The 70,497-nt window shown below is 31.2% G+C and overlaps 7 protein-coding genes and 2 pseudogenes across 10 annotated transcripts in view; 3 read left to right on the top strand and 6 right to left on the bottom strand.

Moving 5' to 3' along the window:
- LOC110651278 (acyl-CoA-binding domain-containing protein 3) overlaps positions 1 to 511 on the bottom strand; it is a 2,208-nt gene extending 1,697 nt beyond the window's left edge. For all 4 annotated transcript variants that reach the window (XR_009151823.1, XR_009151824.1, XM_058154446.1 and 1 more), the window contains exon 1: positions 1 to 511. This exon is cut by the window's left edge and continues 390 nt beyond it. Coding sequence is in view for 2 of the 4 variants with exons in the window: in XM_058154446.1 (XP_058010429.1) it covers positions 1 to 383 (383 nt within the window). In the remaining 2 variants the exon portion in view is untranslated.
- A 3,718-nt stretch (positions 512 to 4,229) lies between these two features.
- LOC110651277 (casein kinase II subunit alpha-2-like) lies at positions 4,230 to 10,371 on the bottom strand (annotated as a pseudogene).
- A 7,299-nt stretch (positions 10,372 to 17,670) lies between these two features.
- LOC110649361 (ribonuclease III domain-containing protein RNC1, chloroplastic) lies at positions 17,671 to 22,597 on the bottom strand. Its single transcript, XM_021803896.2, has 5 exons — positions 21,548 to 22,597; positions 19,828 to 20,032; positions 19,145 to 19,345; positions 18,463 to 18,549; positions 17,671 to 18,265 (listed from the first exon to the last, which is right to left on the bottom strand). The coding sequence occupies exons 1-5, from the start codon at positions 22,366 to 22,368 to the stop codon at positions 17,948 to 17,950; spliced, it is 1,632 nt and encodes a 543-aa protein (XP_021659588.2). The 5' UTR covers positions 22,369 to 22,597; the 3' UTR covers positions 17,671 to 17,947.
- Positions 22,598 to 24,055: 1,458 nt separating this feature from the next.
- On the top strand, positions 24,056 to 28,082 carry LOC110665129 (BTB/POZ domain-containing protein SR1IP1). Its single transcript, XM_058154443.1, has 5 exons — positions 24,056 to 24,684; positions 24,783 to 24,852; positions 25,230 to 25,850; positions 25,944 to 26,483; positions 27,049 to 28,082. Exons 1-5 carry the CDS (start codon positions 24,629 to 24,631, stop codon positions 27,580 to 27,582), a joined length of 1,821 nt encoding a protein of 606 aa, XP_058010426.1. The 5' UTR covers positions 24,056 to 24,628; the 3' UTR covers positions 27,583 to 28,082.
- Positions 28,083 to 31,371: 3,289 nt separating this feature from the next.
- Positions 31,372 to 33,949, bottom strand: LOC110649364 (uncharacterized). The gene is made up of 3 exons (XM_021803898.2): positions 33,415 to 33,949; positions 32,277 to 32,517; positions 31,372 to 32,179 (listed from the first exon to the last, which is right to left on the bottom strand). The coding sequence occupies exons 2-3, from the start codon at positions 32,355 to 32,357 to the stop codon at positions 31,592 to 31,594; spliced, it is 669 nt and encodes a 222-aa protein (XP_021659590.2). The 5' UTR covers positions 32,358 to 32,517; positions 33,415 to 33,949; the 3' UTR covers positions 31,372 to 31,591.
- A 9,288-nt stretch (positions 33,950 to 43,237) lies between these two features.
- LOC131169421 (peroxidase 73-like) lies at positions 43,238 to 43,783 on the top strand. Its single transcript, XM_058128647.1, has 2 exons — positions 43,238 to 43,456; positions 43,562 to 43,783. Exons 1-2 carry the CDS (start codon positions 43,238 to 43,240, stop codon positions 43,781 to 43,783), a joined length of 441 nt encoding a protein of 146 aa, XP_057984630.1.
- Positions 43,784 to 46,723: 2,940 nt separating this feature from the next.
- LOC110649363 (peroxidase 73-like) lies at positions 46,724 to 48,408 on the top strand (annotated as a pseudogene).
- A 4,914-nt stretch (positions 48,409 to 53,322) lies between these two features.
- LOC110649366 (uncharacterized) lies at positions 53,323 to 55,508 on the bottom strand. Its single transcript, XM_021803899.2, has 2 exons — positions 55,346 to 55,508; positions 53,323 to 54,734 (listed from the first exon to the last, which is right to left on the bottom strand). The coding sequence occupies exon 2, from the start codon at positions 54,712 to 54,714 to the stop codon at positions 53,662 to 53,664; it is 1,053 nt and encodes a 350-aa protein (XP_021659591.2). The 5' UTR covers positions 54,715 to 54,734; positions 55,346 to 55,508; the 3' UTR covers positions 53,323 to 53,661.
- A 6,499-nt stretch (positions 55,509 to 62,007) lies between these two features.
- LOC110649359 (scarecrow-like protein 32) lies at positions 62,008 to 63,979 on the bottom strand. The gene has a single exon (XM_021803894.2). The coding sequence runs from the start codon at positions 63,465 to 63,467 to the stop codon at positions 62,082 to 62,084; it is 1,386 nt and encodes a 461-aa protein (XP_021659586.1). The 5' UTR covers positions 63,468 to 63,979; the 3' UTR covers positions 62,008 to 62,081.
- Between the last annotated feature and the right edge of the window lie 6,518 nt (positions 63,980 to 70,497).

Below are 70,497 nucleotides of genomic sequence, written 5' to 3'. Positions count from 1 at the left end.
TAATCAATAATCTCAATTTCTTCTTTGGGGAGTTGATTATTAGAAGTTTTTGCATCTTCAAGTGAGTTACACGACCCGACACATTTGCAGGAAAATTCTCGTTGAGCAAGTTTATTCTCTACTGATTCGCTTAATTCATCAACTCCGAGAATTTCCGAAACAAGCCCAAGTTTCCTTTCCTTCTCCCAAGCGAAATCATTAGACTCCGCTAGGAAACTAAGGTCATGGTCAGGGTCATGCACATGGACAATTCTCCTTTTAAAATCATGTCCATGATCATCAGGTGTTGCTCCGGAGAGGAGCTTAGAGAGAAAGAAAGAGCAGAGAAAAGAAAAAGCAGCAGTTAAAATGAAATCAAGCAAAAACTCCATGGCCAAGAGCATAGTTTGTATATCAGAAGAAGACGAAGACGACGACGAGGAGGAATTTGCAGAGGAAGCAAGGGATATTCTAGTGGAGAAATTTTCCTGTTGCCAAGTAATGTGTCGGTCATATATTGCAGGGCAGAAACGCTTTTGAAGCGAGGTTTTTAAAAGCTGATAAGGACTCTCACCTCACCACCGGGTTGATTGTGCGGAGATCCAACGGTCCAAACTTACCCGTTACAATCCGTCAAAGAGACAAATTCAGAATAGAATTTATATTTAAACATTATAATAAAAATAAAATAAAATTAAATAAATAAATTAGGGTAATCACATTGTACTTATTTTTTAATTTTAAATTGGGTATATTATAATTGAATTTTAGTTAAATAAGACTTACTCGTCACAATCCATTTAAGAGATAAATTCAGTATTAGAGTAAAATTTATATTTAAACATTAGATTAAAAATAAAATAAAATAAATAAATTAGGATAATCACGCTGTAGTCAAAATTTTAAATTATCTGTATTATAATCAAATTTTATTTAATTGTGACAGTGTAACAAAAGAAATTAAATTGAATTTGAAAAAATTGATGATAAATTATATTCCATTCTTTGAAAGTTTATTTGATTAAAAAAATAATTTATTAATTTAAATTTTATATTTTAATTTTTTAAGATACACGATTTAAAATTTAACTATAATATATAATTTAAAATTTTTGCTACAATTATAAATATTGTTTGCTTAGGAAATAACAGCTTAGAAAATATAGACATATTAAATACCGAGTGTATCAGCTGTGTACTTTTTTTATTTCTTTTAAATAATTGTAGAAATTTGATTGACTTAAAAAGTTTAGGTTTTTTTTTTTTTACTTATAAGCTTTTTTTTAAAAGAAGATTTTTTACTATCAAGCTTATTATATAGAGTTTGTGAATTATATTATCAAATAAAATTTACAGGATTATTAATTTTTTTTAAAAGTATAATAGATTATAAATATTGAAAAAAAATTCAAAGGGAAAATTATACTTGCCACCAATAAATGTGAAAAATGTTGGTGCATTGTCCATTCAAATGTGAATAATTAACATCAGTACAGCTGGCAGCATGAATAATTAGACAAAATTGGTTAGTTATATGAGATGACACAAACTAATGGAAATAAATAATAACACTGGAAATTTTGGGTGCTACATTTCTTGGTGTTTAGTCTTTCCAAAATGCTTTCTCTAGCTACCTTCTTCCTATTACCAACCATCACCTCAGTCCCTGACATTGCATGCAAGATGAATAAAAATTGAGATAAATTTTAATAATTATTCTTAAATTTATATGGTCGTAATATTATAGTCTTTTAATTTAAAAATATAATATAAAACTCTTTTATCTTTTAAATTTTATACAATAAAATACATCTAACCTCTAATTATCAATTTTTCAGTCAGATATTGACCTGGATAGTTCCAACGTAACGCTTAATCATCATTTCTCTTTTCTCTCTTAAGTCATGTGTAAATTGAATCCTTTTATTCTTTGTAGATAAAATAATTTTTCTTGCGCAGAGAAAATAATTTTACACTTTGCATAAAAAAAGGAAAGAAAAGTACTGACTAAACGCCACGCTAGATTTGTTCACATTAGTATCTGACTGGAAAATTTGTAATTGGAAGTCAGAGAGATTTTATTATGCAAAATTTAAAAGTTTAGGGCGTTTTATGTTATACTTTAAAGTTGAAGAACTATAATATTACAACCATATAAATTCAGAGATAATTATTAAAACTTATCCATAAAAATTATCATAAATATTTAATTTATTTAATTTAATTCAGTGATTAAAAATATATTATTTAAAATTAAATGAAGATTGAACCTGAATTCTTACTTTTGCAATTGCCTACTAAATAATCCCTAAGTTTTTCAAAGCCATGCAACTAAGATTAAAGAATCAGACCCATAAATCAAGCTTCTAGAATTGGGTTTGGATGAAGGATTCATGGCTGTGGGTTGCGATGGGGGAGAGGGGTTGGTGGTTCAACACAGGGGAATGGGTAGGGTTGAAGAGTAGCAGACAATTTTTTTTTTTTTCTTCTCTCTTTTTTTCTTCATGTATGAAAAGGCATTTTTGATATTTTAATTCTATATTATCTTTTTTTTTTAATTTTGAATAATTCATAATTTTTAATTGAAGGATCATATTATTGATGAAATTAAAAAATAAAATTATTTAAAATAAAAATAAAAATATTTCTTTAAAAATTTTAGTGAACCTTCTACTCAACATAATAAAATCATAACTAAAAGGACTCATCAACTAATTTGGAATATACGCAATCATATCTTCAATAAATTATCGTCAATGACAAAAGTTAATTGAAAACATATGTAATAGTTATATAATATTTGACATAATATTAATAATAAGCGATTTAAAGTTGTTATAGTAAAATAAAGTGTCATGTTGATGTAGTTTAATTATTTAATTGAATTTATTTTTATATTAAAAATTAAGCAAATAATTATCATATACAAAGTAAAAGTAAAATTAAATATATTTATAAAAAATTAATTGCAAAAAAAATTCTAAAATTTATTATTTTTATAATTAAATTATAAAGTTTACATAATTATTAATTAAATATTTATATTTGATTGATATTTTAAATTGACTCAACTGTCAAAAAACTATTAGTATACTTAATAGGAGTTTCACATCAATTGCTATATCATCACTGAATAAGTCACATAAAAAATTCTAAATTATGATTAATTATAAAAATAAAAAAATAATAATAAATTTAGTAATTTTTACAATTAAATTCTGAAATTGACATAATTATCAATTAAACCCTCATATTTAATTAATATTTCAAATTGACTTGATCTTCAATAAATCATTAATATACTTTAACAAATCAGAAATTACAAGCAAAATTCTATTTTGCAATACAATTAGCCTATCCTGTTATAATCAAACTACATACTAAGGCCAACATTAGCCTCATCAAAAATCTCATATTAGGGTTAATTGCCAACAAAACCATGAAATTTGCCAATTTTTGCTATTAAACTTTGAAAGTTGACATAATTACTAATAAAATCTCAAATTGACTCGACCATTAATAAATCTTTAGTATATTTTAATAAATCAGAAATTACAAGTCAAATTTTGTTCTGTAAATACAGTTACCCTATTATATTCTAATTAAACTACATATTCAAGTCAACATTAACAAAGTTTGTTTATTATTATTATACATATGCATAATATATAATACAATATTAAAAACATGACAAAATAAAACAAATCAAATTCTTTCTCTTTTACACAGTTAATTCTTTAATTCTTTTTTCAAACAAACTATTTTTTTTTTTTCTTTGTCAACACTTTAACTTTACTATTCAATTCATTAATTAGTATATCATTATGATCATATTTTTCACTAAATTGCATTCATTTCTCAATATTTTTTTTATTAATCTCCTCCAACTCTGCAATTTTCTCCTTAAGAGCACATCTTTGCCAAAGCAAATTAGTCACTAGCTCTTTATCCCAACCATTCCAAGATGAACCACACAACTGAAAAACAAAAAAAAGTTATTCCACCGAATCAGTTGCCCATTAATATCAATACCAATCAAATGTGAAGATTTAATTAGCCATTATTCAAACTTCAAAATTTAATTGCAAAAAATTGACAAACCTCAAGATTTTTTTAACAATTAATCCAAAAAAACGTAACAGCTGCATGCAAAGGACAAATACTAAACTTGTAACTCGTTGAAAGCATATATTATATTCAGCAATAACAACAATATTAACAAGGAAAAAAAAAAACCTCTAGAGGCTCGATTTGTTGCAGTCTAATAATTCAAACTAAATCAACTGAAAATTTGGTATTTTATACAAAGCAAGTGGTTAGTCCTATAAAAACCACTGTCCACTGCTAAATATATATGCAGCATGTGAAACGCATACATCAAGGGATTTTATCACAAATATGGTAAATTCTCATAAAATTTGCAAGTCACGAAAATATATCATTATATTCTCTCCCAGACAAGTGACACAATGACCATTGTAGTAAAAAACCCATACACAATCTTTAACTGCCAGCAATGAATAAAAGGCAGCCACAATTGTTCTGTAGACTAGATAATCATTAGGATGATACATCCCCCGCATGTAACGGCCTCGGTCTGCTGACAGACCCCATGCGCACAGTACATCAACCTGCAGCTACTATGTTCTCATTCTGCTACTTTCTGCAGCCCTCACTTGTGAAAAATATGGATGTGCCTGCACCACCACAAACAGTAGCTTTTGTTACCCATGAAATGTTAGCCAAGAAGGAATACAGATCACAGATTGTGCTAAGTATCTCAAAACGCAGATAAGGTCACATTACTAGAAAGGTCACTTTACTTGAAAGACGAAGCAAAACGAAGAACTGCAACCAGAGGTAAGTAGTTACTCAATCATTTGAGACATAAATTAGCATAGCATATGTTTACTCATTATAAGGTCAATGATCAAGAGGAATAGTTTTAAATAGAAGATTCCCTCCAATCTCCTACAGCTAGCCCCTGGAAATTTCCTGATGCCCACTAGGCATTTTACTTGCGCTATGGCAGGCGTGGGTTGTTAAGCCATTTTGTGTGCAAGATATAATGAACATCTCTCCTCTTCCTATCATGCTGACCATTAAAGGTCAAGGATGGGAGGGTGCTACACGCAATCATTGTTCCTGATCTACCAATCCATCCACTTTACAAAAAAGAGAAGGTAAACACACTAAGTGACATGCCCAAAAGGAATTACCATTGCTTCTCTTGCAGTTAGCCTGTCCTGATGATCATACCGAAGGAGCTTATCAAGAAAATCAATGGCCTGCATGTGAGAAGATACCACATAAGAATAAAAACCTTATTAAGGCTACTGATGCCAGGCGAAAAAAAACCTACAAGCTACATATTGAATGGGCGTAAGATAAGAAACCTCAGGAGAAACCAGATGCTGATTGTCTGCATTAATAAATTTGGACCAGGGCTTCCTGCTATGCCTGCAGCAGTACAAAACGACATATTAATTCATGTGGACAAAAGTTCTCTGGCTATACTCTAGAGATTTACTAAAGGGACTTAAAATAGTAATCGGTATAATTTAAATTGCAACACTATCTAAGAAAATGCATAATCATGTTAGAGAAGAAAATCAGGCTTAACAAACCTCCCAACAAGTGCATCTAACTGAGGATCAAGCTCCAAGTGATATTTATTCAGGTATGCATTTAACTCATCAGTTCCAATTACCTGAAGATTACATTAAAATCAGACAGTGGTCATGTGGAATCAATTCATTTACATAATTTTGATGCAACTAATGTTTCCCCTCCAACCACAGGAATCAGCATTACCTTCGCAATTTTGACAAGTTGATCATGGTTGTCATGGCCATAAAAGAATGGTTCTTTCCTAAATATCTGGCATCAAGTACAGGCACAATCAGCATTAGAAAGCAATAGAAAGGAGCTCATGAAATTTAGGATCAAGTATAGGCACAATCAGCATTAGAAAGGAGCTCACGAAGGCACTACATGTATGCTTACCATTCCTGCAAACATGCAACCAAGGCTCCACATGTCCAAAGAATAATCATAGTCTTGTAAATCAACTAGAAGCTCAGGTCCCTTAAAGTATCTGAGAAAAAGTGAAAGAAAAATCAATCTTGCCACAAGGATATAACTATATTATCATTAAGTAATGTATTATAAAAATAATATTGAAATTGGCCATCCTTAGAAAATCTTCAAATGCCCATTTATCTCTTAAAATTTCAGAATATCAAATTGCAGAATCCTGAGAGACTGACTGCACTTTTTGAAATTCCATATGATTGAGATAAAAGATCAATATAAAAATAAAAAATAAAAACTTTGACAGATTATTCAGGAACAAATATCATCATAATTTCTCCCAAACTTGAGCAAGTAAAACCTTTTGACTTTAATGCTCCACAGTTTGTCTGCTTACTACCAGCAGCAGGCAACTATCACAATTTCTCCCAAACTTGAGCAAGTAAAACCTTTTGACTTTAATGCTCCACAGTTTGTCTTCTTACTACCAGTAGCAGGCAACTATAACTAGTCTTAAATTTCCAGGATTGAAAGTAAATCACAAAAATGAGAAGGTAAAGAAGCAGAGGTGTTTTTAAATAATCTAAAGTCTCCATGTTCTATAGCACTACCTTGATGCCACCCGAACATTATATTCCTTGCCAGGATGGTAAAATTCGGCAAGACCCCAATCTATCAAGCGAAGTTTTCGCAACTCATGGTCAATCATTACATTGTGAGGCTTGACATCTCTATGCATTATTCCTTGTGAATGGCAGTAGTCCAATGCCTGCATTACAAAGATTATTAATTCATAAACTTTCATGTTACTGCCATACCACATCAATTATCTTTGCAGCTCATAATCTAAAACGCCTTCTGTATCTGGGGTAAAGCACAATGGAGGCCACACCCTCAATGAAAAAAGAATAAAAAGAAAAATGAAAAAATGTGAAAACTCAAATAATGAATGGTGGAACTAAAACAAATGGTTCTAATAAATGAGACGTTGATAAGAGGCCAGGTCATTGTGATTACTCAAATATGTAATATAATTATATCAACAACTCAGTCATATTAACAAGACCGATGACTTGTGTATACATGTATTAGAGAGAGTGAAAGAGAGAGGGTTCTTTCACATAATTACCTTGAGAAGCTCATATATGTAGTAGCGTATGTCATAATCAGTGAGCGTGGGGTACAAAACTTTGAAGTCTGTACTGTTGACATATTCAAATATCAGGCTAGGAGTTTTTGAGTGCTGATCTCTAACAATGTCAAGAAGCTTGACTATATTTGGGCCACCACATAGATTCTGAAGTATTTTTATTTCCCTCTTGATCTGCAGAAAGATCAAAGAATCACCACTGCTATGCGGTAACAAAATTCTTGTAACAGACAATGAGCATAAAATAACTCATATGCTGCAAGGGAAACATTAAAAGTAACCTTCTTTTTCTTAACGGGTTTAAGAATCTTGATTATGCACCGCTCATTGCTATTCACATTTATGCCTTCAAAAACCTCACTATACTTTCCCCTTCCAACTTTACGAACAACTTCATAATGATCTTGGTCACTGAATGGAACATAAAGGTTAAGAAAATATTAAGGGGGAAAAACAAAGAAAAATATAAGGAACAGATCTCACATGTATCATATGAAACAAAGGTAACTACAATATCCACAATTTTAGGCTAAAGAAAAATATTGCAAGGACAAAATGAAGATGAAAAGCACAGCTAGATATATTGAAAAAGATGTGATTGTGAAGCCAATGACATAATGCACGAATGGAACTAAATGCCAAGAAAGGAGTTATAATTTAAAAGTAGTAGCACTCTTGCATTCTACATCACATGATATCTGTATTCCACATTACATCAATTTACTGCTAGATTGAATTTTATGCATCAGGCAAAAAATTTTAGCTTCCACAATGTATCCAGATTCCAGAATCTTCATTCAATTTAAGCCACTCCTCACTAATAACCAAACAAGCCCATATCAGTTCTCAAATACCCTTAAAATATAACTTCTTTTCTCTTGGCTCCAAAGGAGCAGCCCAGAAGTAAAGGCTTGGTCTATAAGGGGATTTAGGCTACAATCCTGTTAATGCTCTGTTTGGGTGAGGTTGAGGAAAGGATAAATAAGGGTAACGAGGGGTAAGTAACTATTATACCCTTTGGGAATAGGTGAGTTAGTAAAGGATAAGGGTAAGGCTTACCCTCCCTTATCCCTCAAATCCCAATTTTTCTTACACCCCAAATTGGGATGTAAGCAGGGGGAGGTGAGAGCTGAAAATTACTTTATTTCCTATTTTTCTATTGTATCCTTAATTTTTTATTAAAAATCCAATTATACACAATAAAAATAAACCTGTGGCCATACATAATTTCTCTTCTTTCAATCATTTATTTTTAAATAATTTGCTGCAATTATTGTACTTCAATTATTATTTTTTTATTTGTTCTTTCAATAGTTTGCTTCAATTATTATACTTCAATTATCATTTTTTTTTCTAAATAATCCATTTTTTATTTAATCTTTGTTAGATTTGCGCATTATTGTTTTGATCTATTAATTTTATGATTTATTTATAGTGGACCATTATTATTTACAAATTTAAAATTTATTATAATGAGTTTACCATTTAATAAATTATCTAATAAAAAATAGTATTTTTGTACTTCTAATAATTATTTATCCTTCTTTCACCTCTTTCCAAACATGAAAAATATATATTACCTTTCCTTACCTTTCAATTAATTCACCTCTTTCCAAACATGTGATTTTTTTTATTGTAACCCTCTCCACCGTTCCCCTTCCTTACCCTCCCTTATCCTTCCATTAATTACCCTTCCCTCACCCCATCCAAACAGAGCCTAGCCTAAGTGGAGTCAGAGGGGTTGTAGGAAGAGGACAGTGAGCCCCAATTAAATAGCTCATTCAATATGCCAGTGCAAGTCATGTTGATAATAACGCAACCCAAATTAATAAAAATTCAGATAAAAAAAAAAAGTTGATTATTCTCACAATGCTCTTCCTTTCATTCTTTTCTTGGGTACAGACATTTTACGAAAATTCATGCCAAAAGAATCTCTCAACATTCTGTTTGCTAGATGAAAATTTCACCATTTGGGTGTAAGGTGTTTGTGAATCATCAAGAAGAAGATGAGGCGACCAAAAATTTCTTGTCTTTCTAAATGAGTTTTTGCCTTCTGAAAGCTAGGTTTTGTCATTTATCAGAGAGAAGGAAAAAAAAAAAAATCTTTCTTTAATTGTCTGCAATTTTTTTTACTCCAAGCTAAGTAATTCAATTTTACAGCCAGAAAACAATAAGACATCAAACATCAGGAGAAGCGCCGAACAGTTGAGACAATTGATCATTGGTCCCATATTTGACAGTGGTATCTGAGCCAAAGAAAAGTCTATTATCTAGTTAGCATGCAAAAAGTAATTCAACTTTGGATTCCATTTTATCCTGTGCACATCAAATCCTAATTGTGCAGATAAATCTCACTAATCCCAGGACTTGCAAACTCTAATCAAAATCTTTCCCAATCAAACACAAGGCTTGTTTCCACAATCATACCAGCAGAAAGCAACAAACTTCATCCATTCCCTCTAGTTCCATGTGATCAATCATTACGCTCACTGAGATCATAGAGGAGCTAAAAATTCAATTCTGGAAATAGTTGCCTTACAATCTCTTATTCCCATTCCAGTCGAATTAAACAACATAAAAAATAAACTACGCATTCAAACCACATGTTTGGCATGTTCTTAAACCCATAAATAAAAGAGAAACTAATCACAACCAAATCAACCACCTCAGCACAGTAGAACATTAATAAACCCCAAAGTGTCCATACCAAAAAAAAAAATTCCCTATTTCTACACATTGTATCATCCAAACAATCCCCAATCACAAAGACAAACATCAAAAAAGTGAACAGATAAAGAAACAAACAATTAGATTAGGGTTTAAATTAATAAAAAAAAAATTACCCCCATTGAACAGTGAGAGACTCGTAATCCCAGTACTCCTTAGGACGCAGGACGTTTACGTCGGCAAAAACTCGTGCTTTCGACATGGATCGCCGATCCGAATCGGAACCAGAAACCGAGATCTCGACGATAGGATCAGTGGTGGCGATGATCTTATCAATCTGGAGTGCGTTGTTGTCGAGGAAGATAGTGGGAGCGTGGTTGGCTATTGGATTAGGAGGAGAGGTGGGATGGTGAGGGTGCGCAGGTTTGGCTTGTGCGCAACCGGCGCACGCAAAGCAATGATAGCGCACACTAGCAGCAAACGATGAAGTGCAGCTGAGTTTTGCACATCTCTATCCATGTGCAACTAACACGACTCTAGGGCGTGCATCACTCGGATAGGGTCGAGTAATTAACCGAACTCATAAAATTTAATTATTTTAATAAGAATAAATTTAATTTAATTTAATTTTTATTTAATAATATTAATTTTTATTATTAATTTAATTATTTTTAATTTAATAACCACATTAATCAAAATAATTGAATTTTTATTAATTAATATATTTTATTAATAATATATTATTTATAATTATTATTTTATAATTTTATAATAATTTTTAACTAATATTTATTATCTTATAATATTAAATTATATTTATTATCTTTTTATAAATAAAAAATTATAAATATATTTTTATTAATATTTTATTAAATAATTAATAATATAAAATAATTTTTTTATTTTTTAATTAATTTAATTATAATCTATTTTCAGTTTCGATTAATTTTAATTTTTTTTCAATTTCAATTCAGTTTAATTAATATTTTTAGAATTGATTAATAATTTAATTAGTTAAAAATTTAATTTGATTAACCGAATGCTCATATCTCCACAATACATGCAAGAAAAAAAAAAAGAATAGATAAATTATAATTTAATCCTTACGATTTATTTAAATTTATAATTTAGTTATTAACATTTTAATAAACATACAAATTAGTTTTTATTATTAGAATTATAGTTAAATTATCATTAATTCTAACAAAAAATGATTAAAATGTCCTTAACTATATTTTCAATCTAAAAGTAATTTAGTCTCAAAATTTTATTTTATTAGCAATTTAATTCATAAAATTTGGTTAAACCTATAACTTAATTATAGTGGTTTTAAAGTCAAGTAATTTAGTCATTGACATTTTAATAAACCTATAAATTAGTCCATACCATTAGAATCACCGTTAATTTTCCGTTTAAATTAGTAAAAATTACTAAAATACCTTTAATTCTATTTTCAAATTGAATGAAGTTTTATTTCATTAATAATTTGCATCTAGATTCATATTTTATTTTTCTTTTTTTTATATAATATATATATATTATTAAAATAATAGTAAAATTGTAGACACCATATTTTAGCCAACCTTTGAAGGCAAGGATCTTTTAAAATTGAAACTTTATTATCCGTTCTCGACCGATGTCCTAATCACAGGTCGCTTTTCCGAACTTACTAATCGCCTGTCCCTGGAACAAATTAATCTCACGCTCAAGTTAGATTGCTTTCCGATCTCTTGGTCTTTATCAGATGAGTTCGAGCCAATATTGGGTCTCCAGACCATCCAATCTTGCCTGCTGTTGTTATCTGATCTCTCTATGTACAAATATTACATAATTTCATTTGACTAATATTGTGATCGGGCTTCTCGCTCGAATTGCCCATATATTCCTTAAAATGAAGTTAAGGTTTTTATCCGATCTAATAATAATTCCGACCTTAAAAGTTCAAGTCAGTGTCAAATATTTGCAATTCTAATATTTTAAAGTTCCATTCGGTGTTTGATCATAGCTCCGTCCGATCTCATATTCATGTGTAATGATTTTTCTATCTCTTGGAAGTAATTTGATATCTTTTGATTAATAGTCGCTCTCAGGTTTAATATTCAACTGCATTCAATCAGTTAAGTACTCAGACAGTTTGGTTTGGATGCTTTCCGATCTCATCAAGAAATTGAATATAAAAGACTTCAATTCATTTCAAAAATAAAATATATACAAGTCAATTAGTAAGGGGGGTCTTCTCTGCCCTGCGCCCCAGTTACATTCCTCTCTCCCTCCTCACCCTCGTGCTCCTCATCGCTGTCCTCTTCGGCCTCTGGGATGAGCTTATCCATCCAGGAGAAGACCTCCTCAGGATAATACTTCTTTAGTTCGGACAGGAGGTCTTTATGGGCGTTCACATATGCCTCAGCCTCTTTTATATTGCTCTCCTCCTCCTTTGCTTGAAGCTCCTCCTCCTTCGCTCAAAGTTCCTTAGAAAAATGAGCGAGATCGGCAGATCGACCAGCCTAGGAGACTTCAAGTTCTCACTCCACTTTAGCTATCCTCTCTTCGCATTGCTTCACCCGATCTTCCAATTTGACGATGTAATCATTGGTAGTGGAGAGCTGAGCCTTTGCAGCTGATGCGTCCTAGACCGCTTTAAGAATCTCCTTCCTTAAGACGTGGGCTTTTTCTCTGATCACGTGTTGGTTTGCAATAGCCTCCAAGCCCAAACTCCTTGTTTGAGTTAGAATATCGTCAATACTGTCCTCAGCCAATTGGTTCTGATCTTATTGGAAGCAGATGGAAGCGCCCATGACCTTAGCTAGACCAGGATTCCCTCGGGTGGAACGGTTCCTTTCCAGCGAGTGGATAAGGAGTTGAGCTCATCGGGAGAGCGTTCTAGCAATAGGGCCAGAAGACTCCCCTTCTACATTAGAAGAGATCGGAGGAGGCGGACATTCAACCTGCTGAGATGGAGAGACGACGATCTCTACTTCTGAGATCGGCTGTTCTTGAGGTCGAAAAGGGGAGCTCGGTACTTCTACTAAGTCTCGTTGAGGTGTCTGAGCAGCGGTGGCAGTAGCCTCTTTCATCACTCATACCTTTCGGGAGACCTCTCTCTTTCGCTTGTGGCTCTCTTTAGAAGCGTCACCACCCACCATACCTGCACAAAGAAGAAGTCAGTGAGTTTGCTAAGATTGAGAGACTAGAGATCTGGATTATACTGGTAGCAGAACCGAGGTCAGAAAGATGAAGCTCGTAATCTTCGTCGCAGATCAGCCGCATCATCCACCATTTCAGTTCGGCCATGACCGTATCTAAGCACGAATATTTATGGGTGGCTGCCTGAGTTTTTAATTCTTTCACCATGGCATATTCGTCTTTATCTAAAGTAAGCTTCTTAGGGATTTGGAGACCAAATAATTCTAATTACGTGGGATCCCCTCAAAGCCGTTTCGATCCTTGCTCCTAAGGATGAAAAACCAATCCTTTCAGTTCTTCAGCAAAGAAGGGAGATCGGTAAAAAGTCCACAGTTCAGCTTTGCCTGAAAGAACCAGAATTCGTCATCCTTTCTTCGGGCAAGCCTATGCAGCTCGGCAAAGACCTTAACCATAGGCTCTAGTTTCTTGGCTCGGCAGAGGCCTCTGAAGGCTACCAAAGTCCGCCAGAAGTTCAGATGCACTTGAATTACCGAGACATAGTGGAATTTTAGGACGGCCTTATAAAATCCATCCAAGGGAAAATGGAGCTTGGACTTTAGCTGCTCCTCGTACACTATGATAAGATCGTCTTTTTCAAAGAAGTGATCGACCCGAAGATCGCCATGGCATCTGATCAGTTCAAAAGAGTCGATCCGCAAATTGTATTCTTGACTTATGGATTGGAGATTGATTTCTTTAAGGACTGACGACAGTTCATAACTGGCAAGCTCTCCTTTCTCGAAAACATTCCTCGCTTCGGTCTAGTAGCCATAACAGTAAACGGAATGATGGCTGTGCTGGATCGTCCGCTTGGTCTGGTCGCGTAGCCTTTTTCTGAAGTCCATGAAATATGGATGGAAGGCTGGCTCGCAGCTCTCTGGCTGGCTCGCAGCTCTCTGACCCTCGGTACTACTCATTTTCACAAAATAAAAAGGAAAATTAATCGAGAAAATATTAAAACCCTTACAGGAGTGTGAATTGGTGCCTGAAAACTTTAGAAAGCGAGAGGAAGTGTTGAAATCACTAGGGGAAGGTCTGAAAATGACATAAGGAAACAAATGACTCAACTTTCCCCTATTTATACCTGTCTGAGTATTAAATGCTCACGAAGTCCCAAGTGACGCATTGGTAAGCGGGACCGGGCTGCCTCTTTGACACGTCGCAAGAAGGTTCCAGAAACATAGTAAAAAAATCGGATAAATGAGATCGATCAACTAAGGTCATGGGGTTAAACAAATTTCCAAACCCACGGATCGGCAAATGGGGATTCGTCTAGGGATCAGATCGAGTACACTTATCGGAGATCAGAAAAATAACCAATGCAATAACAAAACAAAAACATTCAAGTAAAAATTTCATTTCATTTTTAAAAGATCAGATTACATCATTTGGGAGATCTCAAAAAATCTGATTACATCAGTTGGGCGAATGAGAGAGATCAGGAAATGAGAGGGGACCCCAAAAATGGATGGTCATAATGGGAAGATTGGAAAAGCAAGGAACGACCCGTAAGATCAGAGAACTCAGGGAGTTGAATAACTACCGATCATGGCTTTTAATTGGCTTCCCCCACCGTTGGATCCGAGTTAGTTTAAGCATTGCAGGCATGATCAGATCCTCACCACACATCTCATTCGCAAGGACACCCTCCTAGCTGCCAGACGCTAAAATGGTTAAAGCAGCCTCCTACATCTCGATCTACACTATTGATTATAATTGTAAGGATGGATCTGGAGCCCTCGAATCAAAAGCAGATGACAGATTCGGCACTTTTCATTCCCAGCCTTTGGATCCATTTCGTAAGGCGAGACCTTTGACCGTTGGATTAAGGGGAGAAAGGATAGATATTCTGAACGGAATATCGACCCTTCATTTTAATTCTCTTTAATTCTCAGACATCAGATTATGTCCTTTTGAATCTGAGCCTTTCATCTCCCCCTAATAAGATCCTGACCCTTCATTTTGGACACCCATTCCCTATAAATACCTGCATGCAACACTGTAGAGAGGAGGGTGATGATTATCGTGGAAAGACTCTGAACTTTGATTCAGTCTTGCTACTTGTCATTAGGAGCTTTCAAAGTGTTGAGAAACTTTAGAAACCAGTTTTCTGAAGTATTTCATCAAAAGGAGCTCTAAATCCTGAGATTTTCATTTTTAGTACTTGTGCATTACCCTGTGAAACCATCTGCACTCCGCCTCATTCCCACCGCCCTAGTATCTGTACATTACCCTCCGAGCTCAACTTCATTCCAATCCATTCCCATTACCTTGGGCAAGCTCAAGTCCTTCGGCCATCAGCTTTCACCTCTCCAAGATTTGTGGATATCAGAGTCAGCTCTCCTATCTCCTAAACTTTCCATAGGTAAGCGTCTAAACTATCATTCTGTTAAATATCCTTGGTTTATTCTCTCCAGTTTTCTTTTAAAGTTTCTTTTATATTCAGTCACACTAAATCTCAGAATAGGTAATTTAGGCCCGTAGTTATTTCTTGTGCCCCCTTTTTTATTATTCATTCGTAAACTCCATTTATCGCCACCTAGTTTTCATTCCTTTCGAGAGTAGATGTTCGAGTCATCGGCGACTCGTAAATACTCTAAAGAATATAAGCAGGAGTAGTTTAACATGAGAGTTTTTGGTCTGAATAAATGAAAAATGATAAAGGAAGATAGGTGTAGCAAAGGTCGAATAGGATGGAAACAAGGTTAGGTCAAATAAATAAGTTGTGAGATCAGGCCGTGGAATGAACCCAGGCAATAAGACAATGGATCGGGAATCAAGATAAGGTAGGATCCTGGGCGAGCGACTAAAAAGAGATCAGATGTCGCAAAGCAAAGAGTTCTGATAAAGCGATTATGGGAAAGATCAGCAAGGAGTTCGGCCTATCGTCCGTCGTCTAGTTATAAGGTCCCGTAGGCTAGAAAAACCTTTACACAGGAGTTTCCTGTGTCTTCGGTACTTCATTCCCATATAAAAGGGGTCAAGAAGGACCCTTTACCTGAATTCTTAGTTCAAAGTTCTTATAAAACGTCATTCTAATAAATATATTAAGAGATCAGGGGAGAGTTCTTACCCGAACTCAGCCTAATTTTTTAAACGTAATATATTAAGAGATCAGGGGAGAGTTCTTACCCGAATTAGCCTAATTTTAAAAGCAACATATTAAGAGATCGGGGGAGAATTCTTACCCAAACTCAGTCTAATTTTAAAAACTATATTAAGAGATCGAGAGAGAGTTATTACTCGAACTTAGCCTAATTTTTAAACGCAATAAATTAAGAGATCGGGAGAAAGTCCTTACCCGAATTCTCAGTTAAAATTTTAATAAAGTATATAGAGATCGGGGGAGAGTTCTTACCCTAATTCTCGGCAAAAATCTTAAAAAAAAAATATGTGGAGATCGGGGGAGAGTTCTTACTTGAAATTCGCTAAATTTTAACAGAATAAATTAAGAGATCGGGAGAGAGTTCTCATCCGAATTCTCTTAGCTTAAATTCAAACCAAAATATCACAACTTCAGTATTCAAATTAACCCCTAATAAAAATCCATTACATAACACCTATTCACTGGAGGGGCATCTCATGTACTCGTGTTCTTGGGCAACCCAAAATAGTGAAATATCAAATATTCCTTTTATCCGTACAAAAGATTAACATCATCATTCTAGCCTCCTAAATTATCAATTTATAAAGAGCACAATATTAAATCTGCTTACCCTCGTTAAGAGACGAGGTGGGGTGCCTAACACCTTCCCCTATACGGACCCCGAACCTAGAATCTCTGTTTTCAAAGTGGATTTTAATTTTTGTAAATAGTTTTCTTTAATTTCCCTCAAAATTAAAGTAGCGACTCTTCACTTTTTCTACTTCGGTGAGAATCGTCCAACGACAAAAATAAATATAGCTTTACAAAATTATAAAGACTTATTTGTAAGTAGTTACGATATTTAAGAATTAATTTGTAAAATATGTAGATGATTTTGTAATTAATCAAAATTTTTAAGAAATTTAAAGTAATTTTTCATATTTTAAGAATTATAATTTAAATTTAAAAACTTTTAATTTAATGCAATCACATTTTAAACATGTAGGACTAAACTATTGATAAAATAAAATTTTGGAGACAAAATAGTTAATAAAATAAAATTTCAATGACTAATTATTAATAAAATAAAACCTTAAATTGAATACAAAATTAAAGCATTTTGATATTTTTATTGGAAACAACAATTTATTATAATAGTATAAATTAATTTATAAATTTATTAAAATATTAAAATTAATTTATTTGATTTTAAAATTATAAAAACTAAATTAGAGATTTAACTAAATTTTAAAGATTAAATTGTAATTTATCTAAAATATATTTATATTTTAACCCTTTAACATTTTACCAATAGTCATATTAATTTTCAAAATTTACAACTAAAAAGTTCATTTAACTTAAAATTTTTATAAACTTGACACATAAAAGACAAACTTTAAAATGGATCGTTTTGTGATTCCGCCGTCTTCTCCGGTTCTTCCTTTTACCTTGGGTATTGTATCTCCCCTCTCAAACTACCAGTTGCTAGAGTTGCAGCGCCCTTTTAAGTTTTCAAACATAAAATTTGATTAAAAAAATAATAATTAAATTAAATTATTATAAAATTATACTCTTCAAACAAGAAGAAGTGCTCTGCTCTTTCTATACTTATAAGTAAATTCTCATAAAGTTGTTCTATTGTTATCATTTTGGTCTTTTATCAACTGAACAAGCACTGTCAAGGCAAAACTGCAACTACACTTGTAATCTCATCCACTATGTAATACAAATTTCTCAATAATGAGAGCCAACACCAGAAGCCTAAAAGCTTGGTTGACGCTAGGATGTTCCATGTTGAAGTATGAATGGTTGAAGGTGAAGAAAATGGTTATCACTTCCTCCGAAATTTTTCATACAGCTTTTGGTTGTATTTGCTCAAAATCAAAAACCTCAAACATGATACGTCTCACATCTGGCTTCCCATACGCAGTGTACGAAAGACCGTGAATGGCTTGCTGAACAGCAGTTGTAGCGGGGTTTCTCAGCCTTCTATTGTGCTCAAATGCATCTTGTACTTGCTCAGAGTAGGCAATAAAGTGATGCAGATGTTTATCTCTCAAGTACCTCCCACAGAATTTGTTCATCAGAAGACGACGGTGCCTCTCCTGTAGCCACTTCCCAGGAGCATCTAAATGCTTCATTAGTAACCTCTCAGCCATCACAAGATCCTGAAGTAAAAGAGCAAAGGTATTTTATTAAAACAAATTTACCACAACATACTTCGTTTTAATCTCCTTTTACTCTTGGTATTAGAAAGGGGAATACAGAATAGAACTATGTTTCAAAGTTGTGAACTATAGTGTGCTTGTTTTTACTAAGGCCAATACAAAGTTGCAACAGTTGGAAAGTTTAAAGAAAATGATACCTGTATCTTTTGGCCAACATATTCTAACCGCTCATAGCAAAACCGAGGATGCTCAAATTTGTATTTTGATGGATGCATGAAACAAAGCTGTGACAAAGAACAAATGGAACTATATCAGCAAACAAGCGGACAGGTGAATACTCAACAAACTAGAACTTACAAAAAAAAAAGGGTTTTCTGGAAATGGAGTATTTGACAATTAGATGTGATTGTCAGTCATGTCTAATGATTCCAATGGGAATTTTAAAAAAATGGTTGACTTTGGATGGCTCAATTGTTTGAGAATAGTTGGCAAAGATTTTTAAGACACTTGTGAATACAAGAATACACCAGAAGAGAGTGCCAACCACACAATGGATAATATAGGTGACTGAAACAAGTTATAGTACAGGGATTGTTCCAGTAGTGAAGTATTGTATCTCTCAACCATTCCTATGTCTCAATAGCACAGTACAGTGTACACTGCATACTACAAACACTAATCGTACACTAGATTTTCATTACATCAATGCGAAACATAAAGTTTTGACACAGACATGGAAATATATACATAAGGATGTTTGAAAGAAATGATTGAAAATAAAGATGTATATACATTGGAAATAGAAAAAAAATACGAATGAGTAACTATATACATTTCTATGTAAATTACAATATTGAAAGTAAAGAAAGAAAGAAGTACCTGTAACCCAAGTCCAAGTTCAATATTCCTAGCTTCAGTAATGTCTGGAATTCTGTCTGACATTGCTAGTGGATATCCTAGTGTTCGCATGACTTGGGGTCTGCTGTCATAATCCCAGATATTCCCACGGAACCGATGCATGCCTGGTGGAACACAAGCCCTGAAAAGCCTTGGGTGTGCAAAGAGAGCATCTTCAGGAGGCTGCAAAAGAATTTAACATCAAACAAGGGATTCACTCAGACATTGATAAGAATTAAATTAGCTGTCTCTAAGTCCAAGACAAGAAAAAAAAAATCCCTCTCCACCCACCTCTTTTTGCAGTGAACTAGCATTCAATTGCATGCATGCTTGCATGATTTATATAGTAGTTAAAGTCGTAGAAGATGTCCCAGTAACTTAACAAATTTATTTCCCTCTTACTGATTCTAAAACAGTTGTGCATATACCTTCAATTTCTTCCAACACAAACCTCAGTCAACTTCCAATTTGGCATGCACGCAAGAGCAAAAAGGCTGCAATGTTCTTGTAACCACAACAATGATGATGATAATAGTATATAAGTTCACTTCCCAATCAGGATTCTGACTTCTGAGGTTTAAATTCATGTTTTCTATATTTATCATTTCCAATAGGGAAACAAAAATAATAATATTACAACAAAGAATAAATAAAATAGAGCTTGCCTTGTAAGCAGCAACATCTTGCCAACTTAGCTTATTCCCTTCAAATTCAACAGAAACATAATCTACGTCTTCAAGTTGTCTCCTCAATTTTGGCTGGCAATCCTCAGCTTCCGGATCCATTCCAAATACTTCAAAAAGCACTCGATACACTTCTGGCATGCCAAAACACAAATATATTGCACCAAACAGAGCCCAGAACACAGACCTGCCAATAACAACCAAAAAGTTAGTAAACTTTATATTTTTCTACTAATTAAAAATCCAAATGTCAACCATTAAGTGTAACACAATGCTAATCCTTTGCAATTTAGTGCAGGAAGGTCAGGTCGATGCCGTCTATCAACATATCAAACACAGGAATGCTGCCAAAGAGCCATTGAATTTAATTGATGTCACAGAGATTTGAAATCATGCTCTAAACAGTCAAGTCAAAAAAACCAAGCCTCACTCCCAAACCAGTTGTCCCAAGTGTTGTCACATGAACAATTTCAATTCTGACACGAAATCTATGCTTTTGTACATGTATGTTCATAGAAATAATTTTGTTAAAGTGGCACTTGTACCTGAGAGCAAAGCATCCTACTACTATACATGTAGGATCTCCATTAACACAAGTTTTCATAATACTAATATGGATTTTATCTTGTACCAGCAGAAAAATTCCTTTTCCAAATGTCCATCCAGCTGAGATCTCAACACAAGGATCTAAATACAAATTTTGACAGATTTTGCTGCATTATTGTCTTTTCTCCCCTAACATTATTTAAGCTCTACTGTTTGTATATGAAAGCAGATATAAATGTCAAACCAATGCCTCCAACTTTCAAGAACCATCTCTCCTATCATCTTCTCATCTCGTCTAGACTCTAGGCATTAGAGTGAAATTTGATTTCCATATAGCATCCAACCAAAACAACTAACAAAAGCTTCATCCATAACCTTCAGCACTAGCAAAGAAAATGGGTAAAGTTTAAATACATCGAATCTTAATAGCAATTAACTACAACTTCACTTGCTCCCTCTGTGCTTCTCTCTCTTCCAACAAATTTGAAGAATAAAACATACTATAAATCTATAATGACTAATGAAATTCAAGTAGCATGACTAAGCAATTCTGCTCTCTAGCAATCAGGCATAAGGAGAAATGAACTATGTATATGTAGCATTCAAATTGTCCAACAACTGATGCTGGCTACCACACGTGCCCTATCAATTTTCACGTGTCTACCATTCTTTTTACAAGTGAAAGGAGTATTGATATGAACCAATTTCTCTATCTTCCCACAGAAACCTCCCGAAACATAATCCTTTTTTACATCAAGCAGGTGCAAAAATATATAGCCAATCTCTTGTTTGCTGATGCCAAAAGAGCTTATCTGTCTTTTATTGAAAAATAAGGAAACCAAATATTAAACATGTATCAATGATCCACATATCAGAGGCTGTCAAACATTATAACAACCTTTGGAAAAGTGACCAGCAGACACAACAAAACTTCAGTAAGTATAAAGCCTCCAACAAATTACACCAAAAGGCTTTAGCATAAACTAGGCTCTACGCACATCGAAAAATTATGGGGAAAGTAAGAAGCATAACAGAATCTTTCCACAAACCACAAAAATCTAATTCCCATAATCATTCCACTCATAATGCTACAGGTCCAAACTAATGTTTGACATCCCATCAAAGGAATCTAAATGAGAAACAGAAGGAAACTCACTTCACTGGCGGTTCTCGATCTTTCCTAACCAACTTATCCATATCATCATAAGGGAAAACCAAGTTCTGCAAACTTGCCGCCTTAATCCACTTAGGCAAATTCCTCTTTCCAATCAACGCAAAAACTCTCTCCCTCAGTGGTGCCGGAGACTCCCTTGGATACCTCTGCAAAAAATACTCGCAGAAAGCCAATTCCAACACGTACTGCCCCAAGAACCAGAGCCTCGAGTGCCCTGCTTTCACATGCCTCGAGTTGGTCCTCTCGCAGCTGGGGTGCTGAAACGCCAAATACAACAATGTATCAAACTGCTTCGCAGGATTATCATCCCCAAAACTATCGGATGGTTCCAGAGGATACCCCAAAGCTTGCTTGGCCTCGAGCAAATACTCGTCAATCCAAGTCTTATCGACATTGTTCAGGCGCGAAGAAGGTAAGCAAGAACTCAGTAAAGGGAATTGCTTGAGGGATAATTGAGGGCTATTTAAAAATCTCTGTGCGAGTTTCTTGTCGTCAAGTGGAGGCCTCAGTATGAATCTCTTTGGGGGTACTTTCTTCTTTGGAGAAGTGATTTTTTTGCGCTCTGCAAGCTCTTTGAGGAGTCTCTGGGGGCTGTTTTGGGGAAGTTCTTGTGGGTCTATAGCAACAGCGAAAACCCCGAAATTTTTAGAGATTTTGGGGGTTTTGAGGTGGATTTGGATGGGAATTGGAGAGAAAGAAGATGAGAAGGAGATGTCAGATATTTTGGGGAGATGAGTGAAAGAAGATGAGAAGGAGATGTCAGATATTTTGGGGAGATGAGTGAAAGAAGATGAGAGTTCCATGAGCGTAGAGATTTTGAAGTGTTAACCAAGAGTTTTTAACATTTATAAGGAGGCTATTTGAGAGAAATGGGAGGCCTAGGGCTTCAGGTTTTGGAAGTGAATTTGGAGGGCATTAATGGAGGGTTTGGCACTGACTGAGTGCTACTGAGTTGCAGGGTTTTAGGGAGAGGGATGGATAAGGTGTATTGAAGATGCGTGGCAACAAGCCAGTGACCCAACAACTGTTCATCTCTTCCCTTGGTCAGATATTTGAAGGGCTTCATGAGACACCGAAACGGTTCGTCGTTTATATCCTTTTTTTTTCCTAATATTTTATTATATAATTGTTTGCTATGTTTTATGGTTAAATTAATTCAAATTTGTCATTATTTCTAAAATTTTTAAATAATTAAAATTTTTTTAACATTTTTAAAATTCTAATTATTTTAATTTTTAAAATTAAAAAAATAAATAAATAATTTTTTATTCATTTAATTTTGAGTTATTTTAAATCAAAACATATCACATCAAATTCAATTCAAAGTTTAGAGTTTATTTGTTTTAATTCTATTTTATAATATTTTATAAAATTCAATTGAATTTCATATTTTATGTATTTAATTTGAATAAAAATAAAATTTTAATTTTAAAAATTTAATTTTGTAAAAATATCATAATTAAAATCAATTCATATTAAATTTGATAAAAAAAATTTAAATTAAATGCCAAAAAATTATATAACAATATTTTTTAAACTATAATGCCCTTATCAAAAAAATTTCACTGAATAATCCATCTTCTTATATTTATTAATTAAAATACTTATTAATTAAAATACTTATTAAGTACTATTAATTAATTAAAATTTTTAAAAATATATATATTTATTTTAACTTGTTATTATTTTCAATTCTTATTAATTTTTTTTACGTGTATCCACTTTCAACTTTTTTTAAAAAAATAATAATTATTTATATAATGTAAAAAGTTTTGCACAATAAATCTCTTATATTATGAGATAATATTTATTAAAATATTGTTAATTATTAAAAATTTATTAGGTATAAAATTTTTTAATAAAATAAAAAATTATAATTTTTTATTTTTACTTTTAAAGATAGTTTAAGAAATGAGAGCAAATAAATTACAGAAATTATATGAAACATAAATTATGAAATGATCCAGTATTTTGCAAGAATCCGAAAACAGGGAGAAAGAGAGAGTTGAAGTTTTGTTGGGGGAAAGTTGTGATAATTAAGGGTAGAATTTAAAGTAATACATTGAGACAAATATTTTTAATTTTGTGAAATTAATTTCAAAATAAAAATATGGGTATGTAATATTATTTTTTGAAATTTTTTAGACTTTGTTTATAAACTCTTCTATATAATTTATATGAATTTGAAGGATATAAAATGAATGTAACATGATATTGAATTGCTGAGTTAATTTATTAGATTTTTTTTTATTTAAATTTAATTTATTATAAATTTAAAATATAAAATATATAAAAAAATTTACTAATTAAATATATAAATATCACACATTTATATTTTAGATTAACAATCAGTCCCTATAAAGAAAAAAAAAAAAATCCCCTAGCCTTAAATGGCCAAATCTCAAATATAGGGTATTTCCTGGGAAAACTTTTCAAGCAAAGCCGGGACTCCACTTCTTTTCATTCTCCAAGCTGAGAGAAAAAGAAAGGAAGACTGAGACTTCTGTGGACGGGAATAAATACCACGAGTAATCTCCCACCTTTAGCCGCCAATGAACATGCAGCCATCTCATCCTTTCAGAATCCAGCTACTGAAGCCCACACCACAAACCTCTATTTGTACAAATTTTTAGCCTTTCTTCTGCTACATTGTTACCAGAAATGCCATCCATTTTAGGCTAATACAACTCCTCTTGTCCGAAGAAATCAGGTCTAAAATGGGCAACTCCTTATGAGTAAATCACTGTTTTTTGCTAGAGAATTGATGAGAGAGCTGAGCTTCTAAAACCATTATTGCTCAGTTAATAAGCTTTTTGCCTAAAATTTGAAGGAGGGTCTTAAGGAAACAAAAAAGGTGCTCAGGAGTGAAGATAGGCATGCGGGCATTGATGTCTTTCTGCTTCATCCAGAAAACCTCATCGACTAATTAACTCCATCTAAAAAATCTCTCTGTGCTGATTTGGCCTTACCATGATGGAGACATGATCCCAATAAAGATCCTTCCTTCTTTACCAGGGTGAAGCTTGATCAGGACGAAACTGCACCCACCAGTATTGCGGATATATGTCCTCAAAAAATAAAGAGCTTCTGTCCACTTCCATGAAGAGAACCAGTGGATGGTTGGCTTCTTTTTTCTTTACCTTCTTGTTTTTATCTTAAATTATCTTGTTTTCTTTTCTGGATATAATTAATGGAGATGGCACCATGAACTTGTCAGGATTTTCTCCCAGGAAATCCCCAGCGATGTGACTGTTCTTGCTGGAGGAGCTTCCTTTTCATTGCATAAGGTTGGTTTTATTAATCTTGATTCCTTTTTTCTCAGTTTACAGTATCATTATACTTCCAAAAACATTAGGAGGACCAACTTCTGTAGTAATTGAAGTCTACGAGTCTAAAACAAGCATATGCAGTAGTGCCTATATTCTTTTAGGTTGTGCCAACAGATCAAACCAAGAAGCAACATGAATTGAGTAATAGATGATGAAGTCTGAAAAATTAGTTTTAGTAGTTGAATTCTAATAGTCCTAACAAGTATATATCTAGGCCTAAATTTTCCATGGTTAGAGCTACCCATTATCTAGGCCTAATTGTAACTCACCTCATTGTCTCTGTTTAAAATTTGCTTGAATTAAGAATTTTTGTTGGTTTCCTACTCCCATGGCAGTTTCCATTAGTCTCAAAGTGTGGATACATAAGGAAACTGGTATCAGAATCTAATGATGCTGATCTTCCTGAGATTCAAATCCTGGATATCCCTGGCGGGGCAGAAGCATTTGAACTTGCAGCCAAGTTCTGCTATGGAATCAATTTCGAAATAAGTAAAGAAAACATTGTCTTGCTTAGATGTGTCGCCGAGTATCTAGAGATGACTGAGGATTATGCAGTTGGAAACTTGGTGGCAAGAACTGAAGCCTACTTGAGCGAAGTGGCACTCAAGAGTCTCGCTGGGGCGGTTTCTGTCTTACACCTATCAGAAAACCTCCTTCCATTGGCGGAGAAATTAAATTTGGTGAGTCGATGCATAGATGCAATAGCATTCATGGCCTGCAGGGAAAGCCAGAGCCAGTTTTCTATGTCAGGTAGGTCTAATAGCGGCAATGAAGGCGTGCTTTCTTCCAAGGCGTCTCAGCCAAAGCCTATTGTTGATTGGTGGGCTGAAGATTTAACTATTCTTAGGATTGATATCTTCCGAAGAGTCTTGATTGCAATGATGGCTGGAGGGTTTAAACAATATGCTCTGGGTCCCATACTTATGCTCTATGCACAGAAATCTTTACGAGGTTTGGTGAGATCCCAAACGTGGAAACTCAATTTGATTCAATTATATGGCCCATGTGTTTGCCTGTAAAGATTTTTTTTTTTTTTTTTTTTTGTGCAGGAATTATCTGGAAGGGGGAGGAAGAAAATTGAACCACAACAAGAGCATGAAAAGAGGGTTGTTTTAGAGACAATCGTGAGTCTTCTTCCAAGGGAGAGAAATGTACTGTCGGTTAGCTTTCTATCTATGCTGCTTCGTGCAGCAATACATCTCAAAACAACAGTTGCTTGCCGGCTTGATTTGGAGAAGAGGATGGCCTTGCAATTAGGACAAGCCGTCTTGGATGATCTCTTAATTCCTTCACACTCATTTACTGGGGACACATTGTTTGATGTGGATACAGTTCAGAGTATCATGATGAATTACCTCGACTACGAAGTGGAAGGAGACCGATTGGGGTACCAAACAGATGATGAGTATTTTTCTCCTCAGCTAAGCAACATGGAACGAGTTGGGAAGTTGATGGAGAACTACCTAGCTGAAATAGCCTCTGACAGTAACTTAACTGTTTCAAGATTCATTGGTCTTGCTGAACTTATTCCAGAACAATCAAGGATAACAGAAGATGGAATGTATAGAGCCATAGACATCTTCCTCAAGGTGCACTCTCTTACATGTAATCTCTTTGTCTGCTCTGCAGTACCTTAATTATGCCTCACTAAAATGTTTCAGTTTATTCAGTTCATATCATGGATCTTTTGATGATTCAAAAAATCTTAATTCCAGAACATCAATAATAATTCTTGACAATCAACCATATGAAAATTAGCTCTCATCTCTAAGAGCAGCTTCTTAGTCATTTTCTTTTAATAAATAAATTTTGAAGAGGAGGGGTGCCATGGTTTGAACATCCTCACCTTCTGCACTAAGAGGCATGCGCCAACCTTATATCCAGCTTAATCTTGTGCCAGTTTAGCCTTCCTATGCTGTTCAATTATTAAACTATAATTTCAATCATGAACCTTTATGTAGATATTGATTGAATTGTCAATAGATTACTAACTTATTGCGATTCATTGATGATCTTTACCCATCATTACGCAAATATATCCTATCCTGAGTGGGAACTAAATGTGGAACTTGTAGCATTCTTACATCTTCATGGACTTCCTTCAAGAGAAGTTCACCTATTGATCTGCCTCTCTCCTTATAATTATTCTGATAGGCTCATCCTGCTTTACGTGACATGGAGAGGAAGAAAGTGTGCAGTTTGATGGATTGTCAGAAGCTGTCTAGGGAGGCTTGTGCTCATGCTGCTCAAAATGACCGGCTTCCTGCTCAGACTGTGGTTCAGGTGCTATACTATGAGCAGCAGCGCCTTCGAGATGTCATGAATGACAATCTCATGGGTGGTGATTCTGCACTCCCTTCCAAGATGAATCTATATTCCACTGATATCCTTCCTGTTTCTGATGAGATTTCCAGCCTAAAGAGAGAGAATGAAGACTTGAAAATAGAGCTTGTGAAAATGAAGATGCGATTGAAGGAAATTGAAAAATCTGGAAGCAGATCAACCACAGTCAGTCCAATGTATAATACTATGCCATCTGCTGATAAACCTCCTTTGCCTCGAAAATCATTTATAAACTCCGTGTCAAAAAAGCTTGGACGGCTTTATCCTTTTGTGCGTGCTGAGGGTGACTCCATTGCCAAGGCTCGGGCAAAACCCAGCAAGAATAGGCGGCATTCCATATCTTGAAACATGTTCACCGTTGAGCTCTGCACTGTATGGGGAGTATAGTGTCTCGATTATTTTTTATTTTTTTGGGGCTTTGTTTTTAGGACAGGCTTGAGAAGACTAGTAGCCAGCAAGCTGTCTGTTTTCATTTTCTCCTTTTATCTCTACTTCTGCTTCTTTTGCGTGATATTCTTGTAAATAACATTGTCATTTTGTCTTTATGTCATCAATAGTCAAATTGATGTTCTGAAAAAAAAAATTGAATGCTGCAACCAGTACGTACTGCAATTCCTTCTGGCTGGACTGCAGAGAAACTCAGAGCCCGCAAACACTAGGACTCGAGTGAACGAAGGTCAGCAAATTTCGTGTTTCTCCCCCTTCCAAAGCTGCTCTATTGAATGTGACTAGTGGTTCAGAAGCAATGGACCTCATTTGATCAACACAACCCAGAAACTGTTCCCATCTCCTATCTTGTTAAAAACATGTCTTTGATATGTTCTGATGATCAGATTGCCCCTTTATTTCTACTTTGTTATTAATTTCTGTTCGGGGTACTAGGGAGGGCTGATTCAATCACCCTTCAATTTCAGATTCCTGAAACATATGTTTCCGATAATAATCCTGTAGGATCAGTCAAAGTTTGAGCTACAGTAGACCAGAAATATTCTCAACTAAGACAAAGACCTTGTAACTCGTAAAATGCAGTAAGTGGCAGTAATTAGGGATAACCACGAGGATATCTGTAAAAATTATTTTTTTTAAATTTGATTATTATTTTTAAAATTTGAATCATGTCTTCGGTCTTATTAAAATTTATTTTTAATTATCTAAATCGGTTCAATTTTATATATTTTAATTAATAATCTATATAAAAAAATTATTTTTATTAATAATTTATATTTTAAAAATTTAATAATTTTATAAAATATTTTAATTTTATTTTATATAAAATAAAATATATAAAATTTATAAATATTATTATAAAAAAAATATATTTTATATTTAATTAAATATTTATATAAATTAATTCAGGTAACAAATATCTAACATGTAAAACTCGAACTCAATCCTAATCTGTCACAGGTATTAAATTTTAAACTCGAACCCGTTCTAAATCCAATTATATACTATCCAAATCCATTTTATTAGAATTCAGTCGGATCGAATACCAATAAAAATTCGATCCGTTATCATCCCTACTAATAATAGAGCACAGGTCTATATCTAAATTATTGAATCCTTTTGGATAAAAGGAGCTTTTGAAAAGCAGGAATGACTTTGGAAATCAAAGAAATAAATGCTCAGAAGGGATCTCCACCCTGTGAAGCTATGCATATTTGTTTTCAGGACAGGCATGCCTTATTCAGATCATAGGCTTTAATTATTGAGATGTTCATCTGGTGGCAGACAAACAAAAATAAGCTCCGTTACTTCTTATCTGGTGGTGTAAGGTTTCATGCGTTGAGTTGATTATGAAGAGCATTATAGAGAAGAGGAAGCACTGAGTCAACGACAATTTCCTTTACAGGATCTGGAAATAATAATAATAATAATAATAATAATAATAATAATAATAATAATAATAATAATAGAAAAAACAATAGCATTTTTAAACAATAGAAAAAATAATAATGATAATAATTTATTAAAAGTATATAATTATTTTTTTTATATGTGTTCTTTTTTATATTTTTATTCAACCATTTTCCTTTTAATGAGTGTAATATATATATATATATATATATATAATACTTTAGTTATACACTATATTTTGAAATTAATATAATTATTTAAATATCAAATTTATTAGCTATTTAAATATAAAATTTAAATCAAGATATTATTTTATTAATAAAATAAAATCTCAAAAGTTAATTATTTCATATTGAAATAGAATTATGGGTATTTTGATATTTTTATTATAATTAACTATAAATTGGACATAAATTGAGCAAAAGAATAAATTTGTCAACAAAATAAAAAGTGATAAATTAACTTGTTTGATTTTTAAAATATAAATATTAAATTATTAATTTTGTCAAACATATTATATTGAAATCTACCCTAAAAAAAATCTAAAACACACTAAAAATGACATAAAATTCCCAATTTGTCCATTAGGTAGAGTCCTTGTGATATAATAATTGTTTTATTTTTTATTTGATTTTAATTTTAAATAATTTTAAAATTTTAAAAGTCATTTTATTTTTAAATAATTTTAAAATATATATTAATTATACACTCATTAAAAGAAAATTGATTGAATAAAAATTAAATAAAAAAACATAAATAGAAAAATAATTATACACCTTTAAATAATTATATTTTATTTTATATATTTTTGAAATAGTGGCATTTAAATAATTGTGTACCTTTAAATAATTTTATCATTTATTTTACATCCTTCTAAAAATAATACTGAGAATAGTATTTTCAAAAATATATAATTATATTTTTTGATAAAAAATTATTGATTTGATGTACTATTCAGAACGGTATTTTTAAAAGCAAACATTATTTTTTAAGTAGTTTTAGCTTGAAATTATATTTGTAAATAATTTTTTTAACATTATTTTTTTGGTAGATTATTTTAATAATTAATCCTAAATTTCAAGGGCGTTGCCATGTTTTGAGTTTTTTTTTTTTTTTTTTTGATAGATATATTGATTTCATTGACCATATGCAAAGAGAATACAGGGCCGAAGTCGCAATACGTAAAATGGCATTAGCCCAAAAAAAAGGCCCACCCCCATACCCACAAGAAGGAGAACCTTAAAGTTAGGCGGTGCCCAATTCGAAGAAGACAGATTCGGTAAGAGTGAAGCCTCAATGCCACTGCCCATCAACCTTCTGGAGCCAGGGGAGACAAGAAACCATTCGACAATCGCATAGCTGGAGGTGCCTTTGTCACCAGAGCCATGCAAGGCGAAAAAACGGCAAATTGCCTGCACAAGACATCAACTTAGATCTCTAGAAGGCCAACCAAGGACCAAACAACATAAGCTAAGAACCAACAGGATCATGGATAACCAGAGCACTAAGAAGAAGATGGCAGAGATTCAAGGCCTTTCAATCTCTCATAACCGTGAGGGACTAGATACCTACGCCAAGTCGAGGTGTTGTAAACGTCTCCTGACATACCATCCCCTGAATAAAAAACCCTAAATAAATGCCTGTAGATCTACACCTTGCCAACATTCGAAACATATTGTGGGAGCTACAAGACAAACAACAAGATCCATAAAACCTTACTTACAACCTAACTCAAGGCGGGGAAGGGAACCAACAGCTGGGTCCCAGAAAAAAAAACAAAGCTTCCCTTGCCCCTTTATGGCAGAGGAAACCTGCGGAAAACAGTGAAGAGCTCAGTAACTCAGTAAATAAGAGAGATTTTAAGGGGAAAAAAAAAGAAAATTCTCTCTCTAAAAAGTTAGAGAGAGAAGAGAAGTCTTTCATACCATGTGAGAACTATTCCTATGGCTTATCTGCTCGTTAAGTAATTCTTTCATAGCAATATTGAGAAGCTCCTGTATTTATCTACTCGAATCAGGAATCATGCACCATAAAGAACTTTAACAATCATCAGGGACATTAGAGTAGCTTTTACCCCCATTAAAAGGTTAAAAACCTTTAATCTTTCTCTATTGGGAAATATTCTACAGATGGGAATGTATCTTAAACAACAAAAGCTGAGAATAATCAAATCCACTGATGAGTAAGGAAGTTATGAAGACACGGATAATATTTTCAGGCAAGTATAGACAATTCTGTCTGTTTACACAAATTTAATTGCATCAGCAACTATAATAATTAATTTGAAGATCTAAGAACAGTCCATCTTTAGATTTCAATAATGCCTGTTGCATGTCAAGAAAAAAATAAGTCATCTCTACACAGAACATCCATTAGGCAAGAGACAAAACAGAAAAATCCATACAAGCATAAATGACAGAATTAGCATCTAAGAATCAGTCTAAAATCTTATCATATTATATGTGGGCTTAAGAAGAATTTTTTTTTTTTTTTGGGTTCAAGTCATGTTCAGACTCAAAGCTTGGAAAAGCCAAGGAGGCTGTTTTAATCTCTTCTGTCTCAATTGTTCATCAACATCAATACTTGTTTTATTTTCACTTTGGTAACCACCCAATGTGGTCATGTCAGGAACCTGAACGAGCCCCAATTCACGCCCTCCTGATTCTTCTCTTTTTGTATTCATTATCTGATGGCTCAAGGAACTTGTCCTGTTTATATGGCTGGATCCTGAGGAAGGTGAAGATAAGCTAGGTCCCGAATCCGATGTTAGTGGTGTCTCAGGTTCCTTCCTCCTTTGGTTATGGTAGCTTGAAAGGCCCAGCGTTAGCTCAATCTCACTCTCATCTATAAGCTCTAAGGCTCTATCCCTGCTTGATGATTCTGCAGCATAGTCTTCAGCTGGCCTTTGCAAGTCTAGTTTCATTTTGGGCTTCTGTTGCATCTCACTGTGAGCATGATTATTCTGCACAAAACTAATCCCATTCTTGAAGTTGCACAATTCTTGACAGTGTGTACTAGTCCTATTGTTACCAATATTCCTCATCAGTATCTTCTGGATTCGATATAGTCGATGAAGTTCATGCAGCTGCAACATTAATTATATTATTGATCTCAAGCGTAGAAGCTATATATATAAATATCTATCAAACGAGAAAATATGGAGGGAGAAATTAAAGAAATACCTGCTCTTTGAATGTTTCTTCATGTTTTAACATGGCCATTCTCATGTATTCCTTATCATAGGGCTTAAGAAAATTCTCCATTTAGTTCTTTTGTATTGATTGTGTTTGAGTTTGTAGCAAGGTTTTGTACACAGAATACAGAATTAATCCTTCCTTTCAAAGAAGTTGTACCCAGAAATGCATCATCATCACATTTCCAAATTGGTGCGTGATCTATATTATCCTCTTCTCATAATTACATCTGTCAAGGAGGGAAAAGAATATTGTAAGCTTACGTCACCCTTTTGGTTGATGATAACTATAGATTGCTTACTTTCCAAGCAGTGAACATTAATGTCAAACACTATGATATGAATGCACTATAACATCAATTATTTCAAGTATACTTTGTCATCTAGCAGCTTGTTTTTATTCTTACTTTTACTCCTTTTTTGGGCCACAAATCATAGTTTCATGTACAGAAATATCTAACAACAGCAATAATATACAATATCCAATTTATATTCTCTTTAGTCTTTACCCATGTTAATTATCATTCCCATTACCACTTCAATGGAGCCCTCAATAATTTCTCTGACGTCTACTGTTCAAAAAAGAAGATTTTATAGATCATAACCCAAGCATTGACTTGAATCCTCCTTTAACTATGCAGATGCAATAATTTTTCTTTTTCCAAGTTATATATAAACCCTTTATATCAGAATTATATAGTATAATATTGAAGAAGTTATTAATTTCCTTCATGGAATTTATTGCAATATTAAATGACTTCTCTCATTCTCTGTGATATTCAATGCCAAACTTCTTTTTGATCCATGAAATGATAAACTCAATAAAAAAATTAAAAAAAAAGGAAGAAGAAAAAAAAAATCAGTTTTTGACATTGATAATATATAATCAAGATCGAAAATATATAACTATATTAAACACTGATCTGGTCATACAGAAGGGAAACTGATGAAGAAATAAACTTGTTAGTTTGGACATCAAAAGTTCAAATATATCATTAAGAATTGAATAATTGAAAAAGAAGATGTGCAAACAACTTTCTGGGAACTAAATTGGATCCTTTCCTGCCATATAGAATTTATAAGAAAAAGGTACAAGAAAAAAGGTAAAAGATAGATGATCTTCTGACCTGTAAGAGTTTCAAGGGCTGCGAAGACGAAAGCTTATTAGGTTGTGAAGCTGGAGAGGAGAAGAATCAAAACTTAAAAAAAAGAAGTCTTCCACGAAGGAAAAGGCCAACAGTAGTTTCTTTTTGTATTTGCACCAAGACCTCTCAGCTGGTAGCAGCCAGAGCTTTGTTTGTTTGAGAGAAAGAGGAAATATAACTTGCCTTCACATTCTCCATCAGTATATACTGCAGAAGAAATAATAAAATAAAAACTGGAGAAGAATTTAAGATTCTTTCTTTCTCACACACACAAAAGCCAAAGTGTTGTTGCATCTGGAGTTTGAGGCATGCCAAACAAATCCCAGTGTCTTAGCCAATGCCATTCAATTTTTGTGAAAAAGATGCCCCAGACAGGTCCAGCAGTGCACACCTATATATAAAAATTGGATATAAATATATAATATATTTTATAATTGTTGAGATCACAAGGAACTTTCATTGCTTTAGACAATCATCAAGAAAACAGCTTAGGTGATTCACATGCAATCAAAGATTCTATATATTACCAACAACAGTTGTCTAAGTTATCTAAACACACATTTATTATATTTTTATATGTTAATCCAGATCAATACGAAGGAGCTTAAGGTGGCATCTCCTGGCCCACCGACAATTAGATCTCTACCGTACATTACCTGGGTACCTATAAACAGTCCAAAAGTTAAGACTGACTACAGGATCTCTAATCTGAATTATCTCTCACTATAACCAATAATTGTTAATTAATGATAATGAGATGGGGTATGCATGGGCTTTGTGGACTTCCATTTGCCTTGAAACAAAGAGTAAGCAAATATGATATTGGGCGAATAGTTTAATAGCCAGCACAGTGATCATAGCAGTAACTTGGCCATGTGAATGGGAGAGTCAAGAAATCAAGTCTGCAAGTATCTTATCAAACGGTTCAGGGTTAATAAATACGAATGATCCAGGAAATATGGTACAAATGAAATGTACTTGCTTATGAATCCCTCAAGAAAATTTGTATGATATGGATATATATGCATCAGCTAGATCTCTTTCTTTCCGTTTGAAGAGAGAATGAGCTGGATTTCTTTGTCACTGTTATGTTTCTACCATAAAATTGATCTCATGCGAATAATTATATAGATATTTGTTATATATAGTATACTATAAAGAGACAAAATACACTTAAAAACAAAAGAAAAGAAAATTTAAGTATTCCATGTCTGCTCGTGCTTATCAAGAAATATGATCACCTTCACATCCATGTAGGCCTTGTGTGATAACTACTTACTGTTTCTTTCTCTCTCTTTTTTATTTCAAGAATCTAAAATAATGCACCTCTAGAATTTAGAAGAAAGTGAAGGACCCTGAGATAGAGAGAGTGACATGGAAGCACGCGTTGCCTGTGAGGGGAGGTGCAGCCGAAATGGGGATGTGGGTCCATTAGGGTTGCTGAAAAGATAGCTAGCCATTGGTGAGGGATGAGAGCTACCCTGTGGCTACTGTGTGTTTGGTCCTACATAAAAAACAAAGAAAAATAAAAATGATAATCCATTGTGACTGCCGAAGGAAGAACAGAGGAATAGTCAAAAAAATTTATCTGTTTCGACAGTAGAAAAGATGACAAGTAAGGAGGGCACAGAATAGTGCAGCTGATAGAGTAATTTTCACATATTGCTTCTTGTTTTAGAATTTCAAAACAGGAATCAAATGCCATTCAGGAATCTTTTTTCTGCCATGTCCATTTCCATGTCGGTCGTGTTCTTCTCCAGCCTTTAGTGGATCTTCTCGAGCATTTCACCACACGCTTGGAAATTTGGGTCCTTACAAATAATAATAGGTTAATTCAGCATTTATTTAGCAACTCACACAATTTCTTTTTTAACCTTCAATAGTTGAATCAATCTATTTATAAATATTAATTAAATAAAATAAAGAATAATTTAATTAAATAAAAAATATTTTATTACAATTTAAATGATTTATTTATTTAATCATTATAAAAAAAATCTTAAACAATAAATAAAAATGAAGAGAAATAATAAAATAAAACTAAATTATAATAACAATCAATACATATTAATTATGCACCTTCTCCTATATCATATCTGAAATTTAAATATTTTATGTATTTTTAATTTAAAAAAAATTCTCAACTTTGATTTTTTAAAATAATTAATTTCATTGAGGTCTCTCAATCACAAGCCAAGGCCATTATTGAGGTCTCAAATTTTATGGTTCATAAGGAAATTCCCTTGCTATTAATCTTAATCACAAGCGAAGGCCAATGGAGAAGTAGTGGGTATGTGATGATTTATTTTCTTAAACTTCTGAGAGGTTTCAGAGTCATGACCATCCTGTCTTGTGAATTATTGATTGCTTTCATATATATATATATATATATATATATGAATAAATTGGATTTAATTATTCTTTAGATTATTTAGTATGTACCAATAATGATGATGGATAGTGGAAGTGGAATCTTAAGGTACTATTTAATGAAGGGAATTATTTTATTTTTAATTTTCTCAATTTAGAAAGAGATTAATGCAATGTTGTAGTTAGTGGGGAAACACATGGTGCTCAATATCCTCATAGCAACTTCTCAATTGTCCATTTTGAATATTATGATTAAAAAAAAAAATAACAAAAATAGTAATGGGGGCATTTGCTTCTTGCCATGAGCTAAAATGGGTTAGATATGTTATATATATATATATATATATATATATATATATATATATATATATATGTTATTAATGACACCTTTTTCTCTTTGTGAAATTTGGTTACGAGTCAAATGTAAAATTACCTTGTACTCTATGACAACTAGCAAAATAGCACAGTGTATATATATATATATAAAATAGGAAAATTTTATATTAGATTTAATTAAGTTATTAAATTATTATTAATTAAAAAAATTTAAATTAAAAAAATTTTAATGTTACTATTTAAAATATTAAAACTCTAAATGTTAGCGATATAAGTTAGCAGTTACTCTCAAATTAATAACCTTAATAACCTTATTTTTTTTTTAATGGCTATAAGTTACTCTTTGTATAATAATAATAATAATAATAATTATTATTATTATTATTATTATTATTAAATCATTTTAAAATAATAAAAATAAAATAATATTAAAGTAAATTAAAATTTATTAAATGTATAAAAGAGAGAAAATTTTTAAATATTGATTTTCTTTCAAAGTAAATATGAGTCTTAATTTTACTGTGATTAATTTTTTAAATTAAAAATTAAGGAACATGATAACGTGTGATAATTATGTTTAGTAATTATATATTACAACTGTTTAAAAATATATAAAAATTTAATGTTGACTTTTTTTTAAAAAAAAAATTAAAAATAATGGATAAATATTACGTTTAATAATTAGACATATTTAAAAGAAAATTCAATCATTAATTTCTTACAAAAATTCAAATATACTTAGTTCTAATTTGAAGCAAATGTTTTAAAAGAAATTAACTGTTCAGCTGTGGTAATAATTGAATAGTCATGATAATATTGGTTGAATTTTAAAATTAAATATTTTGAGTTACCAAATCATCAGCAATTAAATATTAAATTTAATTACAGTAAATGTGTTTAGAAATATTTTACTTTAAAAACATTTTTAAATTAAAAATTAGGAAACCTCATAATAAATGATAATTATATTTAGTAATCAATATTTTTTTATTATTTAAATTTAAAAAATCAAAATAATTAAGTATTGTATTTAGAAAATTAAATTATATAATAATTATATATTAAAATTGTTTAAGACATACAAAAAAATTACCATCAATAAATTCAATTAAAAATTACTACTTGGTGTAAATGTGATAGATTTAAAATCTTATCTCCTCTTAAATTTGTTTTACAAAAATCTGGACCACTTCTTCATTAGGAAGTGAAAATGGAACATATATAAAATTAATATATATGTTTATTAGGTATAATTAATAAATTAATCTAATTAACTTTTAACTTTTTCTATCTTTAATTAAATTAAGTTTTCCAAGTGTTTGTAATAATAATAATAATATTAATATTAAAGTATAATAATTAAATAATTTATAACTTAATATACATAATTAGAAAATTAATAACTTAATTATAATTTAAAAAAAATTACATAATTAATTAATAAAAATAATTTAATGAAATTACATAGCATATATATATATATATATATATATATATATATATATATATATATATATATATATATATATATATATATATATATATAATTTAAAAAATTTTCTCAATAATAATAAAACAATATAACATGATTAATATTAATCAAAGTAATAATATTAATTATTTAATAATTATACTATAAAAATATTTAAAAAAATAAAATTAAATATTAATAAAAATTACTTGTTTACCATAACTATGAAAATAAAATTTTATTTATTTTTTTATAATTCATTATATATATAGCATTCAAAATATATCTTTATTAAATACGTAATAAAATAAGATAAATAAAAATAAAATAATATTAAAGTAAATTCAAATTTATTAAATGAATAAAAAAGAGAGAGAGAGTAAAGTATTTAATTCTATATAACTACTTTTATAGTATAATTTTAAATTATTTTATTAATTTTAAGATATATAATTCTTAAATTTTTATAATTAAAAGAAATAATTAAAAATTTAAAAATAATTAAATAAAAAATTTATAAAATTATTGCAATATATCTAATATTTTTAATTAGTTAACCATGAAAATTATATTAACCATAATAATAGTGAATATATTTAATGATAATAGTAATTATATTAATTACTTACATTAATTATTATAATTATTAAATATAATAATTTTTATATAATAAATATTATGTGACAGAGCTAAAATTTAAAATGTCGTATGATAATAGCAAAAAGAAATTTTGTTATTTTATAATATCATATAACAGTAATAAGAGAAAATTTTTCTACTTTATATGTATGTGTTAAAATCCTGGAGTCGCCATAATTGAAATGATTTTTTTCTTTAATATCTCTTCTAATTTGAGTGTAGAAAATCATGTAAAAAAAATATTTTGGTAAAATAATTTCTTCTATGAAAAAAAAAAAATGAAAGCCTTCCCTTCGCTATCAAGAGCAAACCTTGGCCAACCAAAGCCACAAAAAAAAACAAAAGAAGAAGTTCCACAAGAAAAGACATGGACCATTGCAAAAATCAGGTGATGGCCCCATAAGCATACTCATCAACTCATAAAACTATAATTAAAATTAAAAAAAAAAACTCTTTTTCTATTTTAATTACATCATCAAAAAAAAGAATCTTACATACCATCATTTCTTGGTGGCCAATGTGGACTCAAATTGCCACAACTTCTATAAGAGTTTTGCATAAGCAGATATTATTATTATTATTATTATTATTATTATAATTATTATTATTATTGGGTTCTATTTGTCTCCATCCATATTTGTCTCCATCCACATCCACCACCTTTGCCCTTCTGTCATCGTCAGCTTAGCCACATATTTATTTCCAATATCTTAATACCACATTTTGTTTTATGCTCATGCCTTCAATTCTCTCTCTATCTTTTTTTTTTTTTCCAGAAATTACAGATTCTATTAAATGGGTCCATTACAGATCAGAATTTGACATCAGCAAGAACAGGTATAGTGGAATGTATTATCAAATTCAATTTGATTTTGATGGATGTTCTTCTCTGGAACTTACCTCCCCTATAATGGCTTTCTAAAGTTCTGATTTTTGAGAAAAAGTCATCAATCTTTATTAAAATAAATAGGTAAATTTTATATATATCATGATGTCTCTTTATATATTTATTTTATGATTTATAAAAAATTATTTTTTTTTTAAATTTATAATTACTTTTTTAAATAATATCTCTTTAATGATAAAATTTAAATAATATTTTTTTTTTTAGCAATTCAATGCTAGAAGATAATTTCTGTACAATGAAATGAAAGCATTATCTTTATCTCAAGGCAAGTAATTATCACCTTTTTCTGTCTTTTTCATTAGCAGGAAGGGAGCATTTGCTTCTTAACACATAATATGGTTAGGGGTGAGCAGTTTTTAATTATAATTAAAAAAAAAAACTAAATTAAATTAAGTTAATTTACTTTATTTTGGTTTGTTTAGTCAGAATAATATACTTAGTAATTTTTAAGAATTTTAATTTTTAAAAATGATTCAGTTATTGAATTAAAAGCTAAATCAAATTTTCAAAAGACTTCTATTTTATTTAGCCCATTAACTCATACTCAAAGCTTATATTTCATACATAACATAAAGTAATAAGTTGATATTCAGAATCAAACTGAAAAATCAAATCATAAATTTCAATTTGATTCAATTCTATTTCACTTATTGATTTGATTCAATTAATCATGACAAATTATTTAATTTTTAAAATTTTTTAATTTAATTTGATTTAAAATTGAACTGATAGAACGTCCATTCCTATTTATGATAGATAAATAAATGCCTTAATAATATTCTAAATATAGTTATTTTGTTATTCAAATAAAAAAGAGATATCAATATCACAATAATTTTATTTATTTTTTTATCGAAGATTCTAAAATATCACGAGAGTACTAAAAAATAATAATTTTTTACATAAATAAAAAGCAATTTCTTTATTGATTTTAGAAGGTGGATCCATATGTTTTGTGAAGGAAAATGTATAGATATCGGGTGCACTCAGTAATTTTTTAAAGTATAAAAGTTCTTTAAAGTGATTACAGAGAGAGATACATATTGATTTGGAAATTCATGAAAAAAGATATATGATTGAATTAGTAATCATATGTTATCTTTCATCCAATGAAAAGGAAACCTAGATGTGGCTGGTGGGCTTGAGTATTGGATGTAAAAATGGGTTTTGAACACAAATGATGAGGAGGCCTACAGCCTACCAAATGGCCTGTCCAGTGTTTCAGAAGTTCAGTTCATGGAGTCCAGCAACTGCATTTCGGGCTTTAAAGTCCTTTTTCCCCTTTGTAAACATTTTTGTTGTTGCTAAGATTTGCTCATTGTTTCTAAGAGCGAGCATTCGGTTCGAATCGAATCGAATTGAGTTAAACTGAATTAAATTATAAAAATTAAATTTTAAATTTTAGAAATTAAACTAAATTGAACTGAAATGGGTAAAAAATCAAATCAAACTAAATCGCTCTATTTCTGTTCGGTTCAGTTTAAATCGATGGATTTTGATTTTTGATTGATTTTTAATTTAGACTTGATTTTCAAGTTATTTGGTCTAATTTTAACTTTGGTTTGAACCTAATAACCATTAATCAATGAAATTAAACAATTAATATATATATAATTAAATACAATTCATAAATTTTCCATAAAAATAAATCAATTAAAAAATCAATTCAGTTTGATTTAGTTCGATTTGAATATATAAATTACTATTCGGTTCGGTTTAACTGATTTTTTTTCTTCAAAACTGAACCGAACCGAAATAATTGAAATTTTTATAATGTAAAATCGAACCGAACTGATTAAATTTTAAAATCGAATCGATTAAACCGAATTAACTCAGTTCGATTCAATTTTTCAATTTGAACCAAATTCTGCTCAGCCCTAATTATTTCAGCTAATTGTCCTTGTAAATCAAATATATTGATTATTAGGATATAGACCTAACAATATATTATACTATATTATCTTTAGTTGATAATTTAATAGTCGAATGCTTATTTCATAATATTAAACAAAAAAAATTAAAGACACTCTATTAATAGTTTTACTCGATAACACTGAAATCGTCTTTCAAACCGCAAAATTTCAATTTTAAATCTTAATTGAAACTAATTATAAAAAAAAAAATACAGTCCAAAATTTTTCAGAAATCAGAGTAATAATTTCATCTGAGGTTAGTTAGCCAAACAATACATCATGTGTGGACCTTATTATCATATGTAGACCTCATTATGTGGATTTCACCTAACCAGAGGTTTTCTTAGCTCAGTGGCCCTGTGTTTCTTTTTGATCATTAGCCCATATTAGACAAGTCAGTCACAACGAACTTCCTTTTTCCTTAATTAAAATTGGTATATGGCCTGCAATTTTAGCAACCACACGTACCTAAGCCTTCCTTTCTTTCTATTCTTTTTCTATAACTCTGATGAGAGTATAAATTATTGAGGAAAGGGATTAACAATTTTATATTATATCACTACAAGTAAAAATTTTACAATGATAATAATTTTACTATTTATAAAGTTGGCAAACGATAACAACATGAATAATTGCTAATGGTATATAAAAAAAAATATAACAGTAATTATTATTATTATCATTTAAAATTTTTTACAATAATAATCATTGTTGTTGATAAATATTTTTTTTTACAACAATCAAAATTTTATTGTAAAATATTTATAGCCATAATTTTATAATAACAACATATAGCAATTCATATATTACTGTCAAAAACTTATGACAGCAAATTTTATACATTTAACAGTAAAAATTGTTATTGCTAAATCTAACATTTCTTGCAGTGTATATTAATCTTGAAATTAAGACCATGAGATTTATATTTTCCTTGATTCAATTCCAAGTAATTACAATTTATTATCTCTAGCCTAGTTTGGTCGAGTGATTAAAGGCATATCATTCATTTGATAAAGTTAAGTTCGAATTTTTATTCTCTTAATCCTCTATAAAAATAAAAAATGAAAAGTAAAATTACAAGTTGCTATGCCTTCTCTATCCATTCAAGAACAACACCTACCTAACAAAACAATATGCTCTAAACACATCTCGGAAAAGTCTTAATTAGTAACCCAAAAGGGATTCATAGAGATTACTTCCATAAACTATATATATAGCCTTATGAATGCTATGAATTACCCGAAGAGAAAAAAAGCAACTCTCCTCCTGTCATAGTTCTTGCTTTAACTCTCCACTCCTCACAAGAACACTATTTGTACTATTTTCTCCTTGTTTGTATTTTTCTTTTTAAAATTTGGATGTGTATGACCATGATGCAAGAGAAATTTAATGTCCATTGATTTTTTCCTTCTTCATAAGACGTCTTTTCAGATTGATTGTGCTGTAAAACTTTAAATTCAGTTTATAATGAATTTAAAATATAAAATATATAGTGAGATTCACCTGTTAAATAAATAAGTCTCAGATATTTATATGATTCATAATAAATTGAGTTAGATAGAAATTTCTGAGTCTCTCATTGTTTATAAACTTTTTCAACTCATTCCTAGTAGAAATATCAAACCTTATTAATTGATGTATGTACGAACCCGAAAATCATACATTCTTTAGATAATATTGTCCACATAGCCAAGTTAACATCGAAAGCAATTGATTTCCACTATTCTATATAAGTATGGCCCATGTGATTAGGTGCACCCTACACCTGGATCAACCTTTTTTATGTGTTTGTTTTGATCATATTAATCAAGATGGTGATCATAAAAATCAAAACCAATCATATGTCTAGCATGGATCGACAGAAACCGACTAATTAATAGTACTGTTTCTATAGTATGACTAAGTAAAGGCCAATAGCCCGTGAGAGAAGGCCAAAGCTGAAGTAGCCGTAACGTGCATGCTACGTTCTGGTTGTTCCCCTTTGAAGTAGCCACTTTCTCTCATCCATTTTCTTGGATTTCTCTTCCAATCTCATTCTTTACAATTAATATTGCACTTTGCTTTCATACAAGATTCACCAATATATATATTATATATATGGCCACCTCGCTCGCTCCTTTCAATCCATTGCGCAGCCTCTGCTTCTTTCTGAGTTGTAGTTATCTAATCATGGCGGGTCGATTCCAGCTTTTGCGTGTATTGCCATTTTCTTTCAGTTTGTGCCTCTTCTCTGATACTGTATCAGCTCAGCCGAGACAAAATTATTATTCCAACATTTGCCCAAATGTGGAATCCATTGTTAGAAATGCAGTCCAAAAGAAAATTCAACAGACTTTTACCACTGTTCCTCCAACCGTCCGTCTCTTCTTCCATGATTGCTTTGTGCAGGTAATTGTATGTATATTTTTCCATTTAGTAATTAGTAGACATACCCATTAGTCCATTCCAGCTTGTACATAATTTGTTTCTGATTATGTACATATATTATGAAAGGGTTGTGATGCTTCAGTTATAATTCAATCCACTCCGACGAATAAAGCAGAGAAGGACCACCCTGATAATCTATCATTGGCCGGCGATGGATTTGACACCGTGATCAAGGCCAAAGGAGCCGTGCACGCCGTCCCCAGCTGCAGAAACAAGGTGTCGTGCGCAGATATTCTTGCAATGGCAACAAGAGATGTTATTGCTGTGGTGAGTCCACATAATTTATAGTCTGCAACATCAATTTCTTGGTGACATTTCAAGTGCATGGTCTAATTTGTGGTGTGCAATATTATATTAAATGAATGCAGTCTGGTAGACCTTCATATGGGCAATTGACAAAAAAAGTGTAATAAAAAATGTAAAATACTAAAAAAGGGTGAGTTTGAGATTAATTACCAAAAAGAGGTAAATTTTGCTGAGGTGGAGAAGGTGAGTGCGGGACGCTAATTATAATAGCGTTTTTAAGGTTCGGACGCTATTCAAAATAGCGCCCGGGTGAAAAAGTTGAAAAAAGAGCTGGATGCTATTCAAAATAGCGTCCAGCTCCAATTTAAAGGTTGGACGCTACTTATAGTAGCGTCCAACCTTTTTTTTTTTTAATAATTTTATTTTATATTTTAAATAAAATATAAATATTATTTTAATAAATAAAATTATAATATTATATATTATAATATTTTTATTATGAATATTATTTTTTAATTTAAAATTAAATTAAAATTTAAATAAATGAAAAATTAAAATTAAAAAATAAATAATTAAAAAAATTTAAGAAAAGTTGGACGCTACTAGTAGCGTCCAACTTTTCTTTAAATTTTTAATAATTTTATTTTATATTTTAAATAAAATATAAATATTATTTTAATAAATAAAATTATAATATGTAATATTATATATTATAATATTTTTATTATGAATATTATTTTTTAATTTAAAATTAAATTAAAATTTAAATAAATGAAAAATTAAAATTAAAAAATAAATAATTAAAAAAATTTAAAAAAAGTTGGACGCTACTATAGTAGCGTCCAACTTTTCTTTAAATTTTTAATAATTTTATTTTATATTTTAAATAAAATATAAATATTATTTTAATAAATAAAATTATAATATGTAATATTATATATTATAATATTTTTATTATGAATATTATTTTTTAATTTAAAATTAAATTAAAATTTAAATAAATAAAAAATTAAAATTAAAAAATAAATAATTAAAAAAATTTAAGAAAAGTTGGACGCAAGTAGCGCCCAACTTTTCTTTAAATTTTTAATAATTTTATTTTATATTTTAAATAAAATATAAATATTATTTTAATAAATAAAATTATAATATTATATAATATAATATTTTTATTATTAATATTATTTTTTTAATTTAAAATTAAATTAAAATTTAAATAAAAAATAAATAATTAAAAAAATTTAAGAAAAGTTGGATGCTACTATAAGTAGCGTCCAACTTTTCTTTAAATTTTTAATAATTTTATTTTATATTTTAAATAAAATATAAATATTATTTTAATAAATAAAATTATAATATTATATATTATAATATTTTTATTATGAATATTATTTTTTTAATTTAAAATTAAATTAAAATTTAAATAAATGAAAAATTAAAATTAAAAAATAAATAATTAAAAAAATTTAAGAAAAGTTGGACGCTACTATAAGTAGCGTCCAACTTTTCTTTAAATTTTTAATAATTTTATTTTATATTTTAAATAAAATATAAATATTATTTTAATAAATAAAATTATAATATGTAATATTATATATTATAATATTTTTATTATGAATATTATTTTTTAATTTAAAATTAAATTAAAATTTAAATAAATAAAAAATTAAAATTAAAAAATAAATAATTAAAAAAATTTTAGAAAAGTTGGACACTACTATAAGTAGCGTCCAACTTTTCTTTAAATTTTTAATAATTTTATTTTATATTTTAAATAAAATATAATTATTATTTTAATAAATAAAATTATAATATTATATATTATAATATTTTTATTATCAATATTATTTTATACATTTTATACATTTAACAGTAAAAATCATTATTGCTAAATCTAATATTTTTTGCAGTGTATATTAATATTGAAATTAAGACCCTGAGATTTATATTTTCCTTGATTCAATTCCAAGTAATTACAATTTATTATCTCTAGCCTAGTTTGGTCGAGTGATTAAAGGCATATCATTCATTTGATAAAGTTAAGTTCGAGTTTTTACTCTTTTAATCCTTTATAAAAATAAAAAATGAAAAGTAAAATTACAAGTTGCTATGCCTTCTCTATCCATTCAAGAACAACACCTACCTAACAAAACAATATGCTCTAAACACATCTCGGAAAAGTCTTAATTAGTAACCCAAAAGGGATTCATAGAGATTACTTCCATAAACTATATATATAGCCTTATGAATGCTATGAATTACCCGAAGAGAAAAAAAGCAACTCTCCTCCTGTCATAGTTCTTGCTTTAACTCTCCACTCCTCACAAGAACACTATTTGTACTATTTTCTCCTTGTTTGTATTTTTCTTTTTAAAATTTGGATGTGTATGACCATGATGCAAGAGAAATTTAATGTCCATTGATTTTTTCCTTCTTCATAAGACGTCTTTTCAGATTGATTGTGCTGTAAAACTTTAAATTCAGTTTATAATGAATTTAAAATATAAAATATATAGTGAGATTCACCTGTTAAATAAATAAGTCTCAGATATTTATATGATTCATAATAAATTGAGTTAGATAGAAATTTCTGAGTCTCTCATTGTTTATAAACTTTTTCAACTCATTCCTAGTAGAAATATCAAACCTTATTAATTGATGTATGTACGAACCCGAAAATCATACATTCTTTAGATAATATTGTCCACATAGCCAAGTTAACATCGAAAGCAATTGATTTCCACTATTCTATATAAGTATTGCCCATGTGATTAGGTGCACCCTACACCTGGATCAACCTTTTTTATGTGTTTGTTTTGATCATATTAATCAATATGGTGATCATAAAAATCAAAACCAATCATATGTCTAGCATGGATCGACAGAAACCGACTAATTAATAGTACTGTTTCTATAGTATGACTAAGTAAAGGCCAATAGCCCGTGAGAGAAGGCCAAAGCTGAAGTAGCCGTAACGTGCATGCTACGTTCTGGTTGTTCCCCTTTGAAGTAGCCACTTTCTCTCATCCATTTTCTTGGATGTCTCTTCCAATCTCATTCTTTACAATTAATATTGCACTTTGCTTTCATACAAGATTCTCCAATATATATATTATATATATGGCCACCTCGCTCGCTCCTTTCAATCCATTGCGCAGCCTCTGCTTCTTTCTGAGTTGTAGTTATCTAATCATGGCGGGTCGATTCCAGCTTGTGCGTGTATTGCCATTTTCTTTCAGTTTGTGCCTCTTCTCTGATACTGTATCAGCTCAGCCGAGACAAAATTATTATTCCAACATTTGCCCAAATGTGGAATCCATTGTTAGAAATGCAGTCCAAAAGAAAATTCAACAGACTTTTACCACTGTTCCTCCAACCGTCCGTCTCTTCTTCCATGATTGCTTTGTGCAGGTAATTGTATGTATATTTTTCCATTTAGTAATTAGTAGACATACCCATTAGTCCATTCCAGCTTGTACATAATTTGTTTCTGATTATGTACATATATTATGAAAGGGTTGTGATGCTTCAGTTATAATTCAATCCACTCCGACGAATAAAGCAGAGAAGGACCACCCTGATAATCTATCATTGGCCGGCGATGGATTTGACACCGTGATCAAGGCCAAAGGAGCCGTGCATGCCGTCCCCAGCTGCAGAAACAAGGTGTCGTGCGCAGATATTCTTGCAATGGCAACAAGAGATGTTATTGCTGTGGTGAGTCCACATAATTTATAGTCTGCAACATCAATTTCTTGGTGACATTTCAAGTGCATGGTCTAATTTGTGGTGTGCAATATTATATTAAATGAATGCAGTCTGGTAGACCTTCATATGCTGTTGAATTGGGAAGACTAGATGGCCGCAGCTCAACTGCTGCTAGTGTTAATGACAAGCTGCCCAAGCCAACTTACAATCTCAATCAGCTCAATTCTCTCTTCGCTGCTAATGGCCTCTCCCAAACTGACATGATTGCTCTCTCAGACACCCAATGATTGTTTTTTTTTATTATTATTATTATTTAAAATTATTTTTTATAATAACTGCTGAACTACCAAAAATAATTAAAGGCGACAAGCCTAGTGATCGGGCTAAAGACTAAATCCATCAGAATAACTGGATTTTCTGCAGCGGCACACACCGTTGGATTCTCCCACTGCGGCAAGCTCAGCAACAGAAATATACAATTTCAGTCGTCAAAATCCAGTAGTCCCTACACTCAACAGGGCCTACGCAACTCAGCTACAGCAGAAGTGCCCAGAAAGGTGGATTCCAGGATGGCCATCAATATGGAGCCGAACACACCCAATAGCTTTGACAACGCGTACCATCACAACCTCCGGAAAGGACAGGGCCTCTTCACCTTCGACCAAGTCCTCTTTTCAGACCCAAGATCCAGACCCACTGTTAATGCATGGGCCACCAACTTCCCAGCCTTTCAGATAGCCTTTGTCGCCGACATCACAAAGTGCGGCCGGTTCAGAGTCAAGACGGGTAGAAACGGAAATATACGTCGAGATTGTACCATTTTAAATCAAAGCGAAATTTAAGAAAATAGAGCATTGTTATAATTAATGAAAAATTAGAATTAGTTCTTTTATCCAACAATAATGAATATTTATTATTTTTAATAAATTATCTATTTTATTAATTTTAAATAATTAAGAAAATTTAAGAAATCAATAAATTGCAATTAATATTTATTGCAGTATATTTTTAGTTGTCGATGAGGAGAAAATTTTTAGTTGCAGTTATTTATTTTTAATCGAAGGATAGAATTTCCACTAGAAGGCCTTAAAAGACCGAAGAGTATATAGCCATGGACAAAAGACCTAGCTACAACAAAAATGATCCAAGCCCATGCGTATCAAGGCTCAAGCCCACCCCAAAGAGCATATATCTAGGAGAACTCAAGCCTGGGCCACCAACCCGATAGCGAAACCGGAATAGAGGAACCAGAGCAACCATCTATCAGCGCCACTGCACCCGAGCATCTGAGCCATGGAGACCCTTCAAACGAATGGCCATACCAAGATAACTAAGGCCAAGTAGAGGAACAAACATCACCAAAACAACATCCAGCATTGAGTCATAGCTAGGAAAAAAAAAACCAGCAACTCAGAGCATCATAGCCCATGAAGTCCAAAAAACCATGCACTATCAAGGAAGACACAACAGAAAGGAAAGCAGGGAGGAGGCAGAGCCCTGTTTGGCCCCTTAATCTCTTTAGTTGGAGGGTGACGACTCTCACTTGGTTGACACTTTCAACCTTCAGGAGTATTGTCTCCCTTTCAGCGCAGCAAAGTCTCCTTTTGTTGTGTCCATCGAAAGCCTGAAGAAACGCATTAGACACAAGCTAGGCAGCCAACTCAATCGAGCGAAAACTCAGCAGATCCATAAGAAATCCCTCTCCTATTCTCTCCAATCTGCAAGTTAAATACTATTTACATCCTCACCCGGAGCGTGGGTCTTACCCAGAGGTGGGGAGGGAGAGACCCACTCTCCGGGTGAAAAAGACAGTTGTTCCCCTGCCCGAAAGGGGCAGAGGAAGACCACACAGGGTAGAGGAGAAATGGCCAAGACTACATAAGCAAGAACGATTTGAGAGAAATTCTCTCTCTACAAAATAGAGAGAGCAGGACTTCCATTTGAAGCCGTATGATAGCAAACAAAAGAGGGTGAGCTTGTGATGGTGTATTTTTTGTGTTGATAGTCCACATCAAAAGTTGTGTCGCCAAGCTTATTTGTATATTCAGCAACGTGTCAGATTAGGAAAAATTATATGCTATCACTACTATTTCATGTAAGCTAATTTCCATAAAATGGCAAGTCAATAGAGTACAAATACATATATACAAATGGACTCTAAGAAATAATAACTATCTAATAGTGAGTCCTATAAAAATATAACTAATTAGCAATTTTTTTTTTAAAAGTAAAAATAATAATAAACAGCTGAAATTGTTCACGTCTATTAATTATTAGCTTGTTATTTCACATCAAATATTGACACTTACTCAACTCAACTCAACTAAGTCTTTATCTCAAAAATTTGAGGTCGGCTATATGGATTCGCTTTCTCCACTCTAAACGATATTGGGTTAAATCCTCAGAAATTTGTAATGTTTTTAGGTCATATTGTATTACTCTCCTCCAAGTTAATTTAGATCTATGCCTTTTTTCTTTCTATCTTCTAACCTAATGTGCTCTACTTGTCTATCTGGAGCCTCTATATGTCTACGCTTCACATGACTAAACCACCTCAATCTCCCTTCTCTCAACTTATCCTCAATTGTTACCACTCCTAACTTTTCTCTAATACTCTCGTTACGGACTTTATCTAATCTAGTATGGCCACTCATCCACCTTAACATTCTCATCTCTGCAACTTTTATTTTAGAAGCATACGACTCCTTCAATGCCCAACATTCACTACACTGAATAATTACTCTAGATTGGAATGTGATTATTATAACCTTTAAACAGCTATAAAACAAGAGACAGCAGGAACGATTAATGATAATAAAAATAATAATAATAATAATAGGAAAATAACAATAATAATTGACTACTCAGGAACCTCATGTTTATAAGCATGCCACCCAGCGAATCAACTACTTTGGAACACGTTTGCTTATCAAAAGTAAGGTTCAAGTTCTCCATCCCAGAATAAACTTAGACCTGTCCAAATGATGTTCCCTACAACAATCTCAACCAAAACGATGAATAATCATAGTGCAGAAAACCTTACATGTTTGCATTACGTGGTGAATTAACAACAGACAAAGAAGTCATTATGATCCTCTGTTGCTAGACTAAAATAGATTCTCTACTAGCAAATCATTGCTTTTCATGATTCCAAAGCATAACCTACTGCATATTCTGCACGATTCAAATTAATTTTTACCCGATACTTAAGATGAATGACAATGAAAGGTTTATTGAAGTCTAAAGAAAATTACTTGGGCTAAAATCACCTGCCATTTTTCTAAAAGAGAATATCAAATCTCATTCTTTTCTTATATTTAGCATATAATGTCCTAGGAATGCAAGATCTTAACCTTCAAAATTAGAGCATTGTCTCCTTGTCAATCAATTAGTCATTCCACAAGGCACGAAGTGACCAAGACCTGCGGAACAATAAATTTCTCGTACACTAATTTCCACTTAGAAATGTGATTAAGAAAATAAATTTAAATTATATCTGAATCATATGGTAAACAAAATTTTAATGCAAAGTTCATTTGATGCAATCTATTGATTTCATCATCTTATCAATACATACCCATGATTCACCCTATTGCACAACTGCCAACAAGAAAATAGAAAGGAGACAGGAATGATACCTTATTAGCTTCTTCTTTCCTTGATGCCTTACTGTGCCCCAAGACTAGATATATCTAATTCCTCTGCATACTGGATGAAAGATGTGCAGAATAGCTTCTTGCAGATGCATGTTAGATCTACTGATTTCCTGCTCCAGTAATTTCTGTTACAGATCTAAGACAGAAAGAAACCATAGCTTAGGATGTTCATTTGAGCTAGAAACCTTGGTTCATTAAAACAGTACCTTAGTTCACTACAATGGTATGATTGATGTTTTGATCCCTTGGACTAACCATTCAACTCATTGCAAATCAGCTACCAATTATAAAGATAGACCAAGCTAATGCTGGAACCTAAGGCTGCATTTCAGATGTTGCACCTCAATCAAAACACTGTATAACAAAAGAGAAGCTCATCCATCATTATCATTTCCCAACAAAATTTTAAGATTAAAGAAGAAAGTGTATGTGGCAAGTCTTCAAATTAGACAGTCAGAAGAGAACCACAAGATCAACCTTCAGCAAAAGGCTAACATGGTATTAGTGAAATCTCAAGATGATTTTTATGAGTCATGCAAAAATATTATATTACACGCTTTGAAAGATTAGTATACCTCCAACAACAATGATAACTAGGCAGAGCATATACCTATCAGTCGAAAGAGTGAAAGAGTAAGATCTCTTGATGGAATGAACCTCCACACCATAAGCAAAGTAGGGCATGCCATCAGATAGTTCTGAATTGAACTAACATGAATACCATTAAGCTATCAGGATTTTCATGTTAAACTAAATCTCCTGTTGTTAAAAAAATGAACTCCAAGAATATATGTTATATTTTTTTTTCCCCTTGTATAGCCACAAGAAAGCGAAAGAAGACAACTTCTGTAGAACTATCATTTAGCAAATAAGGATCGACATCCACAAATTTCAAAAACAATTTGCCACCACAAGGAAGAATATAATTTTCAAGGTTTTCAATAGTCCTATTGTTAATTTCTCTTTGTTTGTTTTAGTATATGGTACTGGCATTTCATCCAATGACAGAAAAAGCGACATGTAAAAATATGGATAGATTTTAAGGATCTAAATATCAATGCAACACTATTATAATTACCTTCCACAGACAGGCACACAGATACTCATTGCAATGTTGACATGGTTTGACAAAAAAAAAAGTTGACATGGTGAACTCTTGAACACACTCTCACACTCAGAAAGAGTGGCAGAGAAAGACACCAGAGTCTAGAAAAAAATGCACAATATCCCAGGGCAAAAAGTAAAGGATACGGTGGAGTTCATCCCCAGGCAAACTTTACCAGTAAGGTTAGGGTTTCAAATCCTGGAGTAGCCCATCCCGAGCATCGAAAACCGCGTACTTAAAAAAAAAAAAACAAAGTAAAGGATATGCTAACTATGTTTGTAGCAACAAGACACAAATTTATGACACAGGAGAATAATATGAAGGAAGAATAGTTCATAAAAGATCATAATAATAATAATAATAATCAACCAGAATAAATAAATGAAAATGTGCCTATTCGACCTACACATAAATGCATCCACCAAAGTTTGTTATTGTTGAGTCCAAGTCCAAATAGTATTAGGAATTGAAGTTAGAGTTCAAGATTAATTTGGAATTAAAGCTAAATATTAATTAGGAAGACAAAATTTGATTAGGAAGTGAAAAAAAGCAAGATAAAGAAAGAAGAAGAAGAGGTTTGCATTGATTGAATTTCAGACGGCACCGAATGCATTAGGAAGTTTGGTCCAAATTGGAATATTTTATGCAGCAGTATTCTCCTATAAAAGAAGCACTATTCTTTTATTTTTGAGGTAGAGAGTGTGCCGTGAGTGCTACAATTTGTAGTGATTGAGTGATTTGTGAGTGAAAAAAATATTTAGTGTTTGTTATTATTCGTCTCATGATAGTAGATTTGTTTGCAAAGTAAGCTTTTGCTGAACTACTTTAAATTTTGTATTTTTTGATTTTGTGGGTTATTTTCATAACAGTTATGAAAAGCTATTAAAAAACTGCTTTCAGCATGATGACTCCATCATCCAGAATGGAATTCTGCCATTATGAGATGCTGGAAAAAGATAGAGAACGAGAGAATTTAAAGATGTCACGTCAGTGATGCAATGTTGGAGCCATGACAGAGATAGAGAATAAGAGAATCTAAATAGTAGATTCTCAAACTACATAGGCTATTAGAACTCTTTTGACAAGAACATAAACAACTGTAGGCCTGAGAATTGGAAATGTAGCTTTATTCCCAAAGTTAATAAATTGAACAAACTATAGTGTCAGTTGGAAAAGAAAACTGACCAATTTGAGACAGCTAGATTCTTACAATGTCAGTATTTTTATTCTCTACCATGCATACTCCGGAAATAATCAGTCCAAAGGCCTATATACATTCTAATCAACTTGATCCAAAACTTGCCCTGACTTTCACTATTTATGTACTTCACAGTTGTCATGCACAGTGTGGTCAACATCATCATCAGAGTGGATCCTGTAACAGTATTAACTCACAATATCATCAAGCCTAAACTTTCCATCCCACCAAATCTTTGCACTAATGTTCTAGTTCATTCTTCTGATGCACGAAAGCAAACCTTCTCAAGTTGCATTGGCCACTCTTCTCCAAGAATCTTAGGGTTTAGTTCCATTGTAAGCCGAAAATCTAACATGGATACTGTAGTGGACCCATTTGGTTTCTGAAAATATCTCACAGGCCGTACCCCATTCAAACCAGATATGAATCGAATCTGTCCTTGACCTGTATGTTTGTGTCCAGATCTTGAACCAGCTAAATCAATACAGGGTTTTATCAATCTCTTCAAATAAACATCCAAGCTGTTATTTAACAAATTGGCACAATCCACTGAAACTTTTATTCCTTCCATTTCTAACTTTTGCTCCAACCTTTTCCTTAAAGAATTGGAATCAGGTAATTCACCACTACTCTGACATGTCCCCATACGATAAGAAGATGCCAAGCGATTACACAGTACTTTTCGTGCCCCTTTAGTGTTCAAAGGGACGCCAAGAGGAGCTCTAACAGGACTCCTACTATAAATGCTAGGGCTTCCAGCAGCCTGATCAACCTCTTCTCCATCTTCCACAGAGCCTGGAGGTCTGCTGCCCAAAGAAAGCAGCTCAGTGGCACTCTGTTGTTCTTGGTTTTTAGGGATAGAATCTTCAAAAGCAATACTGTGGCTCTTCCCATGAGGGCCAAGAGGACTAGGACGATCCCTGAACTTGCGTTCGCTAAGAACTGACCTCCCCTTACGAGGAGATTGGAGAAAATCTCTGCATAGGGACTGAAGACTACTTTTTTGATACCCATTAGGCACTATGACACCTAAAGCACCTTCAGCTTTACTCTCCTTTGGCAGGGTAGTCTTCGAGAACTGTGCATTTTTTATAATTGATCTGAGGAGAAGATTATGAAGACGTACATTTTCCCTCCCTATTGTACCAATGCAGAGTCTATCAAAATCAGATTTGCTAATCTTAAGACTCAGAAACTTTGTGAGGAGATCAAAATACTTCTGTGCTTTTGGGTGCCCAAGCTTCCTCTCAATCTCCAATTTCAGCTCTGCTGTGTCTATCCGGGTAAAATGATGAGCTGCCGGCATTTTAGTTTCGAAACTCCTCACTAGCGATCATCAAAAACAAAACAAAATAATAATGTTATGCTAAAAACCACTGCATCGGAAATTATTACAACACAACTTTCCTAAGAAAAATCGCATAACACGAAAAATTCTCAAATCCAAACAGACATATGCCAATAGCAAGCTTGTTAGTTCTATTAGAACCCCGAAAACCTAAGTTCATCTGTTTCTAGCAAATCACTTTCCGCCAAGTAAAGTCAACAGTAGAAGCTAATCCAAGAAAAATAACTAAATTCTAGAACGAAAGAAACAAAACTTGTATCGAAATTAACCGCAAAACACGATTTTCAACTTCATTTTGCTCATTATTGCTTCAATTCAATTACTTGTTCACCAAATCAAAGCAATACAAAATACATAAAAAGTCTTCAGCCCCCAACTTCGATTTCACATAAACAAACAAAGAAACCAATAAAATTATCCAAACTTCCAAGGTAAATTGGAGCTCGACACAACTCTCTATTGAAAAATTGACCAGTAAAAGAAAGAAAAAATAGAGAAAACTGAGCAAGGCAATCCAGACATTGAAACAAAGAAAGCATAAAAATGAAGCAAAGAAGAAGAAAAAGGCCAAGTTGAATTGGAGAATTACCGAATTGAATTTGATTGAGGATTCACTGTATCATTCAGTGCAATTCGCGGATCAGTAGCTACTTTTTTCGACAAGAAGAGCCGGGAGAGATTAGGGCTAGCAAAGCGAAGGAAAAACGAGGCTTTTTCGAAGCTTCTTTCTAAGTCATCCGGGTCAATTTGCACGTGCGTTTTGACAAGCGTTCACCGTTAGTTTATGCTGCTTAGGATTAGGAGCTGTTTTTTTGAAAAATCATACAATGTGGTAGGACATTATTAATTATGATGTAAGTGAGTTTTTATAATAATTTATATATTTTTTAATTAAAAAATAAAAATATTAAAAATTTTATTTCGTTTAAAAAATCTTATATTTAAATTTTGTTATTAACTTTTTAATATAATTATATATTTTATATTTAATTAATTTATTTACGAAAATATTTTAAGTTTTGATATTGACATAAATGCGATGGGTAGTGCTTCCAAATGTGTAGGTGAAGGGCATCCTATGGTTTGTTTAGTAGTAAAATATACAAGCCAATATTTTTTTTATATATATTAATTATATTAATATAATTAATAAATATAAAAATATTTATATTAAAAATATAAATAGGAAAATTGTTAAGTTATTAATATAATATTGATATATAAATTAAATTTTATTTTATTATAAAATAAAATCATCTTCAATTTAGTTTAAAAAAAGATAATAATTAACGCAAATTTAATAGTTAAATAATTTAAAACAATTAGAATGATAATAATATAATACTAAAATAGCAAAAAAAAATTTTAATTCATATATAAACTTAAAATTAAATTAAATAAAATGAAATTTAAAATTTTAATTAATAAAAAAAGCTAAAATAAAAATTTATAGAGGACTAAAAATAAAAGTGGAATAATGTATCGAAAGATTTATGTAAAATTAAACAGAAAGTCTTTATTTTTAGTAATAAAATAAAATAAATAGAAATAAGGAATTGCAATAGGAAAAAATAATCACAATATTATTGTTAAAACAATGAATTACACTTTTATAAATAAATTATTCAAATTTTATTTTAATAAAAAATAATTAAATAATTTAAAAATACTTGAAATTAAAATAAAAATTAAAAAGAAAAAAAAAAGGAAGGGACATGGGTAAAGATAAAATAGCTTAAATGATATAATTTAAAACATAAATTAAAAAAAAAAAAGATTTGACGTAAGCACCACAGCTTCTTCATTTCTGTTGTGGGGTTGCGGCTGGTGTAATTATTGATAAAAAAAAAAATTAAAATCAAATCAAATGAAATCATTTAATACTTCCGCCAATCATCAAGAACTGTTGGCGGGTTAGTCACCTACAAAATATTAAAAAAAAAATACTTAAAGGGTAACATCATCAGTAATATTCTGTTTGGTAAGGCAACAATGAACTATCCGTAAAAATTATTTTATTTGAACTTAAATTTGATTAATAATTTTTAAAATTTAAAATTTATTATAAATTATTTAAATTATTTCAAATTTAATTATTATTTTATAAAAGATATTTAAATTCATTTAATTTTTTATATTTTAATTAATAATTTATATAAAATTTATTTTTTATTAATAATTTATATTTTAAAATTTTAATAATTTTATAAAATATTTAAATTTTATTTTATTTAAAATGAAAATATAAATTTTATAAATATTATTATAAAAAATATATATTTTATATTTAATTAAGTATTTATATATAAATTTAGATAATGAATACCTCACATGTAAAATTAAACTCATCACGAGTACTATTTTTTAAATTTAAACCTATCATAAATTAAAATATATACTATTTAAATTTATTTTATTAAAATTTAATCGGATTAATGTTCATAAAAATTAGATCGGTGATCATTCTTACATTCTAGTATTAATTTTTATGCATTTTAACTTTTTATCATTTATTTTAATTTTTATTTAATAAAACCGACAAACATGCAAAGGTTTTCCTAAATGTTTAACATTCATACTTTCTAATCTTCTTGCCTCCACTTATTACAAAACTGCTGATGCATGGCGTGAGATAGAAGGAAGGATTCTCAAGCCTTCCCATTAATTAGATTGACTAGAAATGACCATTTCTCTCTATCTTTCTTTGTTAAAACCTCTCTTTTCTGTACAGATATTTTCCTTCCCTAGCCATGGTTGTCAAACCAATCTTCTTCCTCCTCTTTTTCCTTTTCTTCCTTCTTTTCTCTTTCTTATCCCATTTTTTTTTTCTTTAGATTATGTCATGGCTTTTTGTTTTTTTGTTAATTATTGATTAATCAGAGAGATTTTTTTTTATTATAAGCCAAGATATTATTAATGGAAATTAAAAGCAGTATAAAGATGAACCAAATAGGGTCAAACAAGGAGTATAACTACCACCTCAGAAAGCAACTTGTTAAAAGAAAAAGGCCAGAGCAGAGTCACAAAATAATAGCAAGCCAATGATTCTGCTTGCTAGGCTCAAACAACATCACCTACCTACACATAAGTGCACCAAAACTTGGGGGATTTTTTTTTCAAACAAATGTAATTAAAAAAACTTGTTACTTAAAAGGGTTGAGTTTGAAATTATTTAGGGTGAATTTTGTTGAGTAGAAAATGCCAACATCCAAGTCGCTAGTTTGAAGCACATCTGAATAAAAAAAACATATATATATATATATATATATACACACACACGTTGGTGGCTGAATCTCTACTGGGTTGATAATGTATTTTTTTTTTTTTTTAACTTAGTTTTCAAATTTTTTGGATAAAAATTTAATTGAGTTGAGTTGAGTTAAGTTTGGTATTTTGAAATTGGCAAAAGACCTATTTTAATATTTAAAATATAAGCTAATAATCATATAAGTCTTTAAAGTATTTTAAGGTCAAAACAAACTCTTAAAGTTCTAAAAAGAATCAAATAAGTCATTTAAATGTTAAAAATAGATTAAATAAGCCCTTTTATATTTTGTGGATAAATAAGCTCTTTAATTTTTAAAAAACACATAAAAAAATTAATTATAATTTACTTCTAATATAAATTCAATTAAGACTGTACACGAAAATTTTTTATTGCACAAGATCTCGTAAGCAATTTTATGTATGTAATTTGCAATATGTTTATGGAAATCTGGTGTATTTTAGAACAGATTGATAAGTTGTTATTTATAGAATGATTCAATAAGTTTATCTATAGAAATTTCTTAAACCCATAAAGAAATTTATTGAATCATTTGACAAAATATAAATTAATTTGCTCATGATGTTATAGATATTTCTCAGGATGTTGCAAATTATATATATAGGATTGCTGATGAGGACCCTATGGATTATAAAATCTTCGTTTATGGCCTTTGTTGTAGGATTTATATTAGAGATAAATTATAGTTTAATATTTTTTTTTAATCTATCTTTAAAAGTTAAATGACTTATTTGTCCCTAAAATAGTAAAAGGGCTTATTTGTTTTATTTTTAATATTTGAAAGACTTATTTAATTTTTTTTTTTTAATTTGAAAAGCTTATTTGAACATCGAAATACTTTAATAACTTATGTGATTATTTAACATAATTTAAAGAGTCTAAATAGGCTTTTTTGCATTAGAAATTTGGTATGAATGTAACTAGAGGAATGTTAGTCACCATCTCCGATAACAATCACTGTTAACACTTGTCATATTAATTAATAATGAATAAACATGTGAATTAGAGACGGAAATTTATTTTTTAGTCATAGATAAGAGAGAGAAATAATAAAAAAATTTTAAAAAATATATAATTTGAATAAATAATATGACAAATATTTAAAGTGACTATAAAGATAGGTTTAGGTAGCAAGAGAGATTGATTCAATATAAGAGATTTTATATTCGAATAACATTATTAGCTTCTTGATGAGGTGGCATATTTACGTTCAATTAATCTCATTTATAAGTATCTTAAACTATGGTCTCGACATATTAATATTCCTTTATCAAATATGTAGTTAATCTATCTGCGTACTCATTTTTATGATTGAAGTATTAAAATTGATTATTTTTAGAGACGGTAGCTAGCATTCCTCGTACAACTTAACCGTAAGATTTGAATTGAATTTGTTAGAGAAATTGAACAAAGTAGAGAGGTCAAAAGTAGGCTTCAATTTTGAATCTCTTCTTATTTATATAATTTTGATTCGACTTCCAGAGCTCATAATTTTGAGAAAAATGTTGATAATCTGTCAGAGAAATGTGGATAACAGCAGGACTCCGACACACTGCGACATGCAAGAAGAAATAAGGAGGACTAGAGGAGGATAGTGGCGTCGATGGATTATGGGACAGAGATTTTAAAATCAATTGAAGAAGGTTGAGTTAAAGGACTACTGCAAGTTGAAACAGTGTTTTGAACAGAAATGGGGGTATGCGAGTTGGAGTTTTAATGATAGAGGAGACCTGTTGCAATGTGGGTTGGTGTCATTTTACTATTGCTGAACGAAATTTTGGGCTGGGCATCGGAGAAAGATTGGACCAGGAGAAAGGCTGGGCTGTTCACAAGAGTCTTAATTTACTCGGTTTTAATTTTCGTTATTAAATTAATTGACTCAAACCGCTAAAAGAAATGCTTGTTGGGAAAAATTCTTCAAGTCCCTCTTTTTATTTGTTTTTTCTTTTATTTCTAAGTTTTTTTTTTCTTTTTTAAGTGTGATTTATCCCACTTGGATGGGATTCATATTGCTGGATTTGGAAGCTAAACATAGAATTTATTTTTGGGAATTCTTAACACAACACACAAAGTTTGTAATCTTAAATAAGAGATAAAACATTTATGATACAGTATCACTCTAAAATATAAAAATTATCTATTGGCAATCAACATCCGTATTTATTTAGATTTCTAATCAATAATCACACTCAACATTTAAATAGAAGTTTAATTGATGCTTATATAAAGGACTTAAGTCCTCGTAATTAGGTATATTATTATCTTTAATTATTTATTATTAATTTCAATTCTAATTATTTACTTAAATATGGGAGGAGTTACCTAAGACAATTTATCGATATTTTCTCTCTTTGTAATGCATACGTCCATGAACAACAACAATTCATTAAAAAATCAAAAAAAAAAAAAAAGGAAAGAAGCATATAAATAAAGCAAGATGAGGATTGCCGTCATTTTCAGTCCACTTTCTGTCCCCGTCCATGAGTGCATTCTATAATCACAAGATGGTGAAGATAAACTCAATTCCAGCACGCCAATGGCCAAAAAGAGAAGAGATAAGTGGAGAATATATCATGTATGGCTGAAATGTCTCTTCCAAGTCTTAGATTGGAACTCCATCAATCCAATTCAACTACTACGTCACACTGGTGGAGAGCACCCACATTCACCACCCTACTCAATTATTGTTGCTTCCAAAAATCAGTAGTTTCCCTTTAAATCATCCCTACAATCATCTTCCAAAAAATCTCTTATACAAATGAAACCCATAGGTTATTTATCATACAAGAACACATATCAATCTTATGTATATATGTTTTATACTTCCAAATATCTATTTTTAGATTGAAATTTGTATTTAATATTTTTTATTACATATATAGGAGAGGAGAGTTGAATATAAATATCTCAAATTTACATACATGCAACTATCACTGGGTTATACTCATCGCTAATATGCACAATCACATTAAAGGAGAAGATAAATTTATTTTAATATCGTAAAAGGAGTAAATTACCACCTTTATGTGGATTTTTTCTATATAATATTGTAGTAAAAGAGTAGTTACAAGTTAAATACATAAATTAATTACATTTACTTTTATAACTATATATGCTATTGGATTATTCTTTTGGGCAAAGTACATTTTAGCAGTCTATACTATTGCACTTTTGCATTTTAGAATCTACACTAAATTTTGTTGCAATTAACCATTAGCACTTTAGTGATAAAATGGCTAAAAACATTAAAATTATTGATTAGTGTTGATGTGGCAGAAAAAATTTGACATGGCATTCTAACATCAATGCCACGTTTGATGTTAGCATCGTGTTAGTAATTTTTATGTTATTATTCATTTTATCATTTAAATGTGAAATGCTAAAAAGTACACGTCTTAAATTGCCAAAAAGAAAAATTCAAACCCTAAATCATAAAATTTTCAAAGTACATATTTTCTAATTTATTTAATTTAATGTTCATTTGAAATCTCTCTCTTCCTATTTGCCTTTCTCTTCCTCTCTTTCTTAATTTTTTCTTTGTATTTTTAAAATTTTTGCATTTTAGCATTCATGCTTTTTTTTTTTTTCAATTTAAAATATATACTCTCAGCCTTTTGCACTAATGTTAGAATGGCATGTTAACCTTTTCTACCACATTAGCATCTAATTAGCAATTTTCAATGTCATTATGCAATGAAAATGCTAACAGCGTGAAAGAACAAGTCTTCAATTAAAAAAAAAAAAAACTCGAATACTAAAGCTAGATAGTATATAATACTTAAGTCTATTCTTTTTTTTTATATATATAAATATCCAATAATGGTATAGACCCTGGAATCAATTATAATTAATGATCATTTTCAAATTTCAAGTAATTGCAAATAATTTCATGGACTCGACGCACTAATGAAACATATTTATATGATTATCAGTAATTATATAAGAAGATTAAGAGATTGGCTAGCTAATTATGGCTGATGAAAAAGAAAAGATGATGTTAATAATAAATTGTTTGAAAAAAAAAAAAAAGGGGGATGAATTAGGCAGGCATCCAAGCAGTAGCAAATACAACATTATGTCCTTTCCAAGTAAGCACAAGGTCTTCTTCTTCCTTCTTTAATCCCCACCCAGCTGCATGCTCGCCAAGCATAGTCTTAACTTCAGAAACTGCATCTTCACAGAAAGAAATGCTTCGAAAATTTGCATTTCTCATCCTCTGAACCCACCTGTTCTTGGGTTCTAACCTCTCAACCCTCTGAAGACCCTCATGAGCAATAACATTCTCAATCTTCCAGCATATATCAGCTTCATACCACTGCCTTTGCTTGCTTCCCCTTGGAAGAAATGTGTCCACAGTATCATAAGGAATCCATAGATAATTGAAAGCTGACCTTAATCTACACACCAAATTATTTGATGTTAAATCAACATCTTCATCTACTAAGACAACAATTGTTGGGTCTAAGCTTCTAAGGGATTTCAGAAACATGGTTCGAAGGGAAGACATGGAAGAGCAAGAAGAAGACTCGAAAGAGTAAGGATTTGATGAGTTCGTACTAGTAATAACACCAAAAAGGGTTTCTTCAGGAATGTAATGAAGCAACATCTGACAATTTATGACAAGAGCCTCACCACTTTCTGCGTACACCATATTCTGCACCCTCAGATGCTCGATTAAGGAAGAGAATCCATCGGTGTAACTCGATGGAACGACTCTAAATTCCATTATTACATTGCGTGACCTTGCGAAGTTTATCAACTTTGAGCCCAACTCTTCATAAGAAAGATCAAGCATCGGTGGTATATCTTCAGTGGCACCAGCAACTGTGAGCTTTATCAATGGGGTTACCTCGAAGCGATTCGCTATAGCATCGATAAGAGTAGGGATTTGCATGCAATGAGTCATGCTTAAATCCACAATATGAACAGACGAATACCCTTCAATGGCTTCTAATATAGCAGCATTAGCAGCAGTGAAACCGAAGCGATGCCATGGGGTTAGGTCCACAAACCCAGCAAGCTCAATGACAGAGAATTTATGGGTATCTATAGCGAGAGTGCAGTGAGCATTAGCCATTGCAGCGAGGAGTTTGCAAGTACCGCTCTTGGCTGCACGTGCAATGAGGGCTCTAAGGAAAGCACATGTTAAGCGCTGATTTGAGTCACCATCTGGGGGTGCAATGTTGTTTAGGACCCAAAGGATCTGTTGAGCTAAAGTGGCATCATTGCTTTCAATTGCGTTTGCACAGTGGACCAAAAGCTGCTCCATGCAATTCGCATCACCAAAGCTGCCTAAGGCCTTTGATGTAGGAAATCCAGGCCAGGGACGAGTCCTTTGGGTTTGGTTCTTGTTCATGTTGGGGTTTGAGAATGGAGCAGTGATTTGGTGCAAGGGTGGTGGTGGGGTTTCAGTGAATTGCATCATGGACAAAGAGGAAAAAAGAGAGAGAGTCAGAAAGATAGCTGGATAGAAAAGAAAGGGTACAAATTTAAAAGAGAGAGAAAGAGAGAGAGGAGAAGGGAGCAAAAAGGAAAGATAAAATGGAATCAGAAATCTGAAGAGACAAGGAAGATAGAAAGAGACCAGACTAGAAGTAGTGGGTACCTTAATTGGCCTTGGGAAACGAATCAATATTAATCAATGTTGTGGGTGAAAATTTGTGGAACCAAAGACACTCTGGGAGAATTCTGCAATTGAATCTCAGAAAATAGACATTTCAGCTTTATCTGAGGATTTATTGAAATGGAAAAAAAAGGACTGATCAATAGGATTGAACTCTCATCCCAAAAACTTTTAGTTGAAGTCAAATTGGGCAAAAGAGACTTCTCTTTCATCAACATCAGCCTTTTCATTTTCTCACGAACAAGGCAATAATAGAATCATCACCTATTCATCAACAACCTTTTTCATGGCTAATTTTCTTGATAACCCTTTTCTCTCTTCTTCAGGTATCTAACAAGAGAGAGAGAGAAGAGACAGAAATGAAGGTAATATAAAGCAAAGAATGAAGAAAGGTGGGCTAGTCCCTGTTGCTTTTTGGTGGCATGTGAGGTAGCCGGCCAGTGGCTTGTCCATTTGTGGGAGTTGGGATTTCGTCATGTAATGAGTGGGGTTGAGATTCAATACAAAACAATGGCAGTTAAGCCTTGCCTTACTCACTCACGGGCCATACCCTTGTATCATAATATAATCTCATCATGAACAAATCATTTTTGGGTAGTTTTCATCATTTGATTTTTCTATGTTTATAATAATTTTTGGACTCTGTTTGATTCATAACCTAATCATCTGATCATCAACATGTTCATATATATATGTGAGCACTAAAAAGATAAATCATACATTAGTGAATTCTAGTTCAATAACATTAGAATTAATTTTTAAAATCTTAAAATTTCAAATTTCAATTAAAGTTGAACAAAATAAAATAAATGCATGAATACAAAAGCATGCTGAATAAATTTCATAATTGTTCATATTTTCATCTTATTATAATAAGATTTATCGATGCCTATATGAGACAGGCTTATCATTGATTTTAAATGAAGGAAGGGTCCCCCTTAAAAATGACTCATGGCAGCTAAAATTCTGTATTTATGCATTCATTGATAAGACAAAGGAATGGTCATTTTCCAAGCCCTAGAAAGAATTCTTTCGCTCTAAATTAATTAAGGGGAGAGCTCTCTGTCTCAATACCTCATGTTTCATGCTTTTTCAACAATGCCAAGAGCACCTAAATAATAACAAATATACGTATAAGCCTAAAAATGGGACAAAAATAATATATTTACAGTTCAAAAATGTATATAAATGTAGCAGTCTATGGCTGCTAGTGATCCAGACACTCGCACGAAGACACCAAGAGTTTGCGAGTCACGACCATTTTTCTATGTATTACATTTCTATGCTCCTTTCATTTTCCCAAGCCCCTTTCATCGATCGAACACCATGTTAGCCACTATAGCACGTCTTTTTGAGCTAATTTTTTTTTATATATTTTGTATACATATATAAACATTTCTACCCACAAACTTCCACGTATAGGCAAGTCATACTCTATTACCATATAAACATTCTTCCAAATTTGCAAAGATCTTGTCCAGCCCAGGACCAGTTTCGAGATATTAGCTGCATGGGTATAATGTATATATATTATCCAGGACCAGTGTTGTGAGGGATAATTTTTGCATGGGCCCCATTTTTATAGACTCAAATGTATATCAAGATTTGATATGGGAGCTACTAAAGAGAGTATTGTAGATGAGAATGAGTGTTATTGAGGTATAAATCTGTACAGGTAGGGGTTCATGATCTGATGATCATCATCTATTATTCCTTAGTTAAGGAATGAATCAGTTTCCTGCATTGCAACTTTATTCGTGATATACACATGCGATCTTTTGTTTCCTTGTACAAGCACTAGTGCTTGAAGTTGAACTTCCCCTCCCATTCCTCTAGGTCTAGCCCCACTTTTAAATAGACCACTCAATCCATGCCATCCTGTAATAATATGTACCTTCTCTATTATTATTGTTATTATATGAGTAGCTCTTTAATTTTTGATAATTTCTTCTCTGATAATTATCATTTATGCTTACTTTTAAAATAGAAATTCACTTTTACATTACTCAAATGATCTTAGTTGCTAGCAAATCAACATTAAGTGTAAAGAAGTTTTAATTAATATATAATTATATCTGAAGTACATAGTTTTGGTCAAAGAAGTACCAACTGAGGTCTAGAACATAAATCTTAATCAATATTAGTAGCTAAATAAATTAGCTAGCTAGGGTCAAAAGAATTATTTGTAAATGATTGAATTGTCACATCATAGTAATCGTACACTTCTGATGATAATCTTTATCATGTGATCTAGCTCCAAGCTGTAGCAGGTGTCTGCTAAATGCCATAATCTTTCTCTAGGCATTATATATGGGAATTTACAAGCGATACTAAAAAAAGAATATAAACCCTAGTAATGTTTCTCAATCAAGCTTTAGCATACAGATAACAGATTTTTCAGTCTTCAATTCATTGTTAGATACAGAAAAAGACTCTTTGTTTATTAGCAGAGCTAGATTATATATCCAGAGAGAAAGCTGACTCTCTTTTCTCTTATTCTCTCTCCCTTTTTTTCACAAATCAGTAATTATATAAATTATATAACTCTTAACTATTATCTGTCTGTGCGAGGATATCGAAAAGCATGCATAGATAGATAAAGAAGAGAGTATGAGAAGAATCCGAGAAAAGCATATAAGGAGAAGCATAAAAGTTAAGGTTAGTGATTTTTTTTAACACACTGAATTTTGAGGAGGATTCCTAAACTTGAGATACGATTAAGAACTAAAGGACACATACAAAGCTAGTAAGAAGAAGAAAAAAAAAAAATATATATATATATATATATATATAAGAATATATTTCAAGAGAGTTTTGGAATTTTTCTAAAGGGAATTCTCTGGCATCCATGCTCTTTGGGTTTTCATTCATTAAGACAAGAAATAAAACAAAGCAAGGTAATGAAACCATGTGCTCAAGATGCCTCAAAATATTGATAAGAGGACTTGTTTTTTTTATATTTTGGTCATTATAAGCACACATGGATAATATAAATGGAATTTAAACCGAAGAGAAATTGCCCAAAACATATGGAAGACAAAAGAATAGAGACACTAGCTTCGAATATTGAGCTATAGAAATAAGGGAAATATGCCTTTTCATGCATATTATTAATTTAGAGGCTACTTGTAGTTGCTTTCTGTAATCAAATTCCTTCCAATCATTAGTAAGAGAGCTTGGAGATGTGTTTATTAAATGTAATTATATGGGTTAAATATGTGAAATTTACAATTCTTGATCTGTGTCTAATAATTAATCTAAGATAAAGTATTTCTTCAGAAAGCATATTACATCTTTGAATCAAGATGCTTGCCTATATATCTTCCAAAAATTTTTGCATCTTATCTAATAAAATATTGTCTTCACCAACCTTGATGGTTTTAGCTAATAGGGATGACTGAATCTGAATCTAATTAATTTTTTTTAATATTTAAATTTGTATCAATTTTAATTAAAATTCATTTTAAATTATTTAAATTTGTCCTAAACTTGATTGTTATTAATTTTCATATAACATATGAATTCATTTAATTTTATATATTTTAATTAATAATATATATAAAATAAAAAATATATTTTTAATGATAATTTATATTTTAAAAATTTTAATGATTTTATAAAATATTTAATTCCGATTTATTTAAATATAATATATAAAAATTTATAAATATTATTGTTAAAATATATATTTTTTATGATTAATTAATTAATTATATAAACAAATTGTAATAACGGTACTTAGTACATAAAATTTAAATTCGATTAAACCCAATATGAGTATTATTTTTCGAATTCGAATCAAATCCAAACTCAATTACTTGAATTTTTAATAGAATTCATTAAATCAAATACTCAAAAATACTTGATTTACTACGTGGGATTGAGTGCTTACCAAACGTGTCAAAAGTTTAAGCTATCAGTAGAAGTGTAAACTATTTATAATGTAGTAATCTCAAAACCATAAGTCGAAGAGATCTAGACAATATTCTGGCTCACTGAACTATCCTCATTCATTGCCCACATACTATCACACGTAATTCTCAATAAATACTCGATTATATACCACATGGATTTAAGGAGCTGTTAGATTAATTATATTCATATTATGGAGATCAACAAAAATTGTTGTAGTATTATTACACATGTCGCTATTTTTATATCATTGAATTAATTACATCATAATTTTCGTTGGTCTTTATTATTTTGATTGTGATGGGAGTGGCAAGACCCAGAAATCCAAAATCAAAAGCAGCATACAAGTAGGAAGAAAGAATTTTCAAACACATGAAAGAAACCCTGAAATTTTTTTATGGGGTTATGATTTGAGCAATCATAGATACAAGACAATACATGCACGTGAATCCCCGCCAGTGTTGCATATATGATATATCGAGGACCACCTTTCTTCATCAATGCTGCTGGTTTTGATGAGGACCACCTTCCATGCCTCACAAATGGGCCTAATTTCCCCAGCAGAGCCCAAACTTAAAAACTTCTGCTGATTACTGTTTGGGCCTGCACTGCAACTCTGTCGCAAAATGGACCTATTATATTTCCCTCTCTTTCGCTCCATAACAAAAATGGCCTTATTTATGAGTTAAACTCGAATAATTCAGAAATGTAATTATGCATTTTTTGAATAATTTTTGGTTAGGCAATTAGAAGATATAATTTTTTTATTTATTTATTTTAAGAGTGTTTTTCAATTGGAAGTCGGCAATTGACCAATCATCGGCTATGGGCTATGGTGGAAAGGCATGAGGTAGAAGATGGGGCATAGGTCCCACATAGTTGGGGTGGTTCATGCACCAGGCGATTCCCCCTCATCTCATCAGATGAGTGCAGAGTAAGGCATGACGAGGATGGAGGTGACATGTTCACGTGGAATCCAACATTCTCTGACGTCATCTTGTCCAAAACTTCAGGAGGACCTACCCCCACTTTCTTTGGTCAACGATCGGGTTCCCGTTTGGCCCGATAGCCCACTTTTTTTGGCCATTTCATTTCTTCGCTTCATCGGATTTTGCGTCACGTGATTGCCCAGATTATTCCCATCTCTGCTCTATTTATTTATTTAAGTAATTATTATTTAATATTTATATTTTAACAAAATTACCTATTTATTTTTTTATTTTTAAAAATATATTATTTAATTATTTATTTAAAAATATACTATTCAACACCCTACTTTTAATCCAAAACATCAAATCACTTTCTTATCAGAAGTTTATCAACGGTGATCCTCCTTCCTCTCGCCATAACCGTTCTTTATCTTTGCAAGTATATTTATGGCAGGTGTTGAGGGATTGCACACCCGTACCATTTTGTGTTTAATTATGATAAGTAGTCAATTTTCATTGATTCATTATGATAAACGACACCCAAGCTCATCTCTTCTTTTCAATTCCATAGTTAGGTTTCACAAATGTTTTGTTTTGAAGATGGTGATTGATGGCCCATCAATCGATTCTTACAGAAATTACGCTTTTTACTACTTGTTTAATTTAACGGTTATGATCAATAATCAATAATTAACACTAAGCACTCAACTGTTAGTGATTAATAATCAATGATTAGATAATAATTATTTACGATTAATAATTATATATTTAATTTTAAAATATATCTTCATCTCATAAAAATAAACTCGCTTTCTTTATTTAAAAAAAATATTTTACTTAATTTTTTATTATACACCTATTTAATGATAGCTCATTAAGTAAGTTACTTTTATGACTATTTATTAAATATATTGAAATAAATATTTTTTTTTTACTTGTGTACAAAGCTTCATTATTGTTGTAAAATATAAGTCAGCTCCATTATTAATTTATTATCTTGATTCTTATATTAAAAAAATTAAATTTTATTCGTTTTAATGATCGTTAATCTAAGGGTAGAATAGGAAAAAAAAAAGGAAAGAAATTACGGTTAAAGTATATTGTGTAAATTAATGGTTAAAGTTCTATTATTGATGATCGAGTTTTACTCTCCCAATTTTTTTATTATTAATAAAAAAATTCAATAAAATTTTATAAATTTATTATTTGAAAAATATTTTTATATTATAACTTTAACTTTTTAACATAAATTTAAACAAAAAATTGTTCATATAATCGTGTACTTAAAATTTTTTTTATGTGAATGTAATTATTGGAAGTATTGTTAAATTAATAAATATCAATCCAAATAAAATATCTTTACTCGTAAGTATCCTAATAATTATAATTAATCATATTTAGTTGATATAAATGTTGAATTTTGATATAATATAACATTATTAGAAGTATTATTAAATTAACAAATATCAATAAAAAAAAATCTTTATTCGTAAGTATTCTAATTAGGCCCATGCAGTTTTCATTGTGAACCAAAAAACCGAACTGAATAGAGTCATTTTAGTTTAATCGGTTTGATTTTTTAGTTTTATTAGTTTTGTTCGATTTGAAATTTTTAATATGTTCTATTTTCGGTTCGATTTGATTTTTTATTTATTAAAACAGATAAAATCAAATAGTAAAACGGCCTAAATAATTTTTCAACCTAAGATGCACAAGCTGCAAGGCCCAAGATACATAAAGCCTGACCCAAGATGCATAAGCTCAACCCAAAGAATAAAAATTATAATATTTTCGATTTAATGAAATGAAACCGAATCAAACCGTTATTTTTCGATTTGATTCGATTCGGTTATCTTTAGGTAATAGGTTCAGTTCGGTTTTAAGCGATTCAATTTTTTGATTTTTGGTATTCGATTTGGTTCAAAACCGAACTGACCGAATGCTCTACCATAATCCTAATAATTATAATTGATCATGTTGAGTTGATATAA

This window comes from Hevea brasiliensis, chromosome 10, assembly GCF_030052815.1.
Source record: "Hevea brasiliensis isolate MT/VB/25A 57/8 chromosome 10, ASM3005281v1, whole genome shotgun sequence".
Taxonomy (NCBI): Eukaryota; Viridiplantae; Streptophyta; class Magnoliopsida; order Malpighiales; family Euphorbiaceae; genus Hevea; species Hevea brasiliensis.
Note: the sequence above shows the minus strand (reverse complement) of the source record. Positions and strands in the feature narration are given on the sequence as shown.

What these genes read in the sequence shown, in the direction of transcription:
- LOC110649366 (XM_021803899.2), bottom strand. Translation starts at nt 54,714, where the DNA reads ATGCCGGCAGCTCATCATTTTACCCGGATAGACACAGCAGAGCTGAAA.
- LOC110649359 (XM_021803894.2), bottom strand. Translation starts at nt 63,467, where the DNA reads ATGATGCAATTCACTGAAACCCCACCACCACCCTTGCACCAAATCACT.
- LOC110649361 (XM_021803896.2), bottom strand. Translation starts at nt 22,368, where the DNA reads ATGGAACTCTCATCTTCTTTCACTCATCTCCCCAAAATATCTGACATC. An exon ending in GATCGAGAACCGCCAGTGAA is followed by an intron (nt 20,033 to 21,547) that starts GTGAGTTTCCTT and finishes TGTTATTGGCAG; the next exon opens with GTCTGTGTTCTGGGCTCTGT. An exon ending in AAGATGTTGCTGCTTACAAG is followed by an intron (nt 19,346 to 19,827) that starts GCAAGCTCTATT and finishes ATTCTTTTGCAG; the next exon opens with CCTCCTGAAGATGCTCTCTT.
- LOC110649364 (XM_021803898.2), bottom strand. Translation starts at nt 32,357, where the DNA reads ATGGAGAATTTTCTTAAGCCCTATGATAAGGAATACATGAGAATGGCC. An exon ending in AAGAAACATTCAAAGAGCAG is followed by an intron (nt 32,180 to 32,276) that starts GTATTTCTTTAA and finishes TTAATGTTGCAG; the next exon opens with CTGCATGAACTTCATCGACT.
- LOC131169421 (XM_058128647.1), top strand. Translation starts at nt 43,238, where the DNA reads ATGGCGGGTCGATTCCAGCTTTTGCGTGTATTGCCATTTTCTTTCAGT. An exon ending in TCCATGATTGCTTTGTGCAG is followed by an intron (nt 43,457 to 43,561) that starts GTAATTGTATGT and finishes ATATTATGAAAG; the next exon opens with GGTTGTGATGCTTCAGTTAT.
- LOC110665129 (XM_058154443.1), top strand. Translation starts at nt 24,629, where the DNA reads ATGTCCTCAAAAAATAAAGAGCTTCTGTCCACTTCCATGAAGAGAACC. An exon ending in ATGAAGAGAACCAGTGGATG is followed by an intron (nt 24,685 to 24,782) that starts GTTGGCTTCTTT and finishes TGAACTTGTCAG; the next exon opens with GATTTTCTCCCAGGAAATCC. An exon ending in AGAAATCTTTACGAGGTTTG is followed by an intron (nt 25,851 to 25,943) that starts GTGAGATCCCAA and finishes TTTTTTGTGCAG; the next exon opens with GAATTATCTGGAAGGGGGAG.